We start from the raw sequence: 72089 nt of genomic DNA, 5'->3' as shown, positions 1-72089 counted from the left end.
GCCCCTGGACTTGACGGATTCACGGGTTTATTTTATCAATCTTTTTGGGGAATTGTTGGTGTAGACATCTGCAACGTGGTCCAAAGTTTTTTTGATAATGGGATAATCAGCACTGGATTAAACTCAAACATCATGGCGTTAATCCCTAAAGTGAAAGATGCGCTTAAAATCGAGCAGTTCAGGCCTATCGTAATGAGCAATTTTAGCTTTAAGATCATCTCCAAGATTCTAGCTGACAGACTTGCTGAGGTAGCAGGGTCAATCACCTTTGTGAATCAATTCGGATTCGTGAAAGGGAGGAACATACACCAGTGCATTGCAGTGGCGTCCGACGGGGTCAATACCTTAGAAAAGAAATGCTTCAGGGGTAATCTATGTATGAAAATTGACATAACTAAAGCCTTTGACACCCTGAATTGGCAATTCCTGTTAGAAGTTCTTGACGCTTTTGGCTTCTCGGCACAGTTCAGAGAATGGATTTTAAATATCCTTTCGTCAGCTAGAATATCGGTTATGACGCCAATCGGGTTGAGTGGATACTTTGCCTGTTCCCGTGGGGTGCGCCATCTTATTTACCCTAGCGGAGGATTTCCTGAGCAGAGTGCTAACACGGGTAGTGGAGCAGAGAAGATTAGTACCATCCACATACACGGGCTCCACCTTGCTGCCCACGCATCTGCTGTACGCATATGATATTCTGCTATTCTGTAAAGCTTCGTTGGCTAATGTAAAGGTTCTGGCTGAGACCTTTGAGACTTATTGGAAAATGTCGGGTCAATGGGTGAATTGGCAGAAATCAGAAATCTTTTTCGGAAGAGACATTACTGCCTGTCGGAGAGGCAGACTGGCGGAAATTACTGGGATTCGAATTGGTCAACTCCCTTTCCAGTACCTAGGAGTTCCGTTATTTGTGGGAGCCCCAAGGGCGTCTCACCTTCACGGGATTGTAGACAGGGCTATTGGGAAGTTTTCTCAATGGAAAGGAAGTGCCCTTTCGATGGCGGGGTGTCTGACATTGATAAAGACCATCATCACTGGCTCCCTTACGCATTCACTCCTAATTTATAAATGGTCGGTGAGCGCCAAGTACTGGCTGATTCATCGTTCTGCTATAGCTTTCTCTGATCCAGGTTTATCAATTCAGCTGGGCTGACCAAATCTACCCCGATTTTATCTTCAATCTGGTGTTCCATTAAGCAGGCCTATAAACTCATCAGAGGAAACTATATGTGGTTAGTTGGGGAAAACTCAAGGTTAAAATTCTGGAATTCTGAATGGATTTCTCCGACAGTAGCTGAAAGAACTGGTTTAAGTATTAAAGAGCGCGTAAAATTCCGCGACAGTGTTAGTGACTTTAGGTATCACGACACCTGGGTGAATTTGCCGGAGCTCTTGGTGGCCGTGACCGAGGCCATCCACGATATTCATGGAAGCGGAGATCAAGAGGATATCTGCATTTGGCGACCTGTTACTGATGGCCGGTTCACGGTGGCTATATTCTATCGCTGGTTAATGGATCCGCCTTGCATCCATCCCGCACGTCAAATATGGCAGGATTACATTCCTCCCTCACACTCCTTGGTGTGCTGGCGAACGGTCACGAAAAAACTCTCAACACAGGACATGTTGCAAGCCCGCGGTTTTCAAATGGTGTCCCGGTGCTGTTTTTGTTTTGGTGCAGTAGAAACACTGAATCACATTATGGTTGAATGTGAATTCGCTAATCAGATTTGGGCGAGCATTGCTGCCTTGTTTGGGCGACGTATGATTCAGTCGACTTGCATTGAGGATCTAGTTTTTCAGCTCCTAGACATGAAGTTCAGTTCCCAAATCTCAGTTCTCTGGCGCAGCCCAATAGTGCACGCAGTTTCGGTTATCTGGAGGGGGAGGAATGCGCACTTTTTTGAGAACTGCACCCCGAACATTCACTATTCTCTTAGGCTCCTATGGGCTCAGATAAGGCAGTCACACCTCACGGGTAAAGGGACTATGTGGAACTCAGTGGTGGGACGTCAAATCTTACAAACTCTTGCCCTGAGTCTGCGTCTCTCGAGGGCTCCTCGACTCATTCCAGTTCGCTGGCAAGCCCCACCTCGCGGCTGGGTAAAAGTGAATACGGACGCTTCTGTCTCGTACTCTTCGGCTACAGCGGGTTGCGGGGGTATTTTCAGGAATAGCAGTGGTCGGCCCGTTGGTGCTTTTGCGTTCCCATCAACGCTCTCTTTCGCTCATATGGCGGAACTCCAGGCAGCTATTGCGGGTATTCGGAAGGCTTACTCAAGGGGTTGGCACTCGCTTTGGATAGAAAGCGACTCAACTTTTGTTGTCTAGGTAATTAGATCCGGTAACAGAGGGGTTCCATGGCAACTCCGCTCAGAGTGGGGGGATTGTTTGCGGATTCTAAGCCAGATGCAAATTGCAGCCTCCCACATCTTCAGGGAAGGAAACAAGGTAGCCGACGCGCTGGCCAGTTATGGACGTCTTAGCAACGCAGCTGACTGGTGGGACACGCCCCCTCGATTTTGTTCTTGTCTGATCAGGGACAATGAATGCGGTCGTCTTTCGCACCGTTTTAATTAATTTTAGCACTCTTAGTTTCTGCTGTATGAACTTTATTATTTTTTCTTCCTATTAATAAGATTTGGGTGGTGGTTCAAGGTCGTCAAGGGGTGTCAACCTAGCTGGGATGTCTTGCCTCTTTGAACCTCCTCCTCATTTTACTCAAAAAAAATCATTATTTTTAAATACTATAAATTAGGAGTCTAGATTAAATAGTCAAGAGTTTGAGATTTATGAATTGGAGTTTAAACTTTTTAAATTAGCTATAAAACATATTTTATTTGGTATATATAGAAAAAAATGACATATTAAGAATTAAGTTTGATGATATGATTTAGTTATAATTTTATACTAAATTATGATATTCATGTAAAAAGCCCAAAATCATATGTGATTATAAAATTACAATTAAATCATATTATAAAACTTAATTTTAAATATGTCATTATATTCTATATATCATAAATAAAGTATGATTGTATCCATAATTTATAAATTTTAGACCCCAATTCCTAAATCCTAATCTCTAAAAAATATATCTTAGACCTCTAATTGATAAAACATAGTTCTTAAAAAATATAAAAAAACAATGATTTTCTTAATTTGATATTATTTAAGTTAGTACTTCATAACTTGTAAATAATCTTTCAAATTTAAATTTTTGTGTAAATTTCCCATATTTTTTAACCCTAGGTTTGAGTAATTTTTAAAGTTTAGCCCGTTAGGGATGAGATAATATATAATATGAAAGATAATGAGATATTTAGAATTAAGTTTTGTAATATGATATACTTGTAGTTTTTATGAACAATATGATTTTCATGTAAAAAGCTCTTTTATATTTTATAAACTTTTTTATTAATTTCAAATAATTACAGAAATATATTTTCTTTATTAATTATTTTAAATGTACTCTTTATTTTTATAACATTTTTTTATTAATTTTTATTATATCTATTTTCTGATGAATTATTGTAACTAAAAACAAAAAAAAAACTATAAAAATGTTATAATTTTTGGCGAACATACCAAAATGATGAAGTTTCAACTAAATTTTTATTTGAGCTTTTTTTTCATGAAAATAATATTAATTTAAACATTACAATTAGTTATAAAAACACGTCGGCCCAAATAGGAAAAAGATTTCGGGGAACATATTTCTATAATTATTTTTCATAACATTCTTCAACTAATTTTATTATATCTATTTTTTCTATGAATTTATTATATCTATTTTCCATTAAAAAAATCAATTTCTTATTTTAGAGACTCAAATAATATAATTTTTTAATTTATGAAAAATTATAAAAAAAGTAGAACTAAAAATAAAAAAAAAGTATAAAAATGTTATGTTTTTTTTGCAAATATACCAAAAGGATGAAGTTTCAACTAAATTTTATTTTTTAGGCTTTTTACATGAAAATCATATTAGTTATAAAAACTACAATTACGTCATATTAGTTATAAAAATACATCCGTCCAAATGGAAAAAAAATTAGAGTGAGAAAGGCTCAAACTCTCGACCTTAGGATCATTCAGAAGCTATGAGGCCTACCCGCTAGCCAACTGCACCACCACCCTAATGGTAAAGATTTATGAATCTGCATATAAGATAAATACAAATGGTAATAATTAAGAGGAGCTCCATGTTGGGAGAATTCAATATAGAAATACGAAGCAATGACCATTGAAACCATAACATAATTTACAATTATATTGGTCCAATTATACATATTTTGAACTTATTTAAAATAATTACGATTTTATTGTTTCCATGAAAAATGGTGAGAATTTATAAATAAAAAACTAACTAGTTAACCTTCATGTAGTGATAATGTTTTAGATGTACATCTGTAATATCATTTTTAATATTCGTCATATATAAATTTTTTTTTTGCAAGAATTATAATATTTACCGAAATCCTTATAATTTTTCTTTAAAAGGGTGAAACTAGTGTTAGTGGTCATGTACAAAGTACCATTTTTATTATCTCGAGCAACAATGATTGCTCCTTTGCTAACTTTCCAAGATCCATTAGTAAAGTGCCCACTGTGACCTTCTTCATCAAGTTGTCCAACTGAAATAAGGTTCTTTGTTAACCTAGGCATATGTCTTACTTGGTTGATTTTCCACATCGTTCCATTTTCTAATTTCAAACGAACATCACTTATTCCGGCTATCTCCAATAACTCACCATCTGCGAGATACACCTTCCCGTAGTTTCCAACTAAATAGTTCTCTATGATTTCATGGTTTGATGTTGTATGAAAACAAGCACCCAAGTCTAATACCCAAGATTCAATGGAACAATCAACAAAAAAAGTAAGGCATCTTTTACCTTATCGGCTACAATATTTGCAGCTTTCTTATTGTCTTCATTCTTTGGAAGTCTGCATTTAGCCTTCACATGTCCGAGCTTTCCACAATTCAAGCACTTCAATTTCCATTTGTTTCTTGATTTGGATATGCCATTCCTTGACTTTGATCTGCCTCGTCCTCGGTTGGAATTCCTTTTATTCCTTCATCCTTTGTTTTCAACATTTAAGGCAGAACTTGTCGATGTACCTTCACTGGAATCAATCCTTCACACTTCTTCTGCAAGAATTCGATCCCATACATCACTAAATGACAATTTTCCCTTGCCAACAGAATTACTAATCGCAACACTTATATGATCTCAACTATTAGGCAATGAAGCTAAAAGAATTAGAGCATGTACCTCATCATCAAAGGTAATATCAACAGACCTTAGTTGAGCAACAATGGTATTGAACTCGTTTATATGTTCTGCAATTGAAGCACTATCACCCATTCTTAAATTGAATAGCGTTTCATTAGATGTACCTTGTTATTTGCGGAAGCTTCTCGTACATATCTGATAAAAGTCTCATCATTTCAACCATTGACTTGGTTTCTGCTACGTTATAAGCGACATTATGTGTTAGCGTCAGTCTGATTACGCCCACCACTTGTCGATCGAGAAGTTCACAATCCTCTTGGCTCATGTCTGATGGTTTCACTTCTAAAAGCGGCAAGTGCATCTTTTTGCTATACAAATAGTCTATAATTTGTAATCTCCAAAATGAAAAGTCAGTTTCATCAAACTTGTTTATTCCAGAACTTATTCCATCTAATCCTGCCATTGTTCGAACCAGATAACTCTGATGCCAGTTGTTAGGAATTAAAAAAAATGATTACAAAGTACCAAATTCCTCTTCCAGGACACAATGAAAAAATATGGAAATAAAACACAGAATACAGGAAATAAACAAACAAGAAAGAACACAATGATTTTTACAAGGCTCACCATAAAACAGTGGCTAATCCTTGGACCTACTACAAGAAGCCGCTTGCACTATAGGAGAAATGAGTATAAGTATTACAACATTAAATCACTCACTCACTGCCCAAAAACCCAAGTACACCCTGCTCTGTTTTGACCGCACACAATTAGCACAGGTATGTAGAATGAGAATTCTAGTAATACTTCTAGGCAAATACTCAAACCTTTCTACAACTTGTTTTCTTCAGAAATATGGAGTCTCTATTTAGAGGAAACAAAGAACCATACCAAAGGGTATGATGCTTCGTAAACTCCACTTTCAATTAATAGGTTCTAGAGATCAAGATAACCTTTTAACTTCTTAACTAGGTTGAAAGCATAACCCTTCATCTTCTTGACATAATAGATTCATTTAATATGCACATAAAAACATGCATACTCCTACTTCCAACAAGAATGTGACTTGCTCTCCTTGTCAATGGCTCATCCTATCTCACATCCTCTGATACAGATTGAAAGCGATAAATGAAGGTTTTAATCGTAAACCAACAAAGAGGTTCTTCTCTAGCTAAACTAGAAGGAGTGAATCCCAATAAACAAGGTATAAACCTTAAGTTCTCAAAGAGAATGATTTTGATTGATAAAAGTTGGCTCATCCTTACAAAATGGGGGTTTAAATACATCCCCTAAAGATAACAAAAAAAGGACAAGCATTACCCCTACTAGGGTTACAATAAGGTTATCGAGAAAAAGGGTAAAAGGGTAATACACCCCGACAATCAGTACCAAGGTACAGGTACGGAGTGTCAGGGTTGTTGGTGAAATCCTTCGTGAGGAAGTAACCTAGAGATCCGCCCAGGGGTGGATGTTGATACGCCTCCTTGTGTACTCCTAGATCCGCCCCGCTCGTATGTCCTAGGGATTCGCCCTCCTAGGTACAACCTCCGTAGGTCTGATGTATAAGGATCCGCCAGAGCGCGCGTGATCAGGGATCCCAGTTAGGATGTCCGCATCATTCTCCCATTCTTTAAAAGATCTCGACGCTGACTCGTCCTTGTTGAACTCCAAAGGACCATCCGGCTTCCACGGGCTAAGGTCACGGATGTTGAATGCTGGTGAGATTTTACCAAGTCAATTCGGCAATGCTATATGGTAGGCATTGGCATTGACCTTCTTGGTGACCTTATATGGCCCGTATTTCCTAGGCCGAAGCTTGCTGCTTGCGGCGTTGGCGAGTCTCTCTTTGCCCAAATATACCATAACCTCATCCCGAACTTCAAACTGTAGGTCCCTGCGGTGCTCATCTGCCTTAGCTTTTAATTTCTGACTTCTCTCCTTAAGAGTCTCTCTCACCTCTTGGTGCATCTGTACATAATCCTTGGCTAGCTGGTTGACAGTCATGTTTCCTTTAGGAAGATGGGCTATATCAAGGACGTGATTCAGGGTCTTCGTGTATACAACCTCAAATGGGGTTCTCCCGGTTCCTGAATGTACAGAGCCGTTGTAGGCGAACTCAGCTTGGGCTAAAACCACATCCCACATCCTGGGCTTATCCTTACATTTGCTGCGCAGTAAGTTTCCCAAAGTTCTATTGACCACTTCTGTCTGCCCGTCTGTTTGAGGGTGGGCGGTGGTACTAAACTTCAGAGACGTATCAAACAGAGCCAAAAGTGACTGAGGAACTTCGTATCACAATCTGAGACAATGCTCTTAGGTATGCCATGTAGCCTGACAATCTCTTTGAAAAATAGCTTAGCAGTCGCTGAGGCATCGTTAGTCTTGCGACATGGTATGAAGTGGGCCATCTTCGAAAATCGATCAACCACGACAAAGATGGAATCCATGCCTCTCTGAGTTTTGGGTAACCCTAGGACAAAATCCATGGACAGATCCTCCCATATGGTTTCCGGCACAGGCAAGCGTAGCTGTAAACCAGCATTTGTAGTGCGTCCCTTGGCGGTCTGGCAAATATAGCATCGTTCTACTAAGTAGGCAACGTCTCTCCTCATCCTAGGCCAGAAATAATGGGAACTCACTGCTTCATATGTCTTCATATATTTAGCTCCTACACAAAATATGTCGGTTAATAAAAAGTTATTGTCGGTGACATCACTGACATGGAAAATCACCTACTAAAAATGTCGGTGATGGAGGCGAGAATAGTTTGGCCACAAATGACCTACACATTCTGAAAATGAGTAGGTAAAATGTGTAGGAGATTTCCGACACAGAAATTATGTCGGTGTTCCGTCGGTGATACCGACCCAAATAATTCCATCGGTCCATTCCGTCGGTGATAACGTTTTTTCTTGTAGTGTCTTGGAAAGGGACCACTCTTTCCTTTACTAGCAGGCTGACGGTAATAAAATCAGCGTTAGCTAGAGCTCTGATACATTCTTTTATGGTCTACCGGTGGCTTGTTTCGCTCCTTACCAAGCTCAACAAAGCAACTCGAAACTTCCATTGGACGGGGAATCGGGAATCTCGAAAGCTGGTTGCTGTGTTGTGGTCTACTTGTGGTAAAAACATGGATGGCGGAGGCCTGGGTATTCTGTTGGGGTTTGGTGTCCTATAGACAATTGTTGCAGGATACAAACTTAATATAAATGAATTGTTCTGTATATCATTTGTTTTAATGAGATATATGTTTTATAACTATATAAAGGCAATCCCTTTAAGCACTAAATAAAGTCTAATAAAAGGAAATACGTAAGTTTGTTTAAAGTGATTATAAAGTGTTCATACAAGCATGAAGTGAGACAAAACTTTATCATAAACTAATAAACTTAAAACCACCCCAAGTCAAGTGATATGTTTAGGATTGATATATCACTGTTGAGACTTTTATGTAACAATGTCTTCTGTCCGACAGAAAGCTGATCTCACAAGCTTCATATATATAGATATCTGGACAGTTACATAGATCCGATGAAACGTCGTTCATTAGGATTGGGGACCCGACTTGAGATAACAGGATGGATGGATTTATCCCTGTCACCTGTTCATCACATTGGTATTAATAGGTATAAGTAATCCTCAAACTCAAAGGATTGTTAATTAGTGATTCTGGATTATGGAATGTGATACTTTGACTCTGTTCAAACACGATCCATAACAGAGATGACTCTGGGGTGTGTGCGGGCAGGCGTTGGGTACCATAGGAAGTAATTGCAGGATAGTTAACATTGGATTGAGCATTTGTCACTCCTGATAAATGGGAGATACGTCCAAGGATCGCTTGTGGAAGACTTGACTCTAAATCCTTGCAAGGTGATAGCTTAAGACTTGAAATGCAGATTTCACTTAACCTATCTAATTGGAGTTAACTCGGCCTGTACAAGTAAAACGAACGTCTCGCTATATGTGACTTGACATTATCCATAGCCATAAGATTCTGTTCAAGGATGTAGTTGATGAAGGATCGAATTATACTGTAACTAATACGGAAAGGTCAACGACGGAATCAACCTGTCTTCTTATAACTCTGGGGGAATGTTTATGGTTCTGCCTATCACAGTCCTCGCACTCATTCCGTTATACAAAGATTAAAATTAACTTTGGGAAATTAATTTAATGGTTGTATACGGCTAGTAGTAATAAGAACCTAATGGGTCACACATAAGACTTGGAACGAAAAGAGGAATGAATATTAATTAATAGATGGAAGCCCAATATAAAGGCCCAAATAGAAAAAGGGGAAATACATGTATTATATATATATATATATACATATGAGAATTAATTTATTTTAGTCAATTATGATTAGATTATAATTATTGAATAATTAAGTTAGAAGGTTTAAAATGGTTAAATGCTTCTAAATATTATTTTACCAAACAACCTAATGTTATCTTTATATTTAGATATAACTTTACATAATATTTATGAAGTTTTATTTTAGAATAAAACTATAAAGAAGTTATCTAAAACTGTGGATAATATTTATGAAGTTTTATTTTAGAATAAAACTATAAAGAAGTTATCTAAAAACCATAGATAATATTTATGAAGTTTTATTTTAGAATAAAACTCAAAAGAAGTAACCTAGTTCTATCTAACTAAGGTTTTAGATACAAGAGACTATATATATCCCCCCTTATAGGCATATTGGGTTAATCCGGAACAGAGAGAGAATTTCGACCAGTCTATTGTAGAAGAAGAAATTGCTCTGCTCGCTTCCATTCTATTGATTTCATCTCTTTCTCTTTATCCTTGATCTTGTGTTGACTTGTTAGAGGCAATCTATTTTGGTTGCTATTCATTGGTTGAGATTCTAACTTGTTTGATCTTGTCTTTTGGTTTGTGCTCGTGAACTCGGAACTAGAGTTGAGGGCACTTCGCTAGCAACTGTAGATAGTTCTTCAAAAAGGTATCTCTAATTAACTATGTTTACAGATGATATATGATTAGCCCTAGTTAATTTTCCAACCGCCATAAAATAAAACAATTAAACCACGAATGCATGCTAGCTTTAATTCTTAAACTATATTGATAAAGTAAAATAATGTAATATGACTTTTATTTATAACTCTTATTTCAAAATATACATACTAATTTCCAATGTAGCCTCCTTTACTGCCATAAGCCATAACATGTCCTACATTTTCTCCAGTATATCCTCGATCTTCAACTTGATAATATTTATTGACATCTTCGTACTTAACAAGAGACATAGCATGAACAATTTTCTTATCTTCATTAACAAGTTTCAAGTTGAGACAAAGTCCACAACAATTACCATTTTGAGCGGGAGAAATTCCAGTACCCATTTCAGGACTTGCAATATGTGAAGGACTATACACTTCTCCTCCCCATTCTACGTATGTAGCAAAACTTGCCAGTCCTGTAAAAAATCTTGAAGGCCACATTCCAAGTATTTCACCATGTGTTAATTTCAGAACCCAGTTTCCACTTGCTTCATCCTATAATGATTTAAAAAGAATAATTTTAATTATATAAATTTACAATAGGTTAAATTACACAATAGTCAGGATGGACAAATTATTTATAAGTGTCATACTCTTAAACAGATTTATTTAAATGTGGTGGTTTTTCTAAAACTGTTTTTTTTCCTACAAATGATTAACTGAAAATCTGACAAAAACAAAATGAAGTTATGATATTATGATGATTTAAGATTTAAAATCATATAATGATAAAATACATAAAAATAATTTTCATAATTGTAAATAAAAATTAAAATATGATATGATTTTTTATGTGATTTCCTCTTTAATTAAGAACATGCCGAGTACACCATGTTATTATTCATATGACAACAACACCTACTCTAGCAATGCCTAACTTCAGTGAACCTTTTACCATTGAATCTGATGCGTCGGGTTGGAAGGCAGGTCTTACATATGCAAGTTTTGCACTACCAATTTAGCCCTTCCTCTTGATCTCGTCTCCAGGGTATATTTCTATCATTCCCCCAAATTTTTCATTCCTTTAATCAATTCATGCTATTCCAATTCAAATTATGCAGAAAATTGTCTTCTTTCTTCGCTGATGTTTTTTCTTGTTTGTACTTGTACAGTCTTTTCATTGCCGCAGGGGAAAGGCTTACCCCTTCACTACCGTGTACTCTTTTTTGATAGTTTTCCTTATTTATTGGCTTGGCACTTAGGCTTAATTCTAAGGACTTTCAAGCATTGGGCACTTATAGTTATGTTAGCGGTTTTTGTTATCGAAATTTGACTAACGAAATCTGCCAAGAAATTCCCGTCATTTGTGTTTAAATGTGGAGGGGGTTTTAGGGTTGCTAGATCTTCGACTACAGTTGCAGAAAATGTTGAAGAAACTGAGATTGTGATGATGAGGATGAAGATGGAAGTTTTGGAAATGGAAGCCATGGAGATATGGTTAGATCCATTGACATTTACAGAAAGAGAGGAGAGAGAGTGTAGAAAGAGAAAGAAAAACTTAAAGAGATAAAAAGAAAATTAATAAAGAAAAGAAATCTTAAATAAGAGTATATAAGTAATTTATAAAAAAAATTGACTTTTTGGCCGGTCAAAGCTGAGGTGGCGCGTTGACTGAGGGTTGACCGGTCATTTTTAACTGTTGTACACTATAGTGGGAGGTCACCTATAAGGTCGTACATATTAGTGAGACAAATTGAAGGTTGTATACCAAACTGTGAAATGGGACAAAGGTTGTACACCATTGATGAAATTTACCCAATTTTGTTTAACAACTATTGTAATCCCCATTACATAAAAAAATGGATTGAATTCTCATTACACCCAACAAGTAATCCTAATTTCTATCTTTAAAGTTCCATCTAACCTCTCATTTGTCAAATTTCACTTCTCATCATTCTAAAAAACGCAAAAACTAGGAAACCTAAAAACGAAAAAAAAGCAAAAAAAAAACATGAAAAATAAGAAAAATATAAAAAATATTATGAAAACACGGAAAATTATATACTAATTTCACGATTTTCTTGTTTTTTTTGGTTGATTTTAATTATGTAAATAAAATTTTGCAATTACATTTAACTAAGCAAACATAAGTATTGTAATGGTAATTACATTTCATCACTTTTTTTACCAAACATTGTAATAGAATCACCATTCTATTCCATTACATTACAAGTTTGATTACATTACAACTTTGATTACATTACATTGCATTATCTTTTCCTCATCCGATTTACTTTTGTGTGTGTCGATTTCAGCAGCTGGTATAAGGATCTTGTGATTTTCAGACCTATCATTGAAAGGTTGAGATCTCTCGCTTAGCTACACTAATTTTATTGTATTTCGATTCACTATTGTAAAGTTTGGGTCTTTATCTTTTTTAATCTAGGGCAAGACAGTGCCTGATACAGTAGATGGTATGAACTCGTCTGATTCCTTTTTATTTGAACACAATATTTGCAGGGATAGTAAGAATGGTTCATGCCTTTAGAAGATTTATTTAACTTACAATATATATTAATGTTATGTTGGTTTGAACTGATTGGTCATGCCTTTAGAAGTGATTGTGTATGTTTGATGTACTGTTTTGGAACCTATAACTCGTTGATTTAGGAAACTAGCATGATTTAGTATATATATTATTATGTGGGTTTGAACTGAATGATTACATATATGTATGATGTTGTGGGTGATGATGAAATGATTGGTATGAACTGATTGGTTAGATATAACTGTTTAGGAAGCTAGGACTCATAGAGTTTATGTATGAATGATCATTAAGCATGTGGCTGATTAGGCATACTCTAAAGCTTTAAATGTTCATTGTGATTAGCACTACTCTTACAATTATGAGTTATACTGCTAGAAGTGATTGAGTATGTGTATGTGTATGTGTATAAAACATGTTTATGTTTGATGTTCTGTTGATGTTTATCTTTGAGGTTCTGTATGAGTATGTGTATGATTGTTCATTTGTGCATGTAGCTTATTAATCATGCATCAAGTATTAGAGGAACATTGTAAAAGGAACATTGAGCATGTGGCTGATTAGGCATACTCTAAAGCTTTGAATATTCATTGTGATTGGCACTACTCTTACACTTATGAGTTATACTGCTAGAAGTGATTGAGTATGTGTATGTGTATGAAACATGTTTATGTTTGATGTTCTGTTTATGTTTATGTTTGAGGTTCTGTACGAGTATGTGTACGATTGTTCATTTGGGCATTTAGCTTATTAATCATGCATCAAGTATTAGATAAACATTATAAAAGGGTCATTGACCATGTATGAAGCATGTATTAAAGGGTAAATTTAGGCTAATTGCATATACTGATATGGCTTGCAAATGATAAGATATCACCATACTCTTTTTTATTTGGACATGACCTATGATGATAAGTAAGGAATAAGTTGTCTTGAATAAGTAAGGAATAGACATGCACGAATAAGTTGTCTACTTGTTATAGCATGTTCACTTGAATATATATGTCTACTTGAATAAGTTGTCTACTTGTTATAGCATGTTAGGCATACTCTTAAAGCTGAAAATGTTATGAACTCAACTGACTCATTTTTATTTGAACATGACCTATGATGATAAGTAAGGATTCTGAATGCAATTCGTTTATGAAGCATGTATGAAGCATGTATTGAAGGGTAAATTTAAGCTAATTGCATGTACTTATATGGCTTGCAAATGATAAGATATATTTTGATTAGATAGAATATACATATACATACGAACTGAATAACAAGCTCTACATAAAGGGTTATGTATGTGCATTGGTCATACTCTTACTATGTTCCTTTCCACTCGGTTTGATATCGTAACAACAACATTAAACATGGTGATAGGTTTATGATGCATTCAGCGCAAACAGAGTCCCTTGTTTTGACAGCATCATAAACCTCATTACCAAGTTTAGAGTACCACGAGTACAACCCAAGTGGAAAGAGCATTGTAAAAGGGTCAGTTTAGTCTACTTTCACGTACATACAAACTGAATAGCAAAGCTCTATGTTATATTACAAAAGGGGGATGAGTATTGCCTTTTGGTTGTAATTGGCAGTCCAAAGTTCCTTAGCTGTTTTGACTAGTGAAAGGAAAATTGGAATTGGAATGAGAACCACATTTGGATATCACATTGCCTTTCAATTCTCCTTTCACTTAGCCAATACAGCTTAGGAGATTTGAACATCTTTCATATTCAACACAAACAGAGTCCCTTATGGTGACAGCATCATAACCCTCATTACCAAGTTCACAGTACAACGAGTACAAGTGGAAGGAGCATTATAAAAGGGGTCAGTTTAGGAGCACAAAGCTCTATGTTATATTAGAAAAAGGGGGGAATTAAAGGTCAAAAGCTCCTTAACTATTTTGACTATAGAAAGAAAATTTGGAATTGGAATGAGAACCACATTTGGAGCTCACATTGCCTTCCGGTTCTCCTTTCTCTTAGCCAAGATAGTTTAGGAGATTTGGACACCCTCATATCCACTTTGCATACTCCTCAGTCCATATCCGGGCGAGCCCCTCATACTCTTCCCTGTTGCTGCGGTATTGCTCAGCAACTGCTTCTTGCCCAGGATATGGCTCCTCACTGTGGGGCTGTAGAAGTAGATCATATATGTGCCACAGACACTACAAAATGCATAGAATAATTAGAACAAAAATATGATGTTGTATGTTTATCAAATGAAATAGATAAATGGTTTCATTATACCATGGCAGTGGAAAACCGATGATTATTAAGGATACGGGGAAGTTGAATCAACCCCTGAGGAGCCACGTTAGGATGATATATCCTATTCTAGAAGCAAAACTGAGAAGAAGAGGAGAGATTTAATAGTGTATGTTTCATGTAGGTGATTATATCTTACTGATCTGAGTTAATATTACTCTTGCAGGTCTGTTTGGGAAATCCGGAGGGTAGCTAATTCTGATTTCAAATACACCCCTTTCATATGGGGTGTATTGGGGGCCTTTCATCATGATCGACCATGTGAAGAAGTTACCATTGAGAGGACCTGTACGTTATCATCAAAGAAGAATCATTAGAAATACACATAAGAAACCAGGAAGGGTTACAAAACAACTATGGATTGACATATGTACCATTGATGGCCAGAAGCCACTCTGGGTTCTCCATGTACAACTTATCCAAGTAAGCAATTATGTCTCCTGGAGTTTCAACAAGGGGATCCATTGTTGGTAAGTTTTCTGGTTGTTGAAGGTATGATTCTGAATTACGATGCATATATTTATAGTGGTATGATTGTGGTAAGTGAAAGGCCGTGAAAGGGGAAGGGTCACATAATTACTATTGAGTTTAGGGATGTGTGTAATATTAATGACTTGCTTGGCTTTTGCAGATACCAAGACCTTTGGGATTATAGGCCTAATTATTACTCCAAGATATGGATTGACTTATGGAAGATTGGTTATTTTTTTGTGTTTTAATTCAGAAATTTATTGGTTATTCAAGATATGTATTGACGTTATAGGCACAAATGTAAACATATTATGAGTATTGGTCTCCAATAAAATTAAAACCATTGATATACAGAATTTCATCTTCATATTTTTAGAATGTTTCTGTATTCAGGAATAAAAACCAGAAATTCAAACGAAGAAGAATGCATAAAGTGACATTTTAATTTTTAAAAATGTCATCTAAACAGCAATAAAAAGACATTAAAATAAATGTTTCTGTCATATGAAAAAAAAATCCTTTGACATGATTGATTAAGACCTGTGCCATCTAAACAGGCTATAACGGCAGAAATTATTATACGAGCTGTCATCTCAAATTAAATATGCCAATTTCCCACACGCTAACCTGACGGTTTTAATTGTTAGAATGTCATGTGATGACATTAAAGGTGACGACAGTAATAAATAAGCTACATCGTAAAGGGTAAGATGACAGTAAGAAAATAGGCTAATGTCATGTGTGATGACGAAACATGACAGAACCTGACCGTCGTCTGAAGGTACAATAGAAGGCATCGAGCACCGTGACAAATTTATATCTCGCGGGAACCGTCGTCCTGAAGAGGTTTTGGCGTAGTGCACGAGCACATTAAATAGCTCGATTATTTTTCTTTGATGTGGGATCCACACTTGTTTTAACTGTAGGGCTTGCATCAAATACTAACCGAAACCACACACATCGAACTAGGAATTTGATATGATTAAGGCCTTTTTTCATTTCGCCACCACATAAACCAATAGCCTACCCGAAATCATTTTCCCTTGTTCACCATTTTGAGCCTTGCCCTTCTTTTGCCACCACAATATAACCCTATTCCATCACTTTCTATCCAAAAATCCCGGAATCTATGAGTTTCTAATAGATAAATATGAGTCTAAAAAAGAGAACATCAAAGCAAAAACATATACATTCTTTGGCTCACACACATTACCCCCTAGGAATACAATTCTCGCATTCTGAAAAAAAAAGCTTATTCAAAAATTTTGAGAAAAAGGGGAAGAAAAGGAAATAAATACATAAATAAATGCTCTCAACTACCCAATAGTGACTTAACGTTTTAGAAACTCAATAAGATTCTTAAGCCTCATTTCCATCATAATCACACCCAACCTTGGCCCTTAATTACAACCCAATTAAGCCCTTTAGATCAAATCCTAGTAAGGAGGCATAGTGGTAGAGGTTGGATGACCATGCAAAACCACAATAGTTATCACTTGTGTTGGAAAATTGAGAGAAAACACCTTACTCCAAACACTTGAGCGTAAAGAGTGAATCCTATGTGAGGTGTTTAACGAGTTCATTAAGTATCAACTATTTGAAAAATGTCTCACTAATGGCCAAAACTATAAATTCAAATATCGTTTAATTACTCAAGGTGTTTATCATATTTCGGACGGCTCGAAATTATGATCTTCTATATTGTTACTTGAAATGAATCATGTCTCATTGTTGATTTATTTGAGTGCTTGGTCTTCTAGCTTTGTTTTCGGATTTAATTTGCTTGAGGACAAGCAAAAGCTTAAAGTTTGGGGATGTTGTTGCTATCTATTTTCACTATGATTTTGAGTCATATTTTCGTTCATTTTTAATGCAATTTTCATGGTTTAGTGTTAATTTTGTAAAATTTCACTTCATTTCACATTTTCACACACTATCACGTGTTTTTAATTTAATTCACGAGTTTTTCTAGCATTTTTTCCACACTCTCACACACCCCACAAGATTGACAATTATTCTATTGAGCTATGGGAGAAAACAGGGACGCATTCTGAGAAGGGACGAAGAAATGACGAGCAAAACAGTTTTTAGGTATTTTTACATAGGTCTCGGCGAGACCTATGTAGGTCTCGACGAGACCTAATTAGATCAGAGAGAGGTCTCGGCGAGACCTAGCAAAATTCACATAATCCGCAGCCATCAGGCACAAGTCTCAATGAGACCTCCTTAGGTCTCGGCGAAACCTCAATTTGACTTCTCAATGACATTTAATGCACCAATTCAGTACTTTGGAGGCTACCAATCATCAAATTCAGATTATCATCTTGAATTGAGCAAAGATTAGCCTATAAATAGACATGAGATGTATGAGGAAATCGACACACTTTTAATATTCATTGTAGCCAAACTTTGGGCAATTATGTTTCCTTTGTTTTAGTTTGTTTTAAGTAGTTTCTAAGTTCAAATTCATGTTTCTAAGTAATTTCCATTCAAGTTTGTAAGTTGATTTTGAGTTTTGAGTAAGAATTTCTTCATCTTTTGTGTTCCATCTCTTACTTTCACTAAGTTTCACTTTGTTTCAATTCAAGTATTACTTCCCCAATGACCAAGCACTAATTCTTCACAACTAGGGATGAGGGGAATCTTGCTAATGTTTTGAGCAAAGTTAGAAGTCTATTTAGTTAAAATACCCGAAAAGAAGTTGTGCTAATGTTCAAACTTAACTCATATTTCGGTCAATCGCTTTTTACTCACCATAGTATCAAGAGATTGGTGGAAAACTACATTTTTAGACTCGATAGCAAGTCGATGTGGTTTCCAACACTTTAATGTTAGAATTTCTCATTTACTTAAGGCTTTCTTATCGTATTTAAGTAACCATTGGCCCGGTTAGGTAAATAGGAGTGAAGGAATAGAACGAGGTGATCTAAGGTCTTAGCACCAAGTTTATTTTAGAAATCACTCAAACTTAGAAAGTGAACCCGACTCCCTATTGTTTTACAACATATTTTTTACAACAAAAGTTTTTATCGCTATTCAAAACCAACCTTTTCAAATTAATCATTTAGACTTCAAGAACCTGTAGATAGCTAATGCTTGTCAAGAATCTCTGTGGGATCGATCTTTATACGTAAGTATACTGTATTACTTGGAGGGTAAAAGATAGGGAATGGAGGCGTGTAATTGTTTCTAGTTTTTTTTTTCAATGTTTTGGCAACACAACCCCAACCCAAGTATTAATGTCCTAAAGTATCAATTAGCTCCCGAAACAAACTTTAAACCAAGTCTTGAATAACATTAATTTGTGATAGGATAAACCTTCATTTGACAATTCTAAAATTCTAAAATTGAATCGTCGGGTCATGAATAAAAACTTGAATAACTCTTTTTGAATAAGTACTCATTTTTAGACATTTACCCATAGTTGAAACACTTGAACTTGTAGCACACAAACGCACCCATGGAGAGATACTTTGAGCCACGAGCACATTAAATAGCTCAATTATTTTTCTTTGATGTAGGATCCACGCTTGTTTTTAACTATAGGGCTTGCATCAAATACTAACCGAAACCACATGCACCGAACTAGGAATTTGATATGATTAAGGCCTTCTTTCATTTCGCCACCATATAAACCAATAGCCTACCCGAAATCATTTTCCCTTGTTCCCCATTTTGAGCCTTGCCCTTCTTTTGCCACCACAATATAACTCTATTCCATCACTTTCTATCAAAAAATACCGGAATCTATGAGTTTCTAATAGATAAATATGAGTCTAAAAAAGAGAGCATCAAAGCAAAAACATATACATTCTTTGGCTCACACACATTACCCCCTAGGAATACAATTCTCACATTCAAAAAAAAAGCTTATCGACATTTTTGAGAAAAAAGGGGAAGAAAAGAAAAGAAAGAAATAAATAAATGCTCTCAACTACCCAATAGTGACTTAACATTTTAGAAACTCAATAAGATTCTTAAGCCTCATTTCCATCATAATCACACCAAACCTCAACCCTTCATTACAACCCAATTAAGTCCTTTTGATCAAATCGTAGTAAGGAGGCATAGTGGTTGGATGACCGTGCAAGCCCACAATAGTTATCAATTGTGTTGGAAAATTGAGAGAAAACACCTCACCCGGAACACTTGAGCGTAAAGAGTGAATCCTATGTGAGGTGTTTAACGAGTTCATTAAGTATCAACTATTTGAAAATGTCTCACTAATGGCCAAAAGTATAAATTCAAAAATCGTTTAGTTACTCAAGGTGTTTATCATGTTTCAGATGGCTCAAAAATCTTCTACATTGTTACTTGAAATGAATCATGTCTCATTGTTGATTTATTTGAGTGCTTGGCCTTCTAGCTTTGTTTTCGGATTTAATTTGCTTGAGGACAAACAAAAGCTTAAATATTTGTTTTTCATCAATGATTTCATGACTACTAAATTGAATATCCACAATATTTCGAAATATTGTGGATATTCAATTACTTTTAGTTTGCATATATTAAATGAGCAATGATATTTAATAGTCATGGAATCATTGATGAAAAACAAATATAAGATCTTAATGGGCAAAAATACTAATTAATTGTATTTTAATAAATAAAAATATAGAACTAAATAAAATGATAACATATAAAGTTAATAGGGAAAGAATATAATATGATTAATTTAATTATGATGTTTAGCTTAAATTGTATATATTTTGTAAACATTAAGTTTAAATTCGTATTATTTTGTAAACTTTAAGTCTATATTGGTGCTATTTTGTACGTGAGGCCTAAATTGATGCTATATTATAAACGTTAAGTCTAAATTGGTATTATGTTGTAAGCGTTAAGTTGAGCCTAAATTGGTACTTCCCTAAAAACCTTAGGCCTATTTTGGTACCTTATCCCTATAAATTATGACTATGTTCGAAAATAAAAACATAGATGTTTTATTTTTATAAAATAGGATAAAGAGTTGTCACTTAAAATTTAATTTAATCTATTTTGACTATTAATTTTAAAGAATTGATAGAAACAAAAACTTAATGATTAGACAATTATTTCCAAAAACAGACTAGCTTAATATATAAGAACATAGAAACTAGTAAATTATTTATCCAAATTAATCAAAAAGTATGAAAAAAGAAAAACCCATAATAATTTCACATAATGCAAAAACTTCACGGTTTACGAAAAAACTTGTAAAAGTTGCTCCTACTTGAAGTGCAGAACATTTTTAAACAACTCCAACTCAGTCAATACAAGAAGTCAGTTAAAAACATTGATTATGAAGATGTTAAGAGTCCAGAAGTTACTAAATTTACCCACTTCTACTCCTAATGGTTAAAAACTAAAAGGAAAAAAATGGCAGATTTGCTACTCTTAATACGAACCGAATTGCTCCTGGTAACTGAATAAGCTGCCATTTTCACGAAAAGAAATTCGTAGCCCATTCAAAAACGATAACGGAATAGAAGACTTTTCCGAGTTGCTATCCTAATAAGGATTTGATTCCCCCTTCTAATATCATCTAGGGTTGAACCTATCTTGTCCTTCCTGCATCTGAAGCCACAGCAAATGCTGTTGAAATCTGCAAAATACAACTCCAATCCAACTCAATTAAGATGTGTTCAGTGCAATACCTAAGTTGTGTTTGCAGAGGTTTGTGAGAGAAACTTAACAAACTCTTCCTTCTTTCTCTCAAAATTGAATCTTGCAGAATTCAACAGCATTTGCTCTCGCTTTAAATCCTCTGTCAACTTCTCCTTTTCCCATGTCTTCTGTTTGAGTTGATTCTCAGTTTCCATGTAGCTATCAGGTGGATTTGCTGACATGGAAGGTTTTGGAAATCTTACATCAACATCAGTCCTGGGGAACAAAAAAAATCCAGAAAGAAGAGATACCAAATGAGAAATACACACACAACACGCGCTCACACACACACATGTAACTCTAAACATAGGGTATGCCAAAATATGTTATTTACTGGGGGTAAGCCTTCCTCTGCCAATTTTTTTGGCAAGAGGTCGCTCCTAAGACTTGAACCCCTGATCTCTCAGTCACACAACAACAACAATGTTTACCGTTTCGCCAAGGCTCACCCTTTGAATCGACCATTCTAGACAAAATAAGTATTTCTTTTCTTTTGTATGATAGTTGTACAAAAATTGGGGGAAGAAAAATCCATGCACCAAATATCATGAGTTGAATTTGGAAGGTCAGAGGCTAATGCTATGAACCCTATAGGTGACCTATTATAATCAAATTATAACACATACATAATTCTATAATCTATCACGATTCAGAAAGACATTTCTTTCTTAGTGCATTTAAACTACCTACATGCAGAAAGCAAATTCCGAAATACCACAAAAGGAGATGCTGTAAACCAATGAAATTCACCATTAGATCCAATTGGAAGACAATTTCATGTCAATAAAGCAAAATACTTACAGATTCCCCAAGGAAAAGAAACCATTAGGCTTAATAATCCCTCCATCCAGTGAAATTGCTCCATCACTTATAAGTGGAAGAGCAAGTAGCATCTCCTCCCTACTTTTGTAAACTTGCAGGCGAGAAAAGAGGCTGTAAAATAGAGTCTCTCTGAGGCCATAGACATCAGATACATACAACAAATTCATGTAATCCACATGGATCATGTTAACAGCGAAACCAATAAATCCAGGTGGACACTTGCCATTAGGCAATTTTGGCCGTAGAAGATCAAGCCTTCTTTGAGGGTCATCATCCACAAATTCACCACAGTAAGGTCTACAAGGGAAAAAAAGTTTGTAATTCAAGAGCTGAATTCCAAACAACAATAAAGAAAAGAAAGAGATACATGCCTTAAATTTTCGAGACAAATGACAAGAAATCGACCATCCAGAGTCCGTCCGATTGTAGTACCAAAGCCTCGAATTCCAGAATCACTATTTATATGGCCTTCCTTGTCATAAGTTTCAAGAGCTTTAACACCTTCGTAAGTCTTGCAAACAATTCCTAGCATTGTCTCTACTCCTAAGTACTCTGAAAGAAGCCTGCAATTAAGAAAGAATAAGTAAAAGTAGATTGAAAATAGTGCAGATAACTAACAACAACTGCATTATCATGCAGCTCTTTAAAGCAAACATCAGTGTGGCAGTAAGTACGGAGGCATTTCACTGATTGAAAATAATAAGAGCTCTTGGAATTGTGGAGTACATAAATTAACTGACTACATTAGAACCAGGAACAATATGCTATATTAGCAAGGAAACTAATCATAAGACTTATTTCATAGAAGAGGAAGAATCTACATGTTAGATAGATAGTAAATATCAGTAGCAGATAACATGCAACTTCAAACTAACCTGCTAAGATTATCATCATCCACCTTGCCCAGAGTAGCAACAATACCAAGCACATCCTTAGTGAATGCGAGTTGAGGTGCGTGAGTACCATGGCGCTTTGTCAGCTGACACACAATGCATGCAGCAGAAGTTTCATGCTGCAGAATTTGCTTTACTGTTTCTGCCTCACTCTGATTGGAGGAATGGCTTTCACTTTCACCACTAGGAGGTCTTGCGGAGTGATAATTACCAAGAATAACTGAAAAGAAACTTGTCCCTAGCAAAAAATGAAAATGGAAAAAGAGATATTATGCATCACAAATGATTATACCGATAAAATCTCCAAACAATTCTAGGATCTAAAAGTAAATACTTCCATCCCGAAACACTGACTGGAAGTTGAGATAAAAAAAACTGCTCACACTATAAGTTCTGAGCTTTGGATTGAGTTACGGGTCCTTGACTATGAAATCAAGAAGTAAATCTTCTTTTCTTTTTCGACCTAGCTTATCTATAATGAGAATTAATTTCGTGACCTCTGAATTTGTTTTTCAAATGATGCTTACTTTATTAATGATAAACACTTCCCTTTTATAACTTATAAGAATACAAAAGGCATACTTGAACTAGAACTCCTGCTCATATTATAATTCAAACTTCCTAAATAAAAATTCTGAAAATAAAACCATACCCCTATTAGAATTAAAACTTCCTAAATAACAATTCTGATAATAAATTCCTACTCCTCAAGGACTAAGACTTCCTAAATAAATAACAATTATGAAACTAGTAAGTCCTAAACCTAATCAAAATAACGATTTATTATGATATAGACTAGCTACAACAATTTTAACATTGCCTTCCCCTACAAAAATGAGTGTGATCTCATGCACAAAGATGATAACTAGAGCTACTTCACCAAAGCATCCGTTGGTGATAGGATTCATCATCTGGTTCTAGTAAAGCTTCATATAGTCCTTCCAGCCAGTGATATCTTTTATACTGATGTCCTCATGTATACGGTTAGTCATAATTATAACAAATCCCCTTAGTCTTTCGTTTCTCTAAAGGGTCCTTCCACGGCTGGCCAGCAGTCCCATCTTGATAATTTCTCTTTTCTCATATAGCCTTGGTAATTCAGCAGATTTATGCAACTCTACTTCGACCAGTATTGTGCCTTTCAACAGTGTGTTGATGCTTACAAAAATGCTCACACATATGCAACCAACCAGCTCAAGGGATCATACGACCCATCAAACTTAGGAAATCCAGTTTCGAGAATTTTGGAAGCAGTCCTCCTCCTGCCGTCGTATTCTATTGTCCACCCCATGTCTCCTTCCTTGTTGTGCTAGATTGCCACTCTCCTTAATGGTTTCTACTTGGAGTACCATGGCCTCCACCTTTGGCCTGTCTTTGCAGTATGAATCTCAAAAAGGCTTCAAACTGTTTTTCCAGATTACTTGATTCACCCATAACTTGCTCTAATACCACTTTGTTAAGCTCCTGAGTTTTGGATCAAATTACGGGTCCTTGAACCTTGAAATCAGGAAGTGAATTTTACTTCTTTTTCTTTCGAGATAGTATGATGAGAATTAATTAATGCAGCTCGTTAGAGAGAAACCCGGATCTCTATGATGAGAACTCCTGACCTCTGAATTTGTTTTTCAAATAGTACTTTACCAATGATAAAATGGTTCCTTTCTATAATAGTACAAAAGGCAGACTTAAACTAGTATTCATATTCAATTAGATTTAACACTTCCTAAATAAAAATTCTAAAAATAAACTACTATCTTATTAGAATTAGAACTTCCTAAATAATAGTTCTGAAAATAAACTCTTATTTCTATTAATACTAAGACTTCCTAAATAAATGATAATTCCGAAAATAACAATTTCTAAATAAATTTACTCTGATTTGGACTAGCTACAACAGTTTCCTAACAACATCATTTTCAGTTTATATCAGCAAAAACTTTACTGAAATATCTTGTCTAATTAAATTAACTAAGACATTGAAGGAAACAGTGTATATGAATGACAGACCTAAACATTGCTACCACAGTACTTAAAGCACCTGGAGAACCAAGAATTAATGGCCAACAATTAAAAACAGGTGACTCGGTCGAATTTGTTAGGTAGCTACCATGCTTAAATTAAAAACCATTACACTACACAACATAAATTTGTTCCTAGATGTGCTTGTATCCAAGTGAACTGCACATGCAAATACTTCTTAGCTAAGTAATCTTCAAGAAGAACTAATCCTCTAGAAGAGGCACAAAAAATAAAATTTAGCATACCTTGCAGATCAAGTATTGAGTCTTGTAATTTGTTTCGTTGACTTTTCAAAAATTTCAAGTTATCCTCATGCTGCTTGATTTGGATTCCTGCTGTGTGTAGATCATCTTGAAATTTCTGCAAAGGTTACAATTTAACAATTAGTTCTTTGACCTACTTTACATTGTAAATAAGCTCCAGTAACTTAAAGGATGTCTAAAAAAATACAAATTGCAATGTGAAATTTCAGCTTTTTTTTTAGAAATGTCAACTCCACATAAAATATAAATAACAGAAGAATTGCTTTTGATTTACACCCACATCACAACAAAATGTAAAGATCCTATGCAAACTGAAAACCTTAGAATTGTATATGACGGATTGGGCTTGCATAGAACCACCATTTTGCATTTCATTACTTGAGATAATACTAGCTTCTTCTTCCATCAGAGCTGACAAATCCTGCGGAAACACTCTATGTAAGAATTACAGCTAAAACAAAAGGATCTACTTAACATTTGTAACTATGAACATATCATCTCAAAGAGCAACATGACACTATGTTCCTTACACAAATAGGTAAAGCAAGGCACATTTGTATGCATCACAGTGCATCTCAAGAAACAATAAAAAGCGGACAAACAAAAACCATATTTACTAATAATGGAAATAGTCATAGTAATCTTCTGAAATCTAAAGATGATAAAGGTCTAAAACATATGAAGCCTGAGACATAATTTCTTTATGGTCTCACTGCATATAGTGAACAAATTAAAAGCCTTCAAAGCTTATGCTCCCAAATAATATCCTAGTTATTGGAAGATGAACTCATCAAAATTAGCTGCAAAGTTTAAAAGTTCTTTGCCATTCAAAAACAAGGGCTGACAATATAATTTCTTTGATAACAACCATGCAAGCATATACATGGCTTCTACTCTTCTACATGTCAAAATTTTCAAAATATAGTTCACTGAGTGAAGCAAAATGAATCCAGCCACACTAATCACCATCCTTCTTAGGGTCTCCAAATTTATCATTCTCATTTAAGCAATAATTCAAAGAAACTTCCGTGATTTTCAAACAGCAATCACAATGAAAAATCAATTTCCAAGCCAAGAGCATACAAATTTCACCAGAATTACAGCTCTACTATTAGCACTGATAGGGGTATGCATACTGGTGCGAGTATTCGAACAGATACGCCAAACAACATTTCTAAAAAGTATGAGATACGGTACGGTGGGGATACAACAAATTTTATATATAATTAATAATATATATATCATTTATAATGAAAATTCAAAAGATACACAAATATATAAATCTCAAATCATATTCATAAAGTGATTATAAAAACACAAATAATACTCTCAAGTCATTATAAAACCACAAATAACATCTATAATATTAACTAATAAGTAATTAATTCATAGCAGATCGACCAGATGAGAGGAAAAACTCGATCAAAGTAGATCGACCAGATGAGAGGGATCGACTTCAGCAAAGCAATCGAGGAAGACAACTGATTGCACAGAACCACTGAACACAAAACCTCGATCAAATGAGAGAAAAGATTTAGGAATTTCAATTTTGTTAGGGTTCAATGTCCGTATATACTAGTAATCCTGGGATTATTTCATTTTAATCCTTATATTTTCTGAGTTTTAAAAAAACCTTTATACTTTCATAGTTTTTAAAAAAAAAACCCTAAAGTATCCCGAAGTGTCCCCGAAGTGTCCCTCGCGTATCCCATCATTTAAAAAAAACATTGTAGCATCATTTTTTGATGGGGCATCATTTAATAAAATAATATTATTTATTTTCTTTTTCATTTATTTTATATACATAAAAACCAGAAATCAAGAATCATTTAACACTAATAATCAATCCATACAAAATCATTTAACTCTAATAATGATGAAATGGGTTGTAGTAAAAACATTGTAGCAACATCAAAACAGATAGAGAATATGATGAAAACATAGTTTGATGCAGTAAATTTGATGAAATGTGTTGGAGATGGTCTAAGCCCTAGTTAGTTGCAAACTGAAAAGAACTATTCATTAAACCCAAAACGCAATATTACCATCCATACGTGGTTCAGATCAACGCGGTTAGGTTTTGACAACAACAAATTTAACTTGTCAAAACTAATTTGTGTGACTCACTTGAAATTCACTTGAAATTATCTGATTATCGATTTATAAACATCCATGCAAAACAATTTTTCTTAGAAAGAGAGGAATTGAGTCCAATTTACATTAGAAAATTTGAATTATCCCAATGATCAAAGAAAGTTAAGCAATTAAAAAGAACCGGACGAATTCCATCTTAAATTACAAAATGCACAACTGGAAAATTATGGACCCTAATTTGGTCGATCCAACAATGAGCTTACCCGGAAATATAACTATAGAATTTAAAGACCTAGGATGGGCAAAGAATAAGATAATAATTTAAATAGTTATCGAGTTTTGTCATTGTATTATACTATTAGGTAATTGTGGTTTCCTAAATACACTACCACTATGTTTAACAGAGGCGATATACGATGTGATGTAGATTGGCTCTCTGAACTTGTCCATAATTTTTTTTAGCTCCCTGAACTTTGCAAATGTCTTACCAGCTCTCTAAACTTGTTTATTCCGTAACAACTGAATACAAAAACCATAATACTAACTCGTGTTAAAGTGCAAAAATACCCATAATGTTTTGGAACAGGAGTAATTTTACAACTAACGTCTAAAATTGTGCAATTTTACCCTAACGTTGGAAACCAAGAGCAATTTTACCTTTAACATTGATAAATTGGGTTAATTTGAGAAATAATTCATCAAATTGTCATCTCGGTCATGAATCTTATCATCTACACTTCATACGTGCATGATTTTATCGGTAACAAATCACAAACATATGTTGGGATGTGGAAAAAAAATATACTATCTTTTGTACAAATTGGACAAAACAATTCAAAAATTTCACCAATTTATAAATTTGCTCCTGGCTACTAACGTTAGGGGTAAAATTGCACCATTTTACACGTTATGGGTAAAATTACTCCTGACCCAAAATATTAAGGGTATTTTTGCTCCTTAACCCTACTAACTCTCGTTCCTCAATATTTCGATCTCTCAATCCTGCAACACTAACTCTTATAATAGGTTGAAAGGTAGGGGAAGAAAAAAATTACCTCACAAATAGATGAAGATGTATTTTTAGAATTTAGGTTTAATAAGTTTTCGTATTTAGTTGGTACAGAATAAGCAAGTTTAGGGAGCTGGTGAGACATTTGGAAAGTTCAGGGAGATAATAAATTTTTATGGACAAGATTAAGGAGCTGGTGATACGAAATAAGCAAGTTTAGAGAACTGGTGAGACACTTACAAGTTCATAGAGGCAATCTACTATTATAGACAAGTTCAGGGAGCTGGTGATGTATTAGGCCTAATTTTATTGACCTATTTTAAAGCTTAGTAACCAATTCACAATATAAGCTCAAAAAAAAGCGAAAAGACTAGTCAAACTTACCACATATCACTTGCTTAAATATAACAGGAATCTATACTATATTCTAGTAGTTAATAGTACTGATGTATCATATCTATGGCCCAACGTGCCATTTTCTTAAAATATTGTAACTCTTCTTCTTCACAACTTTTCTCCTTAGCTTTGCATAACGATGGTGATAAACCGTTCCCAAATAATTACCCACGTTCTCATTTGTCATCTTCGTCTTTGTCAGCGGGGAGTAATTCTAAGAGACGCTTGTTCAAAGAAGCTTAGATCTAGTAATCTTCACATACCCCCAATGTATATATGGAATCTACACCATTATTTAAAATACATAAAATTAATATAATTATTTTTGTTTTTATATGTAACTGCTTAAACAAATTCAGTAAGTAACACCATTATTCCTAAAAAATGAAATATTATAGATTTGTTTATTTATAATTTTTTTCAGTAAAAATGGGGTGATGGTTTAGGGAAAGGCTGGACATCCCGACTAGGTCGACATATTATTAAAAAGCAAAGGAAGAGTATACAAAGGAATAAAGAAACAAAATGAAAGAAATGTATCTCCGTTCCCCAATGGGGATCCCCATTATTCCACGTGATAATTGATTTTTTTGCATTAAGATATCGAATTAGAGGGATATATATACAAACACTGAAAATCTTTGAGGATCTGATATAAAACCATGAATTGCAAGTATACAGAATTTGAGTTTTATATTTAGCAACTTGGGTCAGAGGAGATTTGGTCCCTTGAACCCAAACCAATATTTTCACTTGGACTGGATTTGGCTTCCATGTTTTCTAACAATCATACCCATAGATAAGCTTGAGTGGGTAGCTTCATTTTGGTTGCAAAAAAATTAAATTCACTTAACCCAATTCAAAATCTTTTAGTGATAGAAATTATATTTAGCATCTTGTTTTCATTCATGTATAAACTCTTTTAGTGATAGAAATTTAAAAATATAAAACGACAATTTTAAAATTTCAATGTTATTTTTGTATTAGGAAGTAAATTAACACCATTTTCCAAAAATTGGATTCTAAATCTATTTAACTAATTTTAACCCATTAATAATTTTATATTGGATTTTTATAATGTTTTCGTAAATTACGTGTAATTTTACTATCTCTATAAAAATGACATGTCAAAATATGAGATGTTCAATTTGTGTTTGCGAGTGAATCCTATTAATGGTTAATCATATTTTATTTTCACTACGCCAAAACCCCCTTCAGACGACGATTAAAAACCATTGTCCCGCGAGATATAAATCTGTCACAGGGCTCGCTGCCGTCTATTGCACCTTCAGACGACGGTTAGGTTCTGTCATTTGAAGATATTATACATGACATCAGCCTAGTTTCGTACTATCATATGAACATTGTTACGATGCATCTTTTTATTTATTAACGTCACTTTTAATGTCATCACATGACATACTAATAATTAAAAATATCAAGTCGCTATATGGGAAATTGGCATATTGGTATTCACGGTGAGTTTTTATAATAATTTTTGTCGTAGTAACTTGTATCAGATGGCATAGGTCTTAATCAATCATGTCAAGAGATTTATTTTAGATGACAGATTCTTTTAATTTAATGTCTTTTTATTGTTGTTTAGATGATATTTTTTTAAACGTAAATGTCACTCATTGCCTTCTTCTTCAAATGATTCTGGAAATGAACAATAATTATCAAATGAACAAGAATTTCTGTATATCAGTGATTTTAATTTTACTGGAGACTAATGCTCATAATCTGTTTACATTTGAACTACACAAATAACTGAATGAATGTAGGGTGAAAAAAATAAGCAATTAGTCAGTGTTGATTGGAAAACCAAATCCAACTTGAACTGAAGCATATCTAAGTCATTATCTCCTAGAATCCCCAAAGTCTTGATACCTGCAAAACCAATTGATGATGCTCATTAATTACATACCGTATACAGATAGACCTAATTAATCTCCTTTTACCCTTTCTCCATTCTGAGACCCTTCACTTACCCACCCACATTATAAATAGGAAGCGTTTACCAATTCTCAATAGTCACCCACGGCAACCTAACACTATACTTACAGTTTGTTATTTCGAGCATGGATAGACTTTAAGGAACCTCTATCGTAATGTTGAGTTTCAGATTGACCAACTCCGATATGAGGCACCTAGGTGGCTTGTCAATATACATGGTCCTGATCGGCGGCAATGGACTGTCGTGATGAATGGGCCTCCAAACACCCCTTATGAAGGAGGTGTATTCATAGTCCAAATGGACTTCCCTATCGATTTCCCCTCCACACCTCCAGTTGTAAGAACATGCATAAACTTGTTAACACACATAAATCAGTTCATATTTTTGTAAATACACTCATGATATTACTATTGTTCGCAGGTCATATTCAGGACCTAAATTTACCATCCTAATATCGTGCCCTTGGGGCATGTTTCTATGCCCCAGCTACTTGATCGCCCTGCCCATAGTATTGCCACGGTAAGATGTAAATCTATGTATTTTTTACCCGTAAATTTATCTATTCATGTTTGGGGTCTAGTTTATCTACTCATGTTTGGGGTCTAATTTAATTTATCTATGCATTTTATAGCTGCTGTGGAATATTTATGGACTGCTAGTAGAGCCCTTCATTGAGGGGCCATTTCCTGGCCGAGAGCGAATTGTTGAACGATACATCAGAAACAGGGTAGGTTGTTAGAAATATGGGATCACAAACATAAAATAGGGACGTGATTAATCACTGTCCTTAAGGAAATATTAGCCCCCACTATCAATTGCTATTGGGTTTCTGACTAAGTTTCCTCTAGGATTTCCCTAACATAAAATTAATGATAGCAATTTCACTAATTTCCTATGAACGTATTTGAATAATTAAAACAGTAAGTGAAAAGGTATGAAGGATTGAAGATATTTATAGCCAAAAAACTGGTTGTCAAAATACAGATGTCTCCAGACAATACAGATGTCTCCAAACATTCAGATGTCTCTAGACATACAGATGTCTCTAGACAATACAGATGTCTCTTAGACAAAATAAAATACAGATTTCCTTCTTATTCTTTCCATGTGGAATTTCCACAACACCAATATTAAAGACTAATATCTAACAATCCCCCACTTAGGCTTTATGTATTGGTGTTTAAATAAATCTCATTAGAGTTATACATAAATGTCGATATCTTGCGATTTGGACCTCCACTTAGTGTAACACTTCAAGGAAAAACGAAATTAATGGCGGCTTGCCGCTTTTGAGCCATAATCCCTTTTGTTATATCGGAAGTATCACACACATAACTTCTATATAAATGTACGTTCATAGAAATGGTAGCACTATTATGGCCATGCGCTCATCCTAGACTTCATGGACAATTATAAAAGTAGACCACACTTTCATTAGGAGCGGCACCACTCCTTCTGTCCATATAGGTGAAGTTCAAATACAACATATGAAGCTTCATTAAGAGTCTAAGACTCACCCTAATAATCATATACTATATAATTTATTATTATAGTTAGTATATCAATTAGTTATCAACAACTTGTTTTTACCACATTGAACCTTTACATAGTGATAATACTATACATAGGTTGGGTTTCTGTTGTTGCTGATGTAATCATATAGGTCTTAAACCAATCTCTTTGGACATTTTATATACTATGTCCCTTGGAAGTCCTTTTGTGAAAGGATCTGCCAAATTATTACAAGACTTAACATATACAACAGTTATAATCCCGTCTGATATTAACTGTCGTACATATGAATGTCTTAAGCTAATATGTCTATACTTTCCATTATATATCTTGTTATAAGCTTTAGACAAAGTAGCTTCACTATCGCAGTTCAAAGAAATGGCTGACATCGGTAGTGGCCACAACTTAATATCTAATAACATATTCCTCAGCCATTCAGCTTCTTTTCCTGCTGCTACTAAGGCCAAAAATTCAGCCTCCATTGTGGAATGAGTAATACAAGTTTGTTTCTTTGAAGCCCAAGAAACAGCTCCTCCACCAAGCATAAAAATCCAACCACTTGTGGACTTACTATCACCGATAGTATTTATCCAACTAGCATCTGAATAACCCTCAAGAACTGCTAGAAATTTATTATAATATAATCCAAGGTTTTTGGTTCTTTTTAAGTAACCTAAAACCCTACCAATCGCTTTCCAATGTTCACGACTCGGATTACTCGTAAATCTAGAAAGTTTACAGACATCAAATGTAATATCTGGTCTAGTACTATGTGATGCATACATCATACTTCCTATTGCACTAGCATACTCAAGTTGAGCAACACCTCTTCCCTCATTTTTACTAAGTTTACAAGATGAATCATAAGGGGAATTAGCCTCTTTAAACTTTAAGTGCTCAAATTTATTAAGCACTTTTTCAATATAATGAGATTGACTCAACGCAAAACCCCCACTATGTTTTATAGCCTTGATACCTAAGATAGTATCAACTTCATTTAAATCTTTCATTTTAAAACATGAACTCAAATAGTTCTTTGTCTCATCAATTCCTTTCATATTGGTTCCAAAGATTAACATGTCATCAACATATAAACATATGATGACACCATAATCTTTTGTAAACTTAGAGTAAATGCACCTATCTGCTGAGTTATAAGTAAAACCATTTGATAAAATAACAGAATCAAATTTTTCGTGCCATTGTTTAGGCGCTTGTTTTAATCCATACAAGGATTTAACCAATTTGCAAACTTTATTTTCATTTCCAGGGAGAACAAAACCCTCGGGTTGTTTCATGTACACTTCTTTCTTCTAAATCCCCATTTAGAAAAGTCTTCTTCACATCCATTTGATGTACACATAGACCAAAAATAGAAGCTAAAGCCATAAGTACTCTAATGGATGAAATTCTAGCCACAGGTGCATAAGTGTCAAAATAATCTACCCCTTCTTTTTGAGTAAACCCTTGTGCAACCAATCTAGCTTTGAAAGAATTTATAGATCCATCTGTATTATACTTAATCCTGAATACCCATTTGCATCCAACAGTTTTGGACCCTGGAGGCAAGTCCGTAATATACCAAGTATTGTTTGATATCAATGAATCCATTTCATCATTGATTGCCTCTTTCCAAAAAGCTGAATTTCTAGAAGTCATTGCTTCTTGAAAAGTTTTGGGATCATCTTCTACAGTAAGTATAATTGGTATTTTCAGCATAGCCCACAAAAACACTTTTCAAAGCCCTTGGTCCTAATTTAGTTTTCTTAGGATCTGGGACCTTGTAATATGCAACACAACCCCACACCTTAAAGTAACTTATATTAGGTTTCCTTCCTTTCCAAATTTCATAAGGTGAAACCTTAAATTTCTTAGAAGGTACTCTGTTGTGTATATGACATGCGGTTAGCAAAGCTTCTCGCCATAAATTAAGTGGCAAATTTGCATTAACAAGCATTGCATTTAGCATATCCCCTAAAACACCATTTTTTCTTTCAGCAACTCCATTTTGTTGAGGTCTATAAGGAGCACTAACCTGATGTATAATTCCACTAGATTCACAAAAAGAAGAAAATTATGTAGGAAAATACTCCCCACCTCTATCACTGCGTAGAATTTTTAATTTTCTTATGCTTTTATGTCTCTACCATGGCTTTATAACATTTAAACATTTCAAATGCTTGGTCTTTTGTTTTTAACAAATAAACATAGGTAAAACGAGAACTATCATCAATGAAAGTTATGAAATACCTATTACCTCCTCTAGTTAAATTTCCATTAAATTCACAAATATCAGAATGAATAAGTTCTAACATTTCTGTACTTCTTTCAATTTTAGGAAATGGTTTCCTTTTCATTTTTGCTTGAACACATACCTCACATTTATCTTCATGATCATTACCATAAGATATCATTCCATTTTTAGACATATATTTCATGGTTCTATAATTGGTATGTGTTAAACGATTATGCCACAAATGAAAAGAAGTACATTCAATTGCATGCACAAGAAAATAAGCAGAATTCTCAACTTTATTAATAGACAATTTGAACATTCCATCACAGACATAACATTTCCCAACAAATGCTCCAGCCTTAGACAAAATTATTTTATCAGATTCTATTACAGCCTTTAACCCCTTTTTACATAACATAAAACCAGAAACTAAATTCTTCCTAATTTGAGGAACATGAAGAACATTTGTGAGAATAACTTTCTTTCCAGAAGTAAACTGAATTTCAACAGTCCCGGTTCCTTGAACCTTGGAAGAGTGATGATCACCCAACAAAACTTCATGGTCTAGAGAAGAATCAATATAAGTCTTGAAGAGTACTTTGTTGTTGCAAACATGAGTAGTTGCACCAGAATCATACCACCAATCATTGCTTATGGTAAGAGATGCCATATGCAATTCTTGGATCATACCAATTTGCAACTCAGAAACCATGGCAATAATTTCATTATTGTCAACATGTTCAACAACATTTGCTTTGTCCCCACTCTCCTTCTTATTCTGATTTTTGCTATCCTTCTTCTTGGGGTTCTTACATAATCTTTTGATGTGTCCTTTTTCACCACAATTATAACAAACAACATCAGACAAATTCTTCTTAAACTTTTTGTTGTTGTTGGGATTATTCTGATAATTTCCTTTCCTCTTTTTGCCCCCCTTCTGATTATTACTGGCATAATTAACTTTAGAACTAGAAGCAACATCATGTTTCTTATCACGAATTCAAGTTTCCTCTTCAATTCGTAAATGCTTCTGAATTTGTTCCAAATTAAAATCCTCAGAAGTGTGCAACAGTTTCTTTCTATAGTTATTCCAACTTGGAGGTAATTTGGCTATGATTGCCCCCACAAGTAATTTCTCTGGAATGTCTATAGTAAGATCCTTAAATTTAGAGGCCAAGATAAGAAATTCATGGACTTGGTCAAGTACAGATGCAGAATCATTCATAGTAAATTCAAAAAATTTCATAGTGATAAACTTATTTGCCCCTTGCTTTTCTGAATTATACTTTGTCTCTAGTGATATCCATATATCCTTTGCCTTTTGTACAGGAATGTACAAATCATAAAGACGATCAGAGAGATGGTTCAGAATATATCCTCTACATAGCGCCTCGTCTTCTTCTCGCTTCTTACGTTCCAGAGTGATCAGAAAAAATTTCATAGTCTCCTTCCAACGAGTGAAATTCGTCCCATCAAACCGATCAAGTTTACCAGCATCACCAACATTCTTCAACACGTTCTCCATAATATTTCCTTAAGATTGTTAGAAATATGGGATCACAAACATAAAATAGGGACGTGATTAATCACTGTCCTTAAGGAAATATTAGCCCCCACTATCAATTGCTATTGGGTTTCTGACTAAGTTTCCTCTAGGATTTCCCTAACATAAAATTAATGATAGCAATTTCACTAATTTCCCTATGAACGTATTTGAATAATTAAAACAGTAAGTGAAAAGGTATGAATGATTGAAGATATTTATAGCCAAAAAACTGGTTGTCAAAATACAGATGTCTCCAAACAATACAGATGTCTCCAGACATTCAGATGTCTCCAGACATACAGATGTCTCCAGACATACAGATGTCTCTAGACAATACAGATGTCTCTTAGACAAAATAAAATACAGATTTCCTTCTTATAGGTTACGTAGGAACTGCCAGGAGATGGACTGAAGAGCATGTAGTGGATATATGATGTGCAAATAGTAAGCAAGGGGGCCATTATGATGTGACGTGCGAATAGCGTACAAGGGGGGGCGTGATGTGCGAATAACAAGGAAATTTGGATGCTGGGCAACCATTGAGTTAGATGGTGTGGACTACTGGATAGGCATAGAGCCAATCTTGAAGAACAGAATGATTACTGATTACAAATGTACTTGGTAATCAATCTGATCTTCAATGTTGGCTCCATGCCCCTCCAGTATTCGACGCCATTTAACTCTAATGGTTCCCCATCATCCCGATATCCTTGTTTACCATCTGCACATTCTTGAAGAAAGGAGATTTGGATGCCAAAGAAACACCGAGCTGGATGGTGTGGACTACTGGATGGGCATAGAGCCATTCCTGAATCAGATACTTCATAAACAGAACATAAAACAAGCCAACATGCTTCACACATAGACACATAACACATAACATGCTAAATTGACATGAAACATGTCTCATCAGCATAACTCATGTTAAAATAGAAAAGAATCAGACAAGTTCATCATTTTCAGCTACCTTCCTAAACATAATATCAAGTTCATATGCTGATAGCATCGAAAACCCATCAACATTCTGAATGATTTCAATCAGATAACAAGTCAAGTGGAAGGTATATTGTAAACTTATCTCATCACCATCCTGAATGGTTTCATAACATTTTCAGCTTTAAGAGTATGCCTAGCATGTTATAACAAATAGACAACTTATTCGTGCATGTCTAAAACTTGTTCTCATAGCATCATAAAGCCACCATTATGTACATGCCACTTGGATTGTAGAGTTCATGATGAAGTTAGCATGGTGATGAAGTGTATGATACCGTGACCACAAGCTTAGTCATAAACTTGTGTTGTTAGAATCATACAACTTCATCACCATGTTAAACACTTTTACATAAGCATAACAAGCCAAGTGTATGATACATAGTAATGGAGATTTAGGAGTATGCCTAACATGCTATAACAAGTAGACAACTTATTCAAGCAGACATGTATATTCAAGTGAACATGCTATAACAAGCATACAACTTATTCCTTACTTATCATCATAGGTCATGTTCAAATAAAAAAGAGAATGGTTATATATATCTTATCATTTGCAAGCCATATCAGTACATGCAATTAGCCTAAATTTACCCTTTAATACTTGCTTCATACATGCTCAATGACTCTTTTACAATGTTCCTCTAATACTTGATGCATGATTAATAAGCTACATGCCTAAATGAACAATCGTACACATACTCATATAGAACCTCAAACATAAACATCAACAGAACATCAAACATAAACATGTTTTATACACATACACATACTCAATCACTTCTATCAGTATAACTCATAGGTGTAAGAGTGTTGTCAATCACAATGAATATTCAAAGCTTTAGAGTATGCCTAATCAGTTATATCTAACCAATTAGTTCATACCAATCATTTCATCATCACCCACAACATCATACATATATGTAATCCTTCAGTTCAAACCCACATAACAATATATATATATATATGTATACTCAAAATCAGGCTAGTTTCCTAAATCAATGAGTTCTATGTTCATATACATACACATACTCATTCAGATAACAATCCAAGTGGAAGATATATTGCAAACCTATCTCAGCAGCACCACCCACAACAACATCATACATGCAACCAATCAGTTCAAACCAACATAACAACAATATATACTCAATAAGCTAAAGAAATCTTCCCATATGCTAAACACAAGAACTGAATGACAAGATCTTCAGTCAGCCTTCGCATGTAGCATTTTTACTATCCCTGCAAATATTATGTTCAAATAAAAAGAAATTAGAACATCTTCAGCAACCGGCACTGTATTGCCCTAGGTAAAAAAAAGATAATGACCCAAGAATTTCAGCGGTGAATCTAACAATGAATACAATAAAATCAGTATCTAAGCAAGAGATCTAACCCTTTAAATCATAGCTTTGAAATCAATAGATCCTTATTCCAACTGCTGAAATCGAAATACACAAAAGTAAATCGGATGAGGAAAAGAGAGAGTAAGGAACAACGAAAATCAATATATACTTACCAGTACCGTGTTTATAGCTCAGCCAGTGATTGCATGTTCAAATCAGCCATGGAGATAGAGAGGGATGAGAGGGATGAAGCTCTTGCGTAACCTAAACTAGGGTTTGGGATTAGAGAGAGGGTTTATATATCAGCTGAAATTCTAGTCAAACAAGAGCGCCTAAAATTTGGGGATTGGCCGCGTAAGTAAAATTTCATTTGCTGCTTTTTTGTTTTCGCCAAACAATGACATTCATTTATTAGAAGTGTCATCTGTTGAGTAAGTGAAATTTAACGAAAACGCACGTTTTCTTTGGATGACGGGATTATGTAATCGTAATGTCATCTGAGAATCGCATTTTTTATTTCGCTTTCAGATGACATACAGCTAAAATACTATCACGAAAAATATTCACACGACACTAAAACAAATGTCTGTCATGTACTTTGTGTCATGTGAAAGGGAAAATGGCATAGTGTTTTCTGATTAATATTATTAGCTTTTATGGTATTATATTGTGTAAGGGTTGATTTAAAAAATTTATAGAAGCATCGATGCTGGAAGTTGCTCAAAGTTATAATTTTACTTCGAAAAGTTCTTTATCAAACATAGACCTTATAAATTTTTTGAGAAATAAATTTTAAAAGGTTAATACGTTACTTCGAAAAGTTCTTTATCAAACATAGACCTTATCAATTATCCCCCGTAACTTTTAAAATAGTCAATTTATCCTTGAGTCTGTTTAAAGTATCGTATTAACCTTTTAAAATTTATTTCTCAAAAAAAAAAAAAACCTTTTAAAATTTACATGATGAAATAAAGAGTGATTTTGAAATAGTTTGAAAAGTTAAAATGTGTATGGAACTAATAGATTAATTTAAAAAAATTTAAAAGATAAATAGATAGTTATATATATATATATATATATATATATATAGAGATTTTAAAGTGTTAATTTGTCAAGTTAAAAAATTTAAAAGGTAAATAGATATTTTTAAAATGTAAATTGGTCAATTTAAAAAGTTCACAGTATGTAGATTTTTATTTTTCAAATTACATTAACCATTGATTTTTGTTTTTTTAAATAAGTACAACAATACAAATGTATTAAGTCTAAATTGATTGTGTAAATAGCCGAACCCAAAAGGGGGTTGACCATTGGGTTTCCTTGAAACCCTAAATATCCAGACTTTCTTCTATATTGCCTCCGACTTCTTCAACTCCAGCCGCCGCAGCAATTTGTTTCCCTGTTCTCAAGCATATAATGAGAGGTTTGGGTGGGATCTCACCGATCACAAACCATTTTGATTCAGAATTTCCAAACAGTAAAAGGCAAAAAAGAAGATAATGCCGCGATGAGGATTTGGGTATTCCATCTTGAAGACTAAGGCTTTGGTACCCCTAATTCGTTTTTCATTTAGCTGTTTGCTTTCTCTTCTTTCTGGATTTGGGTATTCCACGATGAGGATTCTTCCAGTTTTTACACTTGATATGAACCCAGTTCTTAGTTTTTGTTTAATTTTGATGTGCATATGATTGTATGAGCAAACAATTATTCTTATCTGTTTTCTTGTTTGTTTAATTTTGTATGATGCAACAGTTATTCTTATTTGTTTTCTGGCTGACCAAAAATGCAGAAAAAGAAAGCCTGATTTCTACCTACTTTCTTCAAACCAGGAAACCGAATTGAGCAGCCGCCGTACAACCATAGTGATGGTTCCCACAGATGACAGGTTTTTTATCATCTTACAATTGTTTATTCCAAATGTCTTGAGGTGTTTGTTGAATTGTAAACCATCACTAGTGGTAGTATTGTATCATTTAATTTGAATATCATCATAGTATACTAAGTTTTATGTTTAATGAATTGTAAATAGTAAATGTTATCTTTAATGAGTAATCCTTTTCATCAAATCTCAAAATAGAATTGGGCAAGCATTCTTTGATAAATTAGAAATTTATATAAACACCTGCATTTTTATATTTATACATTTGAGCATATATAAAATTTATTATATGTTTTCTTATTTTGTTTTGGTTCTTTTTCTTTATATAATATAATATCTTTTGGCATCCTAAAATTGGTTTTTGTGGTCCTTATTGAACTTTGCTGAAATCCACTCTTAGAGGCTTAATAATAATTAAGCAAGATAATGGGACATTCTTAATATTCCGGATGCCAATTGGTTTTTCTGGCGAATTTTAAAGGATCCATAATATATTCAATCTTGTCGTTTTATACTTAAAAAAAAAAAGAAACTAACAAGTAATTAAACGAAGGTGTATTATATACTAGGATTCCTTTTTCAAGCCTAATAATCCCTTTTTCGAGGTCAATCCCTTTTTCCAGTGTCATCTTGGGACCTTCTTATGTATATAGGGGATTCATTTTGAGGAGACCTTAAACTGATTATTTAATGTTCTCAATACTTCCCTTGTTTTTTCTTGCAGTACACTCCAATGGCCTTGCAGGATGTGCTCATAATTCGTCACAATGGTCTGTCAGGTGTACATTTGCAATGGATGGAGAGAATCTGCATGGGGAAACAAATTGGAGGAAGGAGACCATTGTGCAACTCCAATTGCCAATTTACACCGCAGATGTCCAAATTGTGCTTATGAACTCTGTCTCACTTATTGTCAGCAAATTCCTAAAAGAAGCTTGCAAAGTCATGCTGCAATGGAGTTCGAAAATCCCGAGGATCTAAGTAAGCCATCCAATTTCATATGGAATGCCAATTATGAAGCCGAATGCCAAGCATCCAAAATCTGGTCGTACGACTGTTTCCACTCAGTCGCAACATCCTCATCAAGAAGGTTCATCGCCTGCAATGCACCTTCTCCCGAGTTAGCGAAACGGCTAACCCACTGGAAAAAGAAAAACCCCAAAATGAATAAATATCATTTTATTTAGTATAATTTGATAATTGTAAATTAGTTGATTAAAACTTAAATCACTTACCACTTCGTTGTTCGAGCGAGTATGAATGGTCGGTCCGGGTGCAGGCATCTCCGGCAGTAGCTGAGGGTGTGAATGCAGGTAGTACCACGACATGTACTGCTCGTCACAGTCCGAATGAGTCTGTGCTAGAGTGAACCGAGACAATACAAGCATGCCCGCCTCAAAAAACGAGATCCAAAGATCCTCTGCCATATCGGCGGGCACTTCTACCCGATACTTCAAGCTAGACCAAGGACGTACGGACTTCAACGGCCTCAAGATCGGTCTGGGTATGGTCTGCACGTAACCGAGCTGGTGAAGGCATCTCCCCAGCATGTACGGCTCGATCACATCCCTGTAACGTATCCATCCGGCGTATGTCGTCCTAGGGGTATCCGTAATGGCATCAGGACCATACGGCATCCACATCACCTAATGACGTATACAACAACATTAACATACAAATGGTACAAGTAATAAATTTGGTTTATTTAATTAAATGGAAATTATACCTCATCAGCAGTCAATCTATCAAGCCCGATGCGATATGATCTCAGCCTATCATCACTCTTCTCCAACACTATAGATGGCCACATGCAAGCCCTCGGAAGCTCCGGATCCAATGTAACTCCCTCCCGCTAAGGCCTGAAGTACGGGAAGTACTCATAAATCCATGCCTGAAGCAGTGTCAGCTAACAACTCGTCATCTGCCCGCAGTCTCCTCTGCTAGCAATACCTAGATGACGGTATAGATATGCTAGTGCAGCTGAGCGCCACGAGAGTCCAATGGCTCCAGCTACCGAGTCATGTACCTCCAACAGACAGGAAAGTCAAATGCGGTCACCAGTCTTGTCCACGAACAATGTGCAACCGAGCATAAGAAACGTCCAAGCTGTAGCCTGTGCATCAAGAATCCGATCTCCTTGACAATACTCCAGGACGGAAGCCGATCGTATACCGTCATTAAAGTAGTGACCGTTTAGCAACTCATCCCGAGTCATGCCAAACAACTCCATCACACAAGACTGAAGCTCCTCAATACTCGCCTCAGCAGTCACCATAGCCCCATCGATGGGGATGCGCAAAATCTGCCACACATCATGCAACATAATGCTCATCTCACTAAACGGCATGTGCAATGATGACGTGTCTGGCTGCCACCGCTCCACAAAACCCGCAATCAAGGGCGCATCGATGTGGGCATACATGATACCTGGTAAATGGGACAATCCAGATGACGCAATACGCATCTGGATCTCTCTAGAAGCGCCACCGTGCCATACACACAACTTCCCACGATAGACTAAGCGTGTCTGACACTTGAGGAGGCCCCTATCCTGCCCGCTCCAGATAGCATGGGCAATATGTCCCAGAAAGCTCAGGATCACAAGACCATCAGATGGACCCTTAGGAACCAGGGTCTTCACGATCCAGTCATCCTCTCCAGCACTCATCGAGTGCTTGTTGCTACCTGAAATTACAGTAAACTCATTTCAGAATATTCGTATATTTTCTACTAATCACGAATAAATCACATAATAATAACAAAATTTAAAATTCTCACCCAAAGACGACCCTGCTGTAGAAGCAAAACGTCCGTCACGACCCCTCATCACTGTCTAAGGAGGTACTCGCACAAAAGAAGCACTCTGAGGCGGCATAGAGTCATCTCCCTCCACTACAAAAAAACCGCTTTTAACGAAGGGAGTTATTCTCACTAAAAGCCCAAATATTCTCACTAAAGTGTTCTTAGTGAGAATAATTACTCTAATGGCTCCCTTCATTACTAGGGTCCCTTACTAAAAGTAGTAACGAGAATAAACGTTATTCTCATTATAAACTTACAATGATAATAATTTTATTCCCATTAAAATATATTTTAATGATATGAAAATATTCTCATTAAAATATTTGTAATGATTTAAAATCTTCTCGGTAAAATGTTTACAATGATAAAAAAAACATCTCATTAAAATGTTTAAAATGATGAAAAATCTTCTCATTGAAGTGTTTCAAGTGTTTATAATGATATTTCTTCTCATCAATGGCATTATTTAAACTAAAATCATAAATAAAAATTTGGATTGAAGGGAACTGTTATTGCATAAAATTCTCAATCACTTGATACCAAATGCAATTCTATCTATCAAATTATGTTAGCCTAATAATCTGGTAATGTGAAGGTATCAGAGGCAAGCAAGCTATCTGACATATTCAGAATAAAAATAGGAAACGTGTAGACATTATAAAAGTTAGAATAAACACTAACATCATCCATCCCACCAGTAGTTACGTGCTGCAGAAAAATACACAAACCCTATCTCTCTGCTTTATCTAATCATCCATCACCCATATTATCCCTAACTCAATATATTATACAAATTTTATGTCTAAACAAAATAAAGCAACTAACTCTCTCTTTTGATTTCATGATTCTTGTACTATTTACCAAACAAAATGCAAATCAACAATACCTGTATCAATTCCTGTAAGTGAGAACCAGAGGTCTTACTCTAAAGAATGGATTACCAAACTCTAATAGAAATCTTGTTAAGTGAAACAGTTCAACCCTTACTAAGCGTATTAAAATCAAGTAAGACCTCCAATTCTCCATCCAAACTATCTTGTATCAATTCCAACAAATTGAACACTATTTTAAAACAAACACAAATATAATTAAGCTCTTCAACACGTTATCCCTCAATTGCACCTGCTTTTGCACGATTATCAGATAGCGCAGTAATTCAACACACTAATCTAATTAAGCTCTTCAACACGCTAGAATGGTGTCGGCTCCATTAATTGCAAAACCCTTTCGAACCCTAGGAAATCAATCAAATTTCTAACACTCCTAACACTGATTGCTAATCACATGAAAGCATTAATTCTCATCAGTTTGTAATAAATGCAGAAATAAAACCATGAAATCCATAAGATCAATGGGTACGAGAGAAACCCACATGAATTTCAGAAAATTGATAAGGCTATAGAAATCCCATATAACTTACCCTGCTTTAGGAGAGTGAGGAGTGAACGCACTCAAACAAGGAAAATCATGAAATGAAATTCGAGCAATTGAACCTTGTACATACAAAGTGAAGGGTGTACTTGAGTAGATTCTGCACACGGAACATAAAAACAGGATCACATATGTTAGAAACTAACAAGTTATTGATTTTATGTCAACACGATGCAACTTGTTATAGATTTTACCTATGGTATAGTGCAAAATTACCTATCATGTTTCAATTCTCTAGAGCATACAACCGGCTGTGCACAGTGTGTGAGGAAGAAGCTCTGTCACCTCAATTCTAGAATGACTAATGGTTTTTCTAATACGGTTTCAGTTAATGGACTGAACCTCAGCCATGAATATGCTATAATAAGAAAAGGTAATTTACCAGGCTGATGTTCTTCGCTTTCCCTTTGGGAGCCTGTCACCCCCAGCATATCAGTCAAGTTGTTAGAGTACTTGTATGTGGGAGGGAAATAAATGGTCCCTTCAGTCCCATCCTCAAAAATGCGCCCATGTCTCTATTTTATTTGTAGCTGAAACCAACAATCATAGGAGAAGCAACAATCATATACATTTTTTTAACAAACTTCATGAAACTATCATAGCACTGTTGGCAGAAGAATACATTCAGCCTTGAGAATAATCCTCTTATCATACTGAATATTCCTTATAAACATCTATAGTGCCTCTCACCCCCTAAATGCAGTTAGTTAAGGTAAGGTAACAGACGTGGTCAGCCTATTACCATAATGAATGAGAATCAAAGTACTTATATTCCCATCAGGGTACATGACAATTGCAGATAATGTTTTAACTGGAGGTTGCACGTGAGAGGCAATACAAATGCCATGCCCTTTAAACAGAGTTCTAGGATTGGAATTAACTCTTAGAATTGCATCTTTCAACCCCATTCTGTACTTCAGCACATAGTCATCATCATCACGCACTATAGAAGCTGATTCGTCTGCACATATAATAATTTGAAAATAAATTATGAGTTTCATGACAAGGGCTTATGTAAGTAAAATTTACAAGTCATGTCACTCACACACAAATATGCCTCTTCAGAAACTTTTGTTTAACCAAGTTCATGAAACTATCCAAGCACTGGAGAAACATACATTCATTTTGATGTTTTTAACCAGGGCATTAATATCTCGGTATAAGAAAGAACAATATTCGTGTCAAAGCATTCAAAGAGTAAATACACATAAGGTAGAACTTGCATAGTTCACTATTTCAATATGGTACCAAATCAAGAAAAATAAAAAATAAAAAGCTTGAACGATAAGCTATGAATAGAAAAAGAAATTTATAAAATGAAAGACTAACCCTGCAAAGAGAGCGGGGCAGAAATTCAGTGTTTTCCTGACTTTTCCAGTGATTACATGTGTGCTTGAACTTCTATTAGGATTAGCAACCCCACCAAGGATTTCAATTACCTGTGCAAAAGAGAAATTCTCAACATTGTATAATGTCGTGATATTGGACTAACAAGAATTACATCAAAGCAAATATATCAGCTCGCCAGAGGGAAGGGGAGCCTTATAGTAGCCATTTAAAAACTCCACTAAATTTCATCCATGACATTTGAACATAGCATTACAACACACTTTGATAGTTAAACTTAAATTCACACTACTTTGACTTGAATAAATGCTACATAAAAGCTAATAGCATCATGCCAACAGAGAAAATGCATACTCATTTAGAACATACCTAAGTTCGAAACAACAGAACTTTGAAAGCATATAGAGATAAAATAAATGCACACCTGACATCCATTGCGATTCCTGGGGAAGGGTAACCTCTATATAAAAGCATGAACACATTGCATTTCAACCTCTTGTTTGTCATAAATAATGAATGATACTAGTGGGATACATCATCATAAAAGTGACACCATACTGTCTTTAACATCTGACCTCTTTTCTTGGTTTGTATAGTACTCTGAGCTTTTGGAATTTCTTCACTTGAGGATGGTTCATCTCCCATTATTTCATCTCCAACTTGACAAGACAATAGAGAGCTCAATATGCACCATTTCTTGAATAATTTTACAGCAGGTGAACCTGCAATCCGCTCATTCGCTTCAGAGGTATACGAAACTGGAACACTGTGTACCTTTGGCGATCCCACTATACTCTCCCCACTTTTGTTTTGTATGTAAGAAACCTCAACAGAGTTCTTGGAACCTTTGGATCCTTTTTCTCTAGTTCCTGATTCATCATTTTGCGCACTACCTTTGAACCACAAAATTTTGAAAAGTTTCATCTTGGGTCCATGAGTACAAGCTCCTAAACTGATGAAATAATTCAAAATCAGTTCCTAACATCTAGCATCCATCAGATAACAAGGAAATAAGAATTCAGAGGACATCCATATCAGTAGCAGAGCTTCACTTATAGAGCATCCTCTAAGTGATTCAAAATTAAAATTAGCAAGATATATCACAAAAAAATTGAGGTTTGAACCATTTTTCTCCTGGAGATAGTCATCAAAGGAACAGCAAATCCCTAAACCTAAGCCATATGCATATGGTTAAAAACAAACTGAACGATTCATCCAGCATTTCTAACCTTAAACGAATATTACACTTTACAGGAAAACGCCTATTTGTCCTTCCAGACGCATGAATTGTTGATGCATGATTCCTCAATTTGAACCCCTTGGTCCATGATAAAGGCCTCAGTGGAAACGTAGCACAAGAACCCTGTAAAATAGACAACAATCTTTGAAATTTCAGTTACTTCAAATTTAAACATAATGCTGTGAAATTATTATATTACTTAAGTATGTAACAGAACATAATATACCCAAATGCCAAACATAGGACCACACAAGAAAAATTGGGTGCATAACCTTATCTTTACTTGCTCCTTGTACTTTCGCATGAAGACTGAAGAGTAAGAGCAATAGAGGTAATAAAAGAATCATTTCCTTACTTTGCCTAAACGTGCCCTGTTCAAATACAATTTCCAATTACAACTTATCCCACACACATCTATATATATATAGCACATAAAATCTACAGGTATAAGCCAAATAGTAGCAAGATGAAGGTGATAAGAGAAATTTCATAGTACTATCAAGAGAAACACTCACTTGGAAGAATTGAGTGGCAACTCAGAGTTCCAGGGCAGCAGCCATTAGTTGAACTTCCACAATTCAGACTGAAATCAGAAGCCAAAACATGTTAAAAAAGAGCTGAATCAAACACAGACAATAGATGAAATTAAATGCTAAGATTTATAAATCACAAGTTGTTCACTCTTTTCCCCTTTTAACAAAAACCTATCGGATTCAGATGAAGCTTTTATGGGTTTAACAAAAATTTATTGGATTAAAACGGGCCTTACAACCCAATAATCATAACAGAGACAACCAGATATTAAAAAGTACCTGAAATTAAAAACTTAAGTAGTGAAAGAACAAATAACCTGAAATTATTGTCAGAACGAAGCCAATCGAGCAGAAGACAAGAAAGAAGGGAAAGGGACGGTCTTCTCTGAGGCCATTGGAAGAGAAGCCATTCACAGACTTGCGGATAGTGATGTTCACGATTTAGGTTTCAGTAAGAGGTTTGAAGCCATGATTTTCAACTCGATTCAAGTTTGGTGGTGATGTGAGAAATTTGGGAATACATAATGAAATTTGGGAATACATAAAGTTCTGGAGTGATGTGAATAGAGAATGAAATTGGATTAGGGCGTTCGTCTGAAGTTTTGGGAGGGAACCCTAAAAGAAGGGAGGGAAACCTAAAAATTTAGGGGGGAAGACACGGCGCTAAACCAAATATTTGGGAAAAAATCTTTAGACAGAATAGTGAGGATAAAAAGTTTTATTAATATTAAAGTACAAAAGATATGATGAGAATAATAGACAGTAGAATTTAGTAAATTAGTAAAAAGATAAATTAATGAGAATAAAAGAAAATAAATTTTAATAAATATATCATTTTATTATTAATATTAAAACATATAATTTATTCTCATTGAAATTATTGAGATTATAGTATTAGTGAGAATATTTTGTTATTCTCATTATTTTTTTCTCATTATTAACAAATTTTCTTGTAGTGCTCCATCTCCACAGCATCTGCCATCTCCTCACGTCTAACATGCTCGTCGTGTTCAGTCTGTGCCCTCTGGGCATCCCCCATCATCATCTGCTCCATCTGTTGCCTCCAAGCAGAGGCATTCACAACACATGTCCTTGTATATCTGTGTCCAAAACGGGCCTCAGCAATATCAGCCTGTAAAACAAAAAAAAAAATTAAATATATAAGCAAATAACGCATTTTTTTTAATATACTCAATTTATCATTTTTTAAGTTTTTTTAATAATTTGAGCCTGCCCACGGGTGGCCCGAATTAATTTATTTTTGAAAAAAATTTGTTTCGAACCCGATTTGGCCTAAACGGAACAGTTTGTCCGTTTGGCTGTAGGACAGAACAGTTGCGGTGTGCAGGTCGGCCCCAGGGCCGACCTGTCCGCCGCAATCGTCTGGCCCTTCGACCAAACGGACAGCGCGTTCCGTTTGGCCGTAGGGCCAAACGGATGCGCCGTTCGTTCCACCATTACGTGGAACGCTGCACCAAGTTCCACCATAGGGTGGAACTGGTGCGCCACTCGTTCCACCTAATGGTGGAACGAGTGCGCCATGCTTTCCACCGTAAGCCGATGTCGTTGCCACCACGGGTAAACGGACAGTTCGTCCGTTCCGGCCGTGGTGGCAACGACATCGACGACCCGTTTAGTACAAAAAAAAGGGTTCCGCCTCCGATTTCGGAGGCGGAACCCGTGATTTCGGATAATTTTTAAAAATTAAAACTTACCGGAACCTTTATGAAGCCTTTCCCCTTTCCTTCCTTTGGCGGCATGTAGTTTTAGGTCGGATTTTTTGAAAAGCTAAAAAACTAGAGAGGATTTGAGATTTTTTAGCTTTTGGTTTGAAAATTGTGAGGAGGGCATAAATGTCAAAAGGGTGCGATGGAAAGTATAACTGTTGCGGTATATAGCAGTTCACTTTCAACAATGACTTCTTGCTCTAAAAACAATAATCTGTTTCAAGAAGATCAAACACCTCAGTTTTTCAAGTTCATTCCTGCTGATTCTATACATCAATACCAGCTGGTTAGAATTTAATTGTCTTCTTCTTCTCAATTTACTCATTGAATATTAATCATATAAAATTAAATAGGAAATTCCAAGAGAGTTTGTGAAACGTTTTGGAGGATAAAATTAAATAGGGACATAATAATATGCAAGCGTCGCAATTTAGAGACGATATTTTAGCTAACATAAAGCCATTTTTATATAGCCAAATGTAGACATTTTTTTGTCTAAATGTCGTCAATTTGGAGACGCTGATAAATTAAAGTGTTGCTGTATTCAAGACGCTACCAGTATTTTCTTATGCGAAATAATGACATAACAAATATTATGTGTCGTTCACTTTGCGATGCTTTATTAAAACGTAGTGAAAATTTCTGAAATTAAAAATAAATAATATAAAAAAAATTCATGATGCTCAAAATTTAAGCGTACACTTGTATACAGTATATCGTCAGACGGAATTTATCCACACAATGTTTTATGCGTCGTTAAAATTAAGGACACACGATTTAATGACGTTTGTAACGATGCTTTGAAAAGCGTGGGTAAGCATTTAGGGACGTCGAAAAGCGTCGTTAAATCTTGAATTTTAGGGTCGTAATAGGGCTTTTGTTTTTGTAGTGGCAGCACAAAGCTTATAGAAGAACTCATATAAATCTCTTTAACATAAACAAAATCATGATCAAGTAACTCCTTCTCCATCAATCTCTCTCTGGGATCTCTCCTTAAACACTTGTTCAAAAAATCCTTATTTTTCTCTAATAACCAAGTCAAAAATTCAGGCATCTCGTTGAAGGATCGTATTTTAAATAAAGCCAAAATCGGATCATCAATATACTTTGACCATATGATTTTACCTATCACCATTTTTATAATTCTTCATACGGGTACGCTAAAGCAATCATTCATCCAGACATGAAATCAACAAATATTTTTCTCGAGAGAATCTAATGTCCAAGTTGATGATTTCAGACCTTCAAAGACCGAAGCATAAATTGATCAAACCTTGTGAGTACAGCCGTAAAGTGAAGTTTCTCTTGATGATTTCAGTTAGGGGTTTCTCAAGAGGAATCCCTTTGATTCACACTCTTGCAACGTCTCTACTGGATTTTGGGGAACATCAACTTTATGATGTATCCTAGAAGGCATTTCCCGCTGGTTATGAATAAAATGTAGTTCAATTGCCTCAGCTTTGTTCGTTGGTGTTGATACATTCAATGGATCCGCAGCATCTAAAGCCTGTTTGCCTTTTGAGGACGCTACTTGTAGGCGTTTGGTTATGTTAGAGGTTGTTTTGCTCAATCTATGTTTAAATGTGCAAATTCTTATTAAAGTTTGCTATTTTTGTTTCATAAACATATTTAATATTTTCTTTTAACAAATAAGCAAAAGAACTCGGGTCACTATTCAAGAAACCAGTTCAGCTCGGACTGGACTCATGTCGGTTCTTGGTTCGACTGACCAAACCCACTACAAGAAAAACTGTAATTAGAGATCGATATTTGCAACCGAATTGAAGTCGGTTGCAATATTGCAACCAAGGTGGTTGCAAAGCCCATCCTGCGGTTGCCAAGTTGAGAATCTCATTTGTCAAATACATTTGAGACTTGAACACGGTTTCAAAGTTCTTATGGTTGCAAACTTTGCAACCGAATGGTCTCAAAATATATTTTGTGGTTGCAAATTTTTAAGGCCATTTAGGGACTTCTATATATAATATATACTTGGATATTTGAATCATATTTTGAGTGAAATTAAATAGGAAAGAAAGGAGAGAGAAAGAAATGCTGGTAATATATTTTTAAACAAAAGAAAAATATAAAATTATATTTTAATATTTAAAATAATAGTTTTTAAGTATAAAATAAATTTAAGGGGGTAAGTTGCAAAAATACGTCTAACGTCTACATCCATGAGCAATTTTATCTCAATCGTTCAAAATGGTGCAATTTTACCACTAACATTGGTTATGAAGAGCAATTTTACTCATAAAGTTGGCAAATTGGGTCAATTTAATAGATAATTCATCAAACTGTATTATCGATCATAAATCTTATTATCTACACTTCATATGTGCGTCATTTTATCATTTATTAGTAACCATTCATAAACATATGATTAGACATAAAAAAAATTAAAAATTATATTGTCTTTTGTATGAGATGGATAAAGATAAATATTTCTCCGAATTTATAAATATTAAACTACAATTCTATTATTAAATCACAAAAATATGAAATCTTTTCACACAAGTTGGATTTGGTATTAAATTGAACCTAAGAATACATTATATATTTATTTGGAAACTACATTATGAAATTTAGCCAACGAATAGAATTCATCGACTAAGACTATAAAACACAATTCAAATACATAAAGTAATAAACATGTATATTTGAATTAAATTAATGAGTCTAAATATAAGTGAGGAATGAAGAAATCAAATTAGCATTATTTTACCAAGCCCATTAAGAAATAAAGGTTAAATAGGCCCGATGTATCCATTTGGTCCATTTTAGGGATTTATATTTGTGCTATGGAGAAATTAGAGATTAGCCCTAATTACATTTGTTGTCTGCCTCCACCTTCTCTCCCATCTTCGACTTCTTGCATCATTGTCCTCCTGGAACCCTTGAAAACACGAGTTCTGGGTTTGTTTCACTTCGGTTTCTCTTTAATCAATCTCCCTCTACTTCTCCTAGATGGGTTCTATGGCTTTGTTTCGTTCCAATCAGACCTCTAAGGGTTCTGTCGGACAACTTCGGCTTTCGGGCGCGTGTCGGTTTACTCCGATGATGTCCTTGGCTGCCTGAAGGTGTCTAGCTGGCCTCTATCCCTACATGCAAGGTAAGACTAAGGTTTGCTCTTTCCTCTCATTGTACACGCTCTTCTTCGACTTCGGGTTTTTTTTTTTCTTTCCGGTTCTTGCGAGTTCTAAGAACTCCTAGAGATGCAAAGGGTATTATGTGTCTTTTGGCTTGAGCTGGTTGTTTGGCTATATTTGTTTGGATTTGGGATGGTTATTGTGATGTTCATGGAGTTTTGTGATTTCTCACCCTGTTCTAGTCAATCATTTTTTTCGGAGTTCTAGAGCTTCTCATTCTCTTTAATGGAGGCTGTGAGGGAGGTCAGTCTCAGTCTTACTCTTATTTTGTCCTTTTCATTGACTCTTAATTGTTTATTTCTAGGGTTTCTGTTATCATAAATAAGTTGTATTAGCGTTTGAAGTGTTTGATGAAGTGTTTGATGTTGGCATTGAAGCATTCATTTTGTTTGAAGTGTTTTTAGTTTCGTCTATGGTAAGTGGTTTTCATTGTGCTTCTGTTGTTACCTTTTCCTGTTGTGCGAAAAGTTGAGGTTTGCTGAAAAGTTGAGGTTGAGAAGAGCTAATAACTTACTGGTTAGGTCATTTTCATTATGGTGTTACTTATGGTGGAGTCTCTATTTTAAATGCTAAAATGTTGGCTAGAGTCCTGATGAAGTCTTGAACTTAGCTTTTGATATTATAGTTTTAAATGATAATTACAATTGTATTTTTGGTTATCATCAGTTACCTGCAAATTAGTTATGCCTTTTGGGTTAATAGATAATTGTTTCTGATTTTGGGGTTAGTGTAGATAATTGGTTCTGCCTTTTGGGGTTAAAAGGCTAAGTAACGATGCCCTGTCTCGTGCTTTAAGTTCATATCTTAGGATGGATATAGAAAAATTCATATAACATCTATTCAGGCAACTTTGAGGAGTAAAGTATAATTTATGCCATATTTTTATAAATAGTTCTTTGAGTCAATTCATGTTATTGATATGTAATGTTACTAGTTAAGTGATAATTTTTCATCATTGTAAAATCATCTCTTCATGTATTTGCAAATAGGATCTTCTATTAAAATGGATATTCATTTATGCAATTTCACCTAAGGTGTATTACTGTGGTTCCTGGACATGGGTAGGATTTCTGCTTGAAGTGGCCATATGTAGGATTGCTAACTCCCGATCAATTTCTCTTGAGGAAGCCATTGATTTTCATGTTTAGGATTAGCTCTATAAGATGGGCACATGTTTGGAATGATTTTCTTAACAACACCTTCTGCTATTTAAAAGTGGAGCAAGTGATGATATTTAAATTCATATGAATGGCTAAACTTGAATTCATTGAACACTAAATAAGTTGCAGAGGGCTTTTTATAGTTTTTAAATTCATGTTTGGAATGTTCCTAATGTTACTTATTCTACTGTTTTGCAGGCCATCCTTGGATTCAGTTCAGGTCAGTTCAAGTAGATGGCACTGCTCTTGTGACCCTCTTGAAGTTGAATACAGCTGCTCAGATCCTCTAATTTTACTAGTCTATTGAAGATTGTTGATACAGTTTATAATGTAAGTATTGATAAAAAAAATGTCATTTAACACTTAAATTCAATGCATAAAAAACAGAGTGCACTTATGAGGATTTTTTAAATTTTTGTAGTTCGGAAAACTGTACAACAACAACAACAACAACAAAGCCTTAGCCCCGAAATGGTTCGGGGTCGGCTAACATGAACTATCATATAAAACCGTGAAAAGTTCGGAAAACTGTATCTAATTATAAATCCTATAGAACACACTCTAGACTCTCGTGATTAAAGAAAATTGAATGTAATTGTGATTATGTTTAGATTGATTTATCATGTTTTTTTTTTGTTCATTTGGTTTTCGTTCAGGTGAGAAAATTTCAACCGTTATGCTTCCCACATCATGCATGATGAATGTGCACCCTCGAGCAGATCATGTGCCTTACCCAAGAGACCGATTTCTCAACATTTACTTGTATGGATACAAGCAACAATTATTTGTATTTAATTTAGTTTATATATAACTTTAATTTTTTTTACACCAATGTGTAACTTTAAATTTTTTTTTAGCGAATGTATAACTTGAATTATTACGCATTAATAAGTTTTATATAATTTATATTTTCTGTTTTATTATGGAATTTCTGAAATGGTTATATGATGTTAGTTTAGTAAAATTGTAGAAATAATATTTTAAGATATATATATATATATATATATATATATGGTAAAGGCTATGCTTACTTTGTTTTTGACAAAGTAAACCTCACTTTGTGTGTTTTTATCATTGGATGAATTTTATATTCCATCATCTAATGGTGAAAATAACTAAGTAAAGCTTACTTTGTAAAAAACAAAGTAACCATAGAAGGCACTAAAGGCTATGCTTACTTTGTTTTTGACAAATATATATATATAAATTTGCAGACATAAAGCAATAAATTTAACAACCAGATTACTTGTGACCAAAAGTTAGTTTGTAACCATAATAGATTTGCAAAATTGTTCATTGATTTGTAACTGACATATGGTTGCAAGTGATCGGTTTCTAATTTTGCCACCAAATTAGCTACTGAAATGGTGGTTGCAAACATTGCAACCGAGAAGCTTGATAGGATATCAAAGTTTTAGCAACCTTGCAATTACCAACCGATCCAGTTTGGTTGCTAAATATGCAATTCTGGTTGGTAAATAGTGTTAGCAACCAATTTAGCAACCAGATTTTTGGTTGCTAATTACCGTTTTTCTTGTAGTGACCAACCGGTCCGAGTTTTATAACATTGGGAACAATCAAAGCTATCACCATTTCTATAATTGTGCAACATAATATCATACACATGAGCCAGAAATCCTTGTTCCTCTCGTCATGCAACCACAGTGTACATATCTAGCACATCCTAAATCAGCAAATTATCAATTTTTGTGTGTAAATAATCTAAGCATTAATGATATTTCTTGTGTATGATATTTCTTTAATTTTCAGATTTAATTATTTCATAAATGAATAATTAATTTTTAAACACAAGAAATATCATTGAATGCTTAAATTATTTACACAGAAAACGATTACCACATTGTGATATTCAGGGCTAGAACATTCTTATAACTAAAAGGGAGAAAAAATTGATAATTTTAGCTATGCTAGATTTGTAGAAGTAGATGTTTTCTCAGGCACAACTACATTTGTGTGGTTCATGAGCGGGCATTAGGTTGCACAATTATATAAATGGTGATAGGAAAAATCTCATGGTCAGAGTATACTAATGATCCAGTTTTGGCTTTACTTATAATTGGATTCTTATATATAGGACATGCCTGAATTTCCAATGTGGTTACAATAGAAAGGGAAGGATTTTTTGAGCAAGTGTTTTTAAGAGATCAGAGCGCGATAGACAGTGAAGGAGTTGCTTGATCATCATTTTGTTGATGTTAAACAGATGAGTATGAGTTCTGCTCCAAGCTGTTGTTGGATCAGGATTTCTCTGATTCCATAGATGGATTAGAAAATCCTAATCAAGATTTTCAAATTGAAGATTTATCAAATTTGAAGTTTCCGAATCAGAATTATCCGACTGAAAGGATGAAGGGAGTGATTGATCGAGTTTGAATTGGGGTGAAGAATGCATTATTGAGGAAGATGAGAAATCAATGGAAGACATAGATGATATAGAATCTGCATTCATCAATTGTCAATTATTAAGAGCTTGAACTTGATCAAGATTGTTAATGAATTTTAGTGAAAAGCAGAGCATGATTAATGAAAACAATTTTAGTATTTGTGATCTTGTATTAGATGTAATCTCATTTTATAGAGAATATATGTAGTAAGAGTAGAACTCTAATTCCCTTTCCTCTTCACCCTTGTCCTCTGAAACCATTTTGGCAAACTAAGCAATTCTTTCAAACTATTTCTGACAAGTAAGTCCACCTTAGAAGGCTTTTATACCCACATAAATGCATACATTGACAACCATGTTTCTTTCTGGGATGTCGCATTTTTAACATATATTTTTTACAAGAGGAATATTCTCACTCACATATTATTGTGTTGAGTTTTTTTATGTGCAAAATTTTGACAATAGCCTAAACCCTAAACCCTTCACTGCTCCTCCCTAACAATAGCCTGTAGAATAAACTAACAAAAAATAGATAATAAGCATAGCATTCATATATATAAACATATCATTCATTTAATATCATATGCAAACAGGAGATCACTGGGACATCATGATGGTCGAGGCGTTATTAGTGCTTCATTGCATTCATGACTTGGATCATGTCAGGGATTTGGGAAGCAAAGATCTGACAGAAAAGAGACAAATAAATGGAAAAAGAACACAAAGAAAGGGGATCTAGGAAGATTTGGTCCTCAAAGTACCGAATGTAAGGCGCCCCAAAAATGTTTATAAGGAAGATGTACCGCTCGAAGGTGGTAGTTAGTAAGCCGAGGGTGCACCATTCCATAGCACCAGCCATGCCCGCAGGAGGACCTCTTAAACTGCCAAACATAGCATGACCTCCATAAGATCAGTCTCCGACCCTATCTACCTCTTCTTCCATCGAGGTTAAAAAAGGGAATGCACTCAAGTCACTAATAATAAGGTAAAAGATATGTGTATGAATAATGTAGGTACCACTCACTATATTAGTGGCAACAATAGGAAGGACTGTGAAAGGCTCTACAATGGGAGCTGTGATCCTAGGCCGAGCAGGGAGAAGTCTCCTACGGGAGGCAGGATAAGCACCACCGTCCACACTAGAGATCTCCGTGCCAATCCGGTAGATACCAAGATTGATCCCACCCACAAGCCCGAATATCAACAACATATCCCAAGGAAGCGACATCATATGATGTGGATGTCTAGGCTTCTGGGAAGGATGATCTTGGTCTCTACCGGTTTAGTGTGAAAATCTCCATTGTGGAGGGTGCTTATCATGCCTTCTGTAGGAGCCTTCTCCATACTCGATAGAGGATCATGGCTCCCATTCCAGAACCTTTCGTTGCTGGTCCTTCAGTTGCCGCTAATAGGATGAGTGGTATTGCATTAATCAGACACATACACATATATTTTACCTCATTAGAGCATCCCTTTTTTTTGTCCTCGGGTGAAGATGAGGAAGACAAGGCCGTTCACAGGCTGATCTGGTGGAGGTTGTGGTATGTCTAGCAGTTCAAGAGGTCCTCCTGCAGGAATGGGTGGTGCTCCGAAGAGTTGCGCCCTAGGCTCACTAGTTACCACCTTCGAGTGACACATGTCCCATATGAATATTTTAGGGGTTCCCTACACTTGTTACTTTGAGGGAGACCCAACCTACGAGGTTGAGTTTTCTCCTCCCAGCACCACTCATGTAAGTATTAACTTTCCTCTCTCTCTAGACCATTGTTCTTCACATTTGTTTTCTGCTATTTGTCTCATTTCTGGCTAAATGTACACTGAAAAGTTTTCCGAGTTGGGGATGCATCCTCAAAGATTTTCACATCCTATAGTACTCAGATTTGGATGCCTGTCTGACCACAATATATTAAATGAAATCTAGAAATGGAAGAAGATGTAGATGAAAGAAAATATGAACTTTAATATAATAGTATATTGAGAACACAAGGTGAATAGAAAGCAAAGTCGAGTTTTGCAAGGTCTAAACTATGGGTTAGTTTAACCCTTGCTATAATAAAAAAAAGAACTAGATCTGAAATGAATAAAATAATTTATAACCACCAATGCAATTGAAAGCTAAAGATAATGAAAATGAGCTACACATGATGTAAAAATGGTGTTTGGAGCATAGACCTACAAACTAGCAAAGCTCCCTATTTATAGGAGTTTTGGGGCTCTTATTTATATAAAAACCACCTAAAATGTCTAGCTTGTCTTTAATATTGATGCTTTATCTTGCCATAATTGATTTGGAAATAATTAAGGAAGGTTTTGGAGTCTTTTTAAGCATATTTATATGTCCCCAACCTTTAAGGATTCTTCTTTTTCTTGCTATAATTGATTTAGAATTTAGTAAGGAAGGTTTTGAAGTTTTTAGGCAGATTTTAGTTTTTCTTCTTATTCTAGAATTACAGTCAGCTGGTTGAGCAGTCTATTGGAAGATTTATCTAATTACTTTGTTTTATTTCCAAAAACACCTCAAATCACTCAAAACTCCATTCAATAGAAGAATAAAGTAAAATACACTAACAACTAGGGACAAACATTGACAAACTACTAAAAAATAACATAAAACAATGAGTTAAAATATTATATAAATGGTTATAACAACTTGGTCACATTTTGAACATTCCTTGTCTTGAAGGAAGTGTTAGATTCAAAATAAAATTTGAAATCAAACAAGCCATGTAGCTTATAACTTTGATAAGACTTATTTCACTGACATTCAATAATCTCAACTTATGTAAATCATACGACATAGATGAACTTGAACAAAATAAGGTTTTCTCAAAAGTATTACATTATTCAATACATCCCATATTTGAAAGTATGAACTAGTGTACAACCTCATAAGGTGATATCTCAAGGCTTTTCTTTTCTTGTAGCCTTTAATCTTTACTTTTCACTCAAGGTTTAAAATTTAACACTCAATTCATTACAAGTATTGTGATAAGTAATGGCGTCTAGTTCTTAGTCTCTATCACTTGCTAGTCTAACCAAAATATAATCAAAAGGTCTTTTGCATGGGTTCTAAAGAAGGTTTAGTTTAGGTATTAATGAGGAAAATATTTGGCTAAATGGAAAATATTATAATACTGTGTATAATTTAGAGTAAAAAAGTGTGATTTTTCTTTTATGAAATAAGAGAGAAAGTTATTTTTTCTTGGACTTTTTAGGATTTTGTGTTTTTTAGAAAGTAGAGCAAGTAAGACTGAACAAAACTATTGACAAACCTAAGGTATTGCTCGCAAGCTATATGGAACTACCCATGGAGATGTACCTACTATATATATAGAGAGATGCGAGAAAATTTCCTTCTTGATTAAGATTGTTATCCTTATTGCCGCAATTTTCTCCGGCTACTACCGCAATGTAAGACATTTTTGAAAGAAAGATGGTAGACAACAAACATGAATCAAGTTTGAAGAATGCAAAACCAATGAGAAAGACTAAGATTTTTATGGGGAAATGTATTTGCTCAGATATTATAACAAAATCTCAAGCAAAAACAGAAAAAAGAAGAAGAAAGAGAATTAGATTCAGAGTTGGTTTATAGCCTTACTTTTAGTTTCTCAACTTATTCAGAGCACTCCACATCTTCCATGCATGTGTCTTCTCATCACATATACATGTCCTCCTTCAAGAATTTCTAAATATCCATTGCACTCCACATCTTCCATGTACGTGTCTTTTCATCACAAAACTTCTTCACCACATGTCTACTACTTACCATACCCAAAGCACACCACACCTCTTTCTAATTTGCCTAATAATAATGGACTCACATAAAAAAACATTAAAACACATTTAACATTTAGTTAAACAATAACAATGATATCATTAGTTAGGTTTTTCTTTCATTAATTATACAACTCAAGACATCCACTTGAATTTGATAGAAGTATGGAGACATGCTGCAATTGGTTCCTATGTGTCAAGTTTACCTCTTCTATTCTAGTCCTCTACAAATCCAATCTATAAGAATGAGATTCCTCATACGTCCATTAGTAATAACATACCAACTTTCCTCATAATAATTTTTTTTGTTGAAAATCTTTGGATAATGGAAGATTGATAAAGTAATCCCTTTACGGCATCCCAATTCCATGATTAAAATGGATGTATATTTGTAAATAAATTTCGAATGTTGATTGGAAAAAGAATCCCTAATTCAACAGAAACCATGAGAAAAAAGAGAGGAGAAAAAGAAGGATGAGAGAGAGTTGCTGAATGTAATTAATAATTAAAGCTTAAGATACCTAACCGCTTATACTTATCTAAAAAAATTCAATTGCTTTTTTATACTTTTAGAATATTCATTTTACCAATTTAACTTGTTTAAAACTTATTAATCCTTTTAACAAAGTATATAATTTTTCTGAAAAAGTTTAAATGTTTACACTTTAATCTAGTTTAGGTAGCTAATATTGTTAGAGGATATATCTGTAAATATACATATTAGAATTAGTCTTTGATTTAGTCAGATATTGTTAGCTTGATTTACTCCCTGTATATTGAGAATTATTGTTGTAACCGATTCTATCTTGTAAAGCTTATTTAAGCACAAACTCTATCAATACCGATTCTATCTTGTTTCATGGTATCAGAGCAGTTCTGAGGTTTCACAACTCTGAATTTTAATTTTTCCCTGGGATTTCTCCTTTCAATCGCTCAATTAATTATCTCCATGGTATCACAAATTAACTGCCTCCAATTACCTGTTGTGGAAGACACAGGTTCTGCCTATTTTGAAAGGTCAGAAGTTGGGACATCATGTTGATGCAACTTCTGCACCGCCGCCCAAGAAATTACAAACCGGAGCAGACAATCCGGCGTTCGAAGTTTGGGAGCAAAAGGACCAACAGGTCCTCAGTTTGCTCATCTCTTCTCTTTCATCGGGCGTAATTTCCCAAGTTATTGGGGTTGAAACTGCAGCAGCCGCCTGGGAAAAGCTGGCTAAAGCCTATGCCACTGGATCGAAGTCACAGATCCGTGAATTGAAGAATCGTCTTCATAATTTACGTCAAGAGAACGATGATATTTCTGCCTATCTTTTACGGGCCAAATCTCTCAGTGACGAGCTCTCTGCTCTTCAAAATCCTGTAAGTAACGATGATTTAGTTGGTGTAATTTTGGATGGCCTCAATGATGTTTATCGGCCTTTCACTCGTGCAATAGAAGCTCGTCTGGAATCTATTGCGTTTGAAGACTTAACTGGCTTGCTTCATAGTGAGGAGCGACAGCTCTCTCGAGTCACAGCTCCATCAAGCTTTACTCCCTCCGTTCATTATTCTGCCCGTTCAAACAACAGGCCACAGGGCCGCGGTCGCGGTTAATTTAATTATGGATCCAGTTGGGGTTTCTCTGCCCTAAATAATTACAGTAGAAACAGTTACACAAATTCAGCTCCACTTGATGTCTCCACTCTCACATGTCACAATTGTAAAGGATCAGGACATATTGCTAGATAGTGTCCATCACCAAAATTCAAGCGCAATACCAGGGGTTCTCTTAAACCGTCCTCTAATATGGCCACCACCTCCAACCCTTCCTCCACTGATTGGCTCCTAGATTCTGGCGCAACACATCATTTAACAGCTGATTTGGACAACCTCCATGTTCACACTGGATATGACGGTCCCGAGCAAGTTGTAGTAGGTAATGGATCCACAATTCCTATCTCTCATATTGGTAAATCTGATTTTCCTATTTCCAATATTCCTCTAAAGTTTCGAAATATACTCCATGTTCCTAACACTGTTAATAACCTTCTTTCTGTGTCTTCTCTAACTCAATCAAATTCTATTTCGGTTGAGTTTTTTGCTAATTACTTTGTTTTGAAGGATTTGGAGACAAAGAAGGAGATATGTCGAGGGGTGAATAAGGATGGACTTTACACACTGTCGCTTCCTTCATCAAGTCAAAATGGCATTAGAGCCTTTAACACTAGTCTCTCTTTATGGCATGCCCGTTTGGGTCATGCTCAATTCCCCATTGTTAAGAAAGCAATTTCTTTGAATAAACTTGACTTTGATGATAATAAATGTGCTCCCTTTTGTGATTCATATTGTGTTAGTAAAGCACATCGCTTACCGTTTCCTATTTCTACATTCGTTGCTTCTAATCCGTTAGAATTGGTTTGTTCTGATGTTTGGGGCCCTGCTCCAGTTGATTCACATGACAATTATCGCTATTATGTTATTTTCTATGATCATTTTAGCAAATTCTCTTGGCTATTTTTTGTGCGGTATAAATCTGAAATCTTGAGTGTATTCATTAAATTCAGAACATTGGTTGAAAAATATTTTCAACGACCAATTTTAAATTTTCAATCAGATTGGGGGGGGTGAATTTCAGGCTTTAACCAATTATCTTAGTACCAATGGGATCAATCAAAAAGTGTCTTGTCCATACACACCGGAACAAAATGGTTGCGCCGAACGCAAGCATCGCCATATTGTTGAAACGGGTCTTTCATTACTTACTCATGCTAAATTACCTATGAAATTTTGGTCTTATGCCTTTGAACGTGCAATGTTTATCATCAACAGATTACCCACCAAAATACTTGATTACCTTAGCCCATATGAAAAATTGTTTGGCAATACACCCGATTATACTTTGTTTCGTACATTTGGTTGTGTTTGCTATCCTTGGCTCCGTCCTTACAATTCAAATAAATTGCTTCCACTTTCTTGTAAATGCATATTCATTGGCTATAGCAAAATACATAAAGGTTATAAATGTTATGACTTGCTTAACAACAAAATCTTTATCTCACGTCATGTGGTTTTCAATGAACAGGAGTTTCCATTTCCTCTGTTAAACAATGAGATGCGCCAGATATCTATGACTGATTTGTCCAATGCTCCGGTCACAATTTCTTTTCCCTCAGCACAAGAACCATTTACTGCTATTCCCCCAACAGCTCCACGCCCAAATACAACTTCCTCTAATCCCACTCGCACCATTATTCCATATCATCCCTTACCAAATTTTCGAGAGTTACCAACCTCCACAACAAACAGCCCCCCGCCAGCTTCCAATCAGCCTACTGTCCCTCTACTTGTTGATTTTAGCGGCTATCAACTCTCATCACACCAAAATTTACCCAATGCATCACAAACAGCCCCACCTGAACAGCCCCAACCTTTACAACCCACTCGCATGGTTACAAGAACTCAAACGGGTTCACTTCGTCCAAAAATCTATCAGGCCGTGACTGAAACTGTCACCCCTTCTTGTTATACTAAAGCTATGGAACATCCACAATGGCGTGCAGCTATGAGAGAGGAGTATAATGCACTCATTACCAATGGAACTTGGGAGTTAGTTCCAGAAACCGAAGCCAACAATAAGGTTGGCTGTCTCTGGGTTTTTCGCATCAAACTGAACCCTGATGGATCTGTCAACCGATACAAAGCACAGCTCGTTGCCAAAGGATATCATCAACGTCCCGGTCTTGACTATGAGCAAACATATAGTCCGGTTATCAAGCCCACAACGATACGTTTACTTCTTTCACTTGCAGTAACAAACTTTTGGATGATAAAACAACTCGATGTGAGTAACGCATTTTTACATGGCACTTTAGATCAAGCTGTTTTTATGTGTCAACCTCCTGGTTTTACTCACCCGGACTTTCCTCATCATGTTTGCAAATTGAAGAAAAGTCTATACAGTCTTAAGCAGGCCCCCCCGTATGTGGCATCGTTGTTTGACAGAGGCTTTGATTTCCCTTGGGTTCGTTTGTAGTAAGGCTGATTGCTCGCTTTACTATCTTCATCATAATGATACTCATTTGTATTGTCTTTTATATGTTGATGATATCTTGGTAACCGGCAATTCCATTGTGTCTATTGATAACTTGATCAAGCAATTGCAGCAGCGGTTTGCTATTCGGGATCTTGGCAAGCTCTCGTATTTTCTTGGAATTGAAGTGAATTGGGAAAATCATGCTCTTCACCTAAGTCAAAAGAAATACATTTCTGATTTACTCAAAAAATCCAAAATGGATGGCTCCAAAAGCATCTCAACACCAGCTTGCACAAGCACCAAACCCTCTCGAAATTCTGGTGAATCCTATACTGATCCTAAGCTATATCGCACTATTGTTGGTGGATTACAATATGCGACCATCACTCGACCAGATATTAGCAATGCTGTAAATAAAGTTAGCCAATTTATGCATAATCCAAGTCTTGATCATTGGAAAGCGGTTAAACGAATACTTCGGTATTTAACTGCAACTCCAACACATGGAATTCGTTTTCATAAGGGTAAAACTCTTGATCTGGTTGGTTATAGTGACGCAGATTGGGGAGGAGACGTTAATGATCGAAAATCTACCTCTGGCTATGCGGTGCTTGTTGGTCCTAATCTTGTATCTTGGCGGTCACGTAAGCAAACTACTGTTTCTCGCTCCTCCACCGAAGCTGAATATCGTACTCTTGCTAGTCTTGCTTCTGAAATGCTTTGGTTGAAAAAGCTCATGCATGAAATCAGCATCTCCAATTCCACAATACATGTTTTATGGTGTGATAACCTTGGTGCAACATATTTAACTGCTAACCCAATTTTTCATGACAGATCTAAGCACTTAGAGATTGACTTTCATTTTGTTCGTGACAAAGTCTCCAAGAAAGAGCTTCGGGTTGGTTACGTCCCCACCCTTGATCAAATTGCTGACATCCTCACCAAACCACTCTCCAAGGCTCGGTTTCAACATCTTTGCGACAAATTAACAATGGCTCCGCCATTAATTTGAGGGGGAATGTTAGAGGATATATCTGTAAATATACATATTAGAATTAGTCTTTGATTTAGTCAGATATTGTTAGCTTGATTTACTCCATGTATCTTTAGAATTATTGTTGTAACCTATTCTATCTTGTAAAGCTTATTTAAGCACAAACTCTATCAATACCAAATCACTGGAGAATCATGATTGTTTCAAATATGTACATTTCAAAAAGTCAATTGGTCAATTTAAATAAATTCATGGGTTACTAGAATTTTTTCCAAATATAAAGGACTGGTTGATTTTTTGAAACAAGTATAGGGACAAAAAATGTATTAATCTATTAATTAATTAACTTTTTAACAATGTCTATTCGCAATGTGACCAAAACATATGTCGCCATAATGAGAATTGACTCATGGCATAGCACGTGTCGAGAATGGAGCAAAAATAATGTTTTTTCATAATAGTGAATAAGATTATATGTATATATATAAAGTGCAAAAAATACTTTTAATATTGTCCAGCAAAAGTAATTTTACCTCTAACATTATAACTAACATAATAATACCATTAATGTTAACAAGTTGAGCGAATTTACACTGATGTTTGAAATTGTGTCAATTTCAATTGTTATTGATGGAGCACTCTGTCCATTCACAAATTTCATTATCACTCAATTTGTATGTAGGGATGGTAATCGGGCATTATAAAAAAACTACATGTTTCCAACCCGATGGGGATTAGTAATAAGTGAAAATTAGGGATAAATTAGGGATAGGGATGGGCACGGGAGACAATTTCTCACCAAAGCCAAAATGGTGATAGGGATAAGGATTACTATATCCGCTCCGTGAAAATTCTTCCCCGTCGTGTATAAATTCCCGTGAATATCTATAGTTATGTTTTGTTAAAATAATTTTTTTATACAAAATGATGCCATTTTTGTGATTTTTGGTTTTTCATGGATTGATTTCATTAAATTTTTTGGGCGAGAGAATCAAATTTAACGGTCAAAGTTGGTCACATACTTTTAAGTTATTACATTTCCAAATATTCCGTGCGACAATGTGAGGATCCTAACCCCGATGGAGGAGAGAAGAAAATAGTGTTGGCGAACACTAGAAAATGAAGATATAAAGTATGGTATTAAATAGGAAATATAAGCTCAGGCATATAATAGGCTACAACAACTAGCTAGTGAGCAACAGAGCCGGCCCTGGGTCTAGGCCAGGAGTGCGCAGGCCTAGGGCCAATGGTTGTTAGGGGGTCCAAAATTTGGTTATTATATATATATATATAGGTATACAAGGTCTAAAACGAAATTTGCATTAGGATCAGCAAGTGTCCCAGCGGTTTAGAATACCACTATCATTGGACCGGCCCTGATGAGCAACCCTATTCGTAGAGAAACAAACATAAAAAACAACAACATCATTAAAAGAGATAAGATGATATTTACAATCATCCAAAAGAAAAGCATAAAGAGACATGATAGAAGGATGTTGGTCTCACCCTCTTTTAAGACCTAACAAATACGATTTAGTGATTCTCGCTTTGTTTTTTGTTTTTTTCTAAGAAATATTTTTCACTTTTTTGACCTAATTAATAAATTTCAACCATTAATCTTAGTTTTTCATCTAATTAATTAAATAATGGTTCACTTTAATCTAACAAGCTGGTCACTTTTAATTTTAGAGCACTTAATATACCGAAAAACCCTAAAATGTGTATTTATATATTTGGTCCGGATGAATTTATTCTTTATTGATTAATCCCCTAGATATATAGTAGGATCAATTCAATCCAAAATCAAATTTGGTTGGGCACTTTAATTAGGGTTAATTCGTGATCAAAATAATTATATCAAAAAAAGTGTCAAGTCTCAAAATCAGGGTTTAGGGTTTCGTACCCCTAATCCGTTAGGAAATGGGTCAACGGTCAAAACCAACAGCAAAACTATGGGCCCCACCATCTTTTAGACAAATTCAGCTTTTTAGGACCTAAAATACTATTTAATGATTTTCATGGGCTTTTGTTGTTTTTTTCTACGAAATATTTTTCACTTTTTTTTTATCTAATTAATGAATTTCAACCATTAATCTTATTTTTGACCTAATTAATTACTTAATGGTTGACTTTAAGGCAATAAGCTCGCCACTTTTAATTTTAGAGCACTTAATATACCGAAAAAAATGAAAGCACCTGAAAAACCTTAAAACGTGTATTTACATATTCGGGTTCGGATCAATTTATTCTTTATTGATTAATCTCAAGATATATGGTAGCATCAATTCAATCTAAAATCAAATTTGGTTTGACACTTTAATTAGGGTTAATTCGAGATCAAAATAATTAGGTCAAAAAAAGTGTCAAGTTTCAAAATTAGGATTTCTTTTAGAGTTTCGTTCCCCTAATCCCATCTGAAACGGACCAACGGTCAAAACACATAGCAAGGTTGTGGCCTCCACCCTCTTTTGGCCAAATTTGGCCGTTTATGACCTTAAAAATCCGATTTAGTTGTTTTCACGGGCTTTTATTGTTTTTTTCAACGAATTATTTTTCAATTTTTTGACCTAATTGAGGAATTTCAACCATTAATCTTAGTTCTTGACCTAATTAATTAATTAATGGTTGACTTTAATATATAAGCTCATCAATTTTAATTTTATAGCACTTAATATACCGAAAAAATTAAAATGAAACACCCAAAAAACCCTAAAACGTGCATTTGTCGTCACTACAACAGATAAACTTCAATGGTGCGATTTTTTTTAGTTAATTAAACCTTTCAATATTTTTAAATTCAACCCGTAAACTATAGGGTAAAAGTCATATTAGATTTTGGCTTTTAAAACCATCAATTAGGTCATCAGTCTATATATTAAAACTCATTTAGCTTTTTAATTATTTAAAATCATCGATTACATTCTTAACGTATGTTAAAATTGTTATTTAAATCCCTCTTATGATTGAAATAAATTTTAGTTGAGCTATTTTATATTTTCAGTTCAAGTAGATCAATATTTTATAATATTTTAGATTTGGATTACCAGTTAAGATTTAATAAAAACATATTTCGTTAAATCGAACCAAAATCAGTGTTATACCTAGTAATTAAAAAAATGTGTATATATCATCGACTAGGTTTATTTGATTACTAGAGTTGAACTGATGACTGAAAATATCATAAAATAATGATAAAAATCGTATCCAAAATATAAAATAACTGAACTGACAACTAAAGTTAAAATATAAAATACAGGGTTAGAGATCTATTTGACTTTTAAAGAATAGGTTGAGTATCTAATTGATTTTAAACTTATAATAGGGATCTAAGCCAAAAAAAAAATTAAGAATCAATTAATAAAAATAGAGTGACTAAATAGAATACCTAGAAAAAGTTTAAGACCTGAGAAATATCTTTTGCTATTTGATAACACTCAAATTTTATTCTAGGGGAACTCTTTAAGTTAAAACTAAAATTTATCCCTTAGTAATTACAAAAATATCCAAACTACCCTTGTTAGGATTGTAGTAGTACGTGTATAAAAAGAAGGGGAGGGGAGGAATAGAAAGACGCTCCTCAAGACAAAAGTTGTTTCTAAATTTCAGTTTTAATGGCAAATTTGGGTGTGCAGAAGGAAGAAAATAATGTTGAAATGTCCAAAAGGTCTTCATCTTCGTCACCCTTGTGGGTTCAGTTGCTTACTTGTATAGCTAAACTTCAATACACATAAATGTATTAAACACAAAAATATACATTTAGACCATATAAGGAATTTTCGAAAAATTCTCATGAAAGATGGAACAAAGTATCCTTGATGTTGTCCCTTATAAACATGATCAAATGATATATACGTGAAAGAGTATGAATGATCAGCATAGTAAGTCTCGAATATAGAGGCTTATGCTTGGAGGATAACATGTCGAAAACAGCAGCTGCTGTAAGTAAATCTCTAAAAAGAAGAATAGATATAGCTTGAATTAAACAGATGATAAATTTCGTCTAAGTTATTCTAAGGCTATGACATAAAGATGATTAAGAAATCTACGAAGTCGAATAGCTAGTTGTACATATGAGTATGTAATATAAAGAACTAAGTCAATCACAAGCCATTTGCATTTTCCTATCAGAAGCAGCCACATCAGACCTATCAGAAGCAGCCACATCAGACCTACCGCCTTTGCTTCGCTCACTCCAGCAGGTTGATCTGGAAAATACAAAACCTTGGCCAACTCACATTATAAAAAATATTAAGGGCCTCAAAATCCCACAGTACTGTTAATGTTCTTTGTTGTGAGTATATTTAGACCATAGCACATTTAGGACAAATTATATTTTATTTGTTGGTCTTTCAACAACTAGGCTCCACCGCCTACCGACACAAGACTTTCAACTTCAAGACTAAGAATTCGACCATTCCAAATAGAATCATTGCATGTTCCAACCTTAGCAAAACTTTTCTCTCTAAAATCATATGAAACTATATTACTCATTATACCAACATTAAGGAGAATCTTATCTCCTCTCTTTGAATACCCAATGACGTTCACACATTGAAACCAAGATATGTCAAAAAATAAGGGATTTACAACAAAGTATAACTTTGTCCAAGTAAATTGATTAACCCCATCATTCTTCCTCATATATAAATAAGCATGGGGCACCATCGAACAACAGAAATAGCTGATGCAAAGACACCCTCCTAAAATATGTAATTGCCTTAGAACTCTATCAGTTGAATTGAAAGATAAAACAGGTTGGGGAACTAAGGAGAATGTCTCATTTCTCATATTAAATGCCACAATCTCTGAATTGGATAACCAATGTAGACTACCATCATTGAAGTAACCCATTTCACGAAGATACACATTCCTATCTATTATGTATCCGAGGGAAGGGGGATTCTGAATCCTTCTCCAAATATTTGATTTAAACCCATAAATCCAAAATTGAACTTCAATATCAAGTTTTCGCTTGACATATACCCTTAAAAACACTTTGTACTCATCAATAGCGTCATCATAACCCAAACCTGACCCATTTAAGTAATAAAATTGATCATTAGCTAGGTCTTCCAAAGGCCAATCAGGAAGATCCTTACACCGATGAGTGGATGGATTCCATAGGGACAGTTCTAATTTAGGTTGGTACAATGAACTTTGATCCAGGAGAACCAAACCTTTACAGTAACCATAGACATTCTTCAACGAGGATGAGACTTGTTTTTCTATGCCTATAATATCTTCTTCAAGATGACATTCACATCACAAACATGAAATTTGTTACTCAATTCGTCTGAGAAAATCAGGGCTATCAATGACGGTGCATAAAGATTTTGAAACACATCTGAAACGTAGGAGGGACTTCACCGGCAACCACAGCAGTATTTCGATGATCAACTCGCTTGGGAGTTGTGCCATTGCCGCCGCTCACTCTAATCAGAAAAGGAGTGTGAACAATTAGCGTTAAAAGATAATTACAAAAACTACAATTAAGGTGCAAAAATATCCTAACTTTTGGGTCATAAGCGATCTTGCCCCAAGGTCTAAAATGTCGAAAATGGTGAAATTTTATCCTAACATTGGAAACCAAGAACAATGATGGGATGTGAAAAGCGATCTTGCCCCAAGGTCATAAGCGATCTTGCCCCAATTATCAAACGGTCTTGTCGGTCATTAATCTTTGCGTCAAATCACAACATATGATGGGATGTGAAAAAATATATAAAAAAGTACAGTTTTTTTTGTACAAATTGGACTAAAAATTCAAAAAATTCACCAAATTTATAATATTAATCTCCAATTCTACTATTATATTATAAAAAACATGAAATCATTTTTTAGAACGAATTGAAATGCAATTGTTGCAGAATAAGGAAAAAAATATCTGTGTTTTATAATAGTGTCTCAAATCGACCCAAATTATCAACGTTATGAGTAAAATTGCTCTTGGCTATTGATGTTAGGGGTAAAATTAGACAATTTTAGACGTTATGGGTAAAATTGCTCCTGACCGAAAATATTATGGGTATTTTTAGACCTTAACACCAAAAACTATATTCCAAATATTATACGGAACAATTTGGATTGATTATAGTCAAAATGAGTTATTGTACTACGTGGATATATGGATAAGATACAAAATGTATCAAAGTTTAGGAAAAGTATCATTTTACCCTCAATATTTATGAAATGTATCAATAAATGACTAATTAGATATTAAAATTTGTCAATTAAATCTCATCCATTAATGGTTGAGATTACAACTCCACCAACTCTAGAGGCTTTTCAATTCTAGAGGATCCCTACCCACCAATTTAAGTCTGAATAACGCAACTTGACACCTCAATTTTTGTAAAATGGTACCAATTACCTCAAGTTTTTAATTTAGCTCACTTCATTATTCTTTAAGTTTCTATTTTCACGTACATTCACGTAAAATTTAACTAAAATTCGTTATTCTTTAGGGTTATATTCTTCGTGCATTTGCGATAAATTTAACCCAATTATGGTGTTTACCTTTTGGGGGTTGTTTAATTCAATTCACGTTTTTACTATTCACATGCACTATCCACGTTTTTATTATTCACGTGCATAAAATTCATGATTTCTAAAAAAAAAAGAAAAAAAAAATTCACTAATCATGCATAAAATTCATAATTGCGAAGAATGTTCACAATGCATAGGATTCACGTTTCTAGCTAAAGAATTCGCAAACATCTTAAACATTAACATGCAAATAATGTTCAAGCGGGGTTCTTAAAGCCTAAAAGTCCTTGAAAAAATAAACAAAAGAGGCACTTACCTGATTTATGTTAGGTCCTGTTGAGGTGAGAGCCTGGATCATGGAAGGGAGTAATATTCAGCAGGTGCTCGAAAACCACCTTCATGCCATTCGTACCGTCGTATTTACTCGGCGCCATCGCAAAGAACTCAAATGATAGTGAGAGAGAGAATGTGTGGGGTTAAAATGGACCCCCACCACCCTTTTATAAGGGTAAAAAATGGCATTTTTGTAATTAGAGAAAAATGTACAATGTGACATAAAGGTAAAAAGTAAATAAATAATTACCGGATGCACAAATCTCCAAACTGCAGTCTGTTTCAGCCAGTGGTTATGCTAAACAATGATTGTTATCAAGGGAGGCGACTCCAGACGATAGTGAAAATTTACCAAACAGTGACGCCAGTCAAAATACAGACAACAGTCGACAGAAAAATATTTTTCGACTCAAAAGAGCTCCGAACGAAAGGGTAAGGTCTTTCCTATCAATGATTTCATTACACGAAATAGTAACTCTAGTCAAAATACAGACGATAGTAGGTCAAAATTCCAAATCGCTCAAGAGAGCACTCGCTTTAGGGTCAATTTAGAAACCTAAACAAGATATATACCAGCGGTCGATTTAG

General features: G+C 34.9%; 2 protein-coding genes and 2 long non-coding RNA genes across 7 annotated transcripts; 1 reads left to right on the top strand and 3 right to left on the bottom strand.

The window, feature by feature from the left end:
• Positions 1-20690: 20690 nt before the first annotated feature.
• On the bottom strand, positions 20691-26652 carry LOC136233475 (protein DEFECTIVE IN MERISTEM SILENCING 3-like). 4 transcript variants are annotated; one of them, XM_066023142.1, is made up of 8 exons: positions 26532-26652; positions 25411-25551; positions 25113-25227; positions 22831-23086; positions 22327-22518; positions 21935-22252; positions 21124-21349; positions 20691-21043 (listed from the first exon to the last, which is right to left on the bottom strand). In XM_066023142.1, exons 2-7 carry the CDS (start codon positions 25534-25536, stop codon positions 21124-21126), a joined length of 1233 nt encoding a protein of 410 aa, XP_065879214.1. In that variant the 5' UTR covers positions 25537-25551; positions 26532-26652; the 3' UTR covers positions 20691-21043. The 4 variants fall into 4 exon arrangements, with proteins under 4 accessions (XP_065879214.1, XP_065879215.1, XP_065879216.1 ...); XM_066023143.1 differs by having other exon boundaries at positions 22831-23068; XM_066023144.1 differs by having other exon boundaries at positions 25450-25551.
• A 14738-nt stretch (positions 26653-41390) lies between these two features.
• On the bottom strand, positions 41391-45275 carry LOC136234266 (uncharacterized). The gene is made up of 4 exons (XR_010691168.1): positions 45213-45275; positions 44714-44861; positions 44321-44431; positions 41391-41744 (listed from the first exon to the last, which is right to left on the bottom strand). It is a non-coding gene; the product is annotated as an uncharacterized lncRNA (long non-coding RNA).
• Positions 45276-45666: 391 nt separating this feature from the next.
• LOC136234119 (uncharacterized) lies at positions 45667-48074 on the bottom strand. The gene is made up of 6 exons (XM_066023890.1): positions 47769-48074; positions 47434-47501; positions 47191-47289; positions 46908-47041; positions 46103-46630; positions 45667-45770 (listed from the first exon to the last, which is right to left on the bottom strand). Exons 3-5 carry the CDS (start codon positions 47263-47265, stop codon positions 46201-46203), a joined length of 639 nt encoding a protein of 212 aa, XP_065879962.1. The 5' UTR covers positions 47266-47289; positions 47434-47501; positions 47769-48074; the 3' UTR covers positions 45667-45770; positions 46103-46200.
• A 3946-nt stretch (positions 48075-52020) lies between these two features.
• Positions 52021-54315, top strand: LOC136232087 (uncharacterized). Its single transcript, XR_010690296.1, has 3 exons — positions 52021-52293; positions 53689-53820; positions 54147-54315. It is a non-coding gene; the product is annotated as an uncharacterized lncRNA (long non-coding RNA).
• Positions 54316-72089: the final 17774 nt, after the last annotated feature.

The sequence above is a fragment of the Euphorbia lathyris genome, chromosome 6 (genome assembly GCF_963576675.1).
Source record: "Euphorbia lathyris chromosome 6, ddEupLath1.1, whole genome shotgun sequence".
In the NCBI taxonomy this organism is placed as follows: Eukaryota; Viridiplantae; Streptophyta; class Magnoliopsida; order Malpighiales; family Euphorbiaceae; genus Euphorbia; species Euphorbia lathyris.
Note: the sequence above shows the minus strand (reverse complement) of the source record. Positions and strands in the feature narration are given on the sequence as shown.

What these genes read in the sequence shown, in the direction of transcription:
- LOC136233475 (XM_066023142.1), bottom strand. Translation starts at nt 25,536, where the DNA reads ATGGAAGAAGAAGCTAGTATTATCTCAAGTAATGAAATGCAAAATGGT. An exon ending in TCTTTACATTTTGTTGTGAT is followed by an intron (nt 25,228 to 25,410) that starts GTGGGTGTAAAT and finishes TAACCTTTGCAG; the next exon opens with AAATTTCAAGATGATCTACA. An exon ending in CTCAATACTTGATCTGCAAG is followed by an intron (nt 23,087 to 25,112) that starts GTATGCTAAATT and finishes ATTTTTTGCTAG; the next exon opens with GGACAAGTTTCTTTTCAGTT.
- LOC136234119 (XM_066023890.1), bottom strand. Translation starts at nt 47,265, where the DNA reads ATGATTCTTTTATTACCTCTATTGCTCTTACTCTTCAGTCTTCATGCG. An exon ending in AAGGAGCAAGTAAAGATAAG is followed by an intron (nt 47,042 to 47,190) that starts GTTATGCACCCA and finishes TCTATTTTACAG; the next exon opens with GGTTCTTGTGCTACGTTTCC. An exon ending in AAGTGTAATATTCGTTTAAG is followed by an intron (nt 46,631 to 46,907) that starts GTTAGAAATGCT and finishes TTATTTCATCAG; the next exon opens with TTTAGGAGCTTGTACTCATG.